Source organism: Schistocerca americana, chromosome 5 (genome assembly GCF_021461395.2).
Source record: "Schistocerca americana isolate TAMUIC-IGC-003095 chromosome 5, iqSchAmer2.1, whole genome shotgun sequence".
Lineage (NCBI taxonomy): Eukaryota > Metazoa > Arthropoda > Insecta > Orthoptera > Acrididae > Schistocerca > Schistocerca americana.
The window spans coordinates 185,584,806-185,656,894 of record NC_060123.1 but is presented as its reverse complement, the minus strand read 5'-3'; positions in this window follow the sequence as shown (position 1 = coordinate 185,656,894).

Sequence of the window (72,089 nt, the reverse complement as noted above, 5' to 3'; positions counted from 1 at the left end):
AATAGTTAAAGAGCAGTTTTGATAGATATAAAGGATAGTAGAAGAAAAGGCAGCAGTGCAGAAAACTAAAGATGAAACAGCACTACTACAGCTCGGGGCCCTATGCTCGCTACGGCACATATTCATTAAAGCGTAATGAATCCCCTGAGGTCAATTACGCACTGCAAATAAATTTTAGCTTTAGCGTTGCAGGCAATGGCGGTAAAATTCCAAAACCAAATTGTTGTAACCATGTTAATTCAAATTTCTGCATAATAGATAATGCTGATGAAAATACAATAGCAAATTGTCGCCTCAGATTCAAAGCTAGTTTCTCAATTACAGATAATAGCGGTGAAAGTACAAAAACAAATTGTCGTATATAGCTCAAAGCGTGTACCTGTGTTCTGTCATTATTAAATTCTTTACATTTTCTTACAAATACAAATTGCTTATTATCAACGCTCTCGTCACTGAATTTGAGAACACGTTCAGGTTTGTGTGTGAATCTGTTCGTCTGTGTCGTTTCGTACTTCAAGTTGCGTAGCTTTTCATATTTTAAGTCGCGTGGCTTTTCGGATTTTACGTCTCGTAGTCTCTGTAAATTGCTCACATTATACGCGCTGCGTAAGTCTGACAAATGTTCGCTAAGTGGCGGATTCTGTGACGTATTGATGACTGAAATAGTTTTCAACTCTGTTACTGTAATACTTTCGTCAATTTGGTTGATCTGTCGTGCAAATTTCTCGTCAGCCTCCGTATTCGGAGTGTGTGAAACTTCCACTGATTCCAAATCAACTTCGTCGCGAATCTGTACTACGTTTTTAGGGCATTCTTCAGTGACTGCATTAATTTCGTGTATCAATGTTGCGTTTGCCGAACATTGTTCGGTGACTGCAATAATCTCGTCTTTATGTGATTCTGTTGTGTCTACACGTGTGCTACTTAATTCTTGTGCAACAGTGCCAACTTCTTCATTACTGTTATTAGCACAAGTCTTAGTATCCACATGTAATTGTACTTTATTGTCCTGACATCGCACGGTAACAGCTGTAATCTGTTCACTAACTTGTTTCTTCTGTTCATTAACGTTGTCGTGTTTTTCGTTCCGCTGTTTCCATTCTATAAATTCTTTGTGCTGCTCATCTAATTTTTCACACATTTGGTCAATTCGTTGCAACACTAGTGCCAAAAATCGATCAAGGCCAAAATTAGCGTTTATACTCTCTGTGCTGTTTAGTGGTGGATCTGGAATTCTCTCGCTTTCTGTAACCATTTGGTTATTCTGAGATTTACAAAAAGGTTTGCCAGACGAATGTACACTGTCGGTCATTATTTCTGAATTAAATGGATCCGTCGTACTTTCAGAACACTGTCCATTTTCGTTAGACAAATTTGTCTGTTCGTCACTTAAATTTTCCGAATCGGGTGTGTTAAGCTCGGCAGCGCTCATTACAATTGAGCGTCCCGCGTCATCAATTGTCGTCAAGTTAACACACGAGACAATTGAGTTCGTTTGTTCATCATTAAGGTAAAAGTCATCATTAGTGGTTGGAATGCACTGATTGTTAGTGAACGCAGGATTGTCATCATTACACTGCGTGTCACATGTCCTATCGGTAAAGTTGTTTGTGTCGGTAATTTCATTCATAATACCTCGCGATACACTATTCACAGTCTTTCGCGGCATTTTAACAATAGTCAAAATTATTCACAAAATAAATAAGCACAATGCAAAAGCAACACACAAATACAACAAAGCAACAAATTGCCGTTGACCTGTAGAAAGAAAGTCACAATATTATTAAAAGCGTAGCGCTAAATCCTAATTATATCTAAGCAAATAAGAGCAGATATCTGACTGTCGCTCAAAAGACTCTCAACGAAATACGATCCTGGACTGGGTGTCGCCAAGTGTAGCCTCCCCACAAAAATTTAAAAGGAATGTAATGACAATAATTAATAGAAATGGGAGCCAAACGTAACCTCCCTGCAATTAAATTTAATGACAATAAAAGTGAGAATCGCAATCTGACTCAAGTATAAGTTCTTCATAAAAAATTAAGGTCCATTCAGTGATAATGATTATTCAATTAAACCGAAATATCGGTCTTTGGCCCTGTGCAAAAAAAATCAAAATTAAATTCTTACCTCATTGCAACACCTAGTCAAATTTCTGCTCTTGTTGTTGCGCACCGCTTGGAGGAACTGCATTGCAAATAATAATATTCCTTTTTTTTTTGTAATCTAATTGAAAACTGAAACTTTTGTTTAGGGGAAATGGAACGAAATAGTTACTTCAATAAAAAATGAAAATTTTTATGTAAAATTGCTTTTGTAATCAAAGTTATTATTGGGGGCACTTGTTGAAAATTAGTTACAATAATTAAACTTTACATTATCCGATGATTATCTTAATTAACAGTATACCTCATTCAGCATCTTGACCAGTGTTGCCGACAGACCACATCACACAACACTCACTGGGCTGCTACCACTGACCGACCGCTCTGCATGACGACTACTAGCGTACTGCACGCCACTGAACAGAGCTACTGCTCGCGACGACTACTGACAGACTACTGACAGACTACTGCTCTCAACTAGACAGAGCTACAGTCTCGCAACGACAGACCGACAGACTGAGACCCGCTCGCAACACTCGCGCGGTCAAGCGCATACTCTCTGGTCACAGATGCTACAATGCCTCGCCATCGCTGCTATGTTACATACGTGTTTCAACGTCAAGTACATTTGCTTGAGTTGCAGTGTTCTTCAACGTGACCGCCATGATTAGATTGCAAATCGAAAATAATTATCTTCATTTCACAATAATTCTTCAGTTCTTTTTTTCTGTACATAAAACTGCTGCAAAACACCAACATGAGGATATTGTTAAAATAATATTGAACTTGCATGTGCGTGATTTTGCTATATTATGTACTCGTCTTCTTTATCTGTTTTTCTCGTAAAATAATGTGTGTACATGGACACAATTTTAAAACATGTTGGGCAGACGTGACCCCACTCACTTCTCTTTGCTCACCTTCAACATCACACAAATAGATGGGTTTCTGTTGTAACACAGCTAAATAATACTGAGTGTTTGAAAACTGTACATTAAGAGGGTCGTAACTGCGTTCTTCTAGAATTATGGGCCACGTTTTCGCGGAGTATCGAATGCAGGGCCTAATATCTTGCAGTCATCGACTGTGCGGCTGGTCCCGGCGGAGGTTCGTGTCCTCCCTCTGGCATGGGTGTGTGTGTTTGTCCTTAGGTTAATTGAGGTTAAGTAGTGTGTAAGCTTAGGGACTGATGACCTTAGCAGTTATGTCCCATAAGATTTGACAGACATTTGAATATCTAGCAAGTGTTCATTTTTCTCTTTAAATTATGGGGTCAGGTTAGTGGTTTCCTTGTAAGGAAGGTAAATCTCTACCAGTACTTTTAGGAGCTCGTCAATGGCAGGATCGTAGCGTATAAACACTGCAATTTATTGCTTCGTGATATTGCTGTACGCGTTGCTCACGATCCCTCGGCGTCATGCAGATACGCATATGATGGGTTCAATAGGTCACACTCAACGCCATGCTTCATCTCAACGGGTTCCGGCACTTAATGACAAAAGGACAGGCATATGGTTCGCTGGGTCGTAAAAAATCCTTCAGCCTCGCCAGGTCGTCGTCAGGAAGTGGATCTGTTTACAGCAACACCAGTCACCACACACAGGGCGACTACATCTGGGGCACCACTGATAGCACAGGGACCTATGTTGCGGTTTGTCTTGTGCTGCAGCATAGATGGATGTGTCAACATGATGCCTGTAACAAGCGGACCGTGCCTAATGGTGATCACTGAATTCGTCCAGATTTACGCCATATGTTGGACTTGGTCAGAAATGAATGTGACAGACGTAGGAGCTCCACATTGAAAAGCATATGGAAAACAATGTCATATGTTGGGTTCAGTCAGAAATGAATGTGATAGACGTGGGAGGTCCACATTGCCAAGCGCGTGCAAAACAGTTTGCATTTTGGGCGCAGGTCGGCGAGGCATGAGCCATCTATGTTACCATAATTTGTAGACAGCCATTGGAAAATAGAATTGTAAAGTGAGATTCATGTGGCCGAGGCGCCTTGGGAATCTTTTTTCTTTATTTTTTCTTTATTTCAATTTCAATATTTATGTTAATTACACTACAAATAAACTTCAATGATGCGCAGTGTACTGTATTTATTAATATATTCATGAAAGGCATGAACATGAAAGGCAAAGGGCAATTTGGGATTGAAAGCAAAGTTCCAGGAAACGACTGCACTTACAGCATTTACAGGGACTCTGCAAATAACTTTCGAAGAAGGGGCTGCAATTAAAGAACACATGACTTCGTATTCTGTTAGTTTCATTTTCAGATTCGAGCAGCCTTCAGCACCTGAACGCGAACAATAGTTCCTCGGGGTGGGACTAGGCTGCCTAAGGCCACGGAGCTCATTCGCTTGCTTGATCTGGACCGAGTGAAGTGAACTTTTCTGGAATATCGTGAGAACACATTGAGACTACTGCGAAAAATACAGAGTCGACCGAAATCTGATAGCACAAGACGAAATATTGATATACCTGGAAGATCGATAGAAGAACAGAAGTCACACGATGATATCATCCATAGCAAAGCTCAAAGCCACAACTGCAAACGGTGTTGTAATAGAGTTTACACCATTTGGCCGAAAGCGATCAGATCACTTAAGAATGTTCCGCGGGAATAAACGAAGAATGTATGAATACATTGAAATTAATAAAAGTTTCTCGGGCTTCCAGCCGCGTCAAGTGGTTTAAAATCCACGGGCTTAGCACAGCGTGGGACCCAGCCATCGGTAGGTGGAAGCGGGCGCGGCGGCCGCACAACGCAAACATTACCATATATGGTGCCGAAGCGTGTACCAGTGACGTCGCGGAAGGCAGCGCTGCTATGTAATGACGGCAGCAGCAACCAGATGACAGTCACCACCTGACAATGGCCGAGGAGTACTCGGCCGAAAGCTCGCGGATTTTAAACCACTTGACGCTGCTGGAAGCCCGATAAACTTTTATTAGTACATATCGCCGTGAAACTATGCACTCCTATATTACATTGAAATTGAAAGTAAAATACACGAGAATGTAGTGGAAGTTTTATCGGAGTATACTTTCATGCGCCATTAGTTCGCTTGGTCCAAATAAAAGAAGATAAATAATGTGCCACATAGGAACTCGATCCCACGACCCTCGGATTGCCGTCCTGCAGTTTTTCTACTATGCCAGCCCTTGCTTGGAAATGAGGCTAACGTAAACAGTTGAAGCCTCGCCCGACCCCCTTAGAAACCATCTGGAGCTCCCATTTCCGTGACATACATTTCTGGCAGAGCCTTGTATAGACAGTAAATATGGACGAAATCGGTGGATGACGAAAAGGCACAGCCCCTTTAAGTACGTCACTGGGCACGGGAGTGGTTCCACGTCGTCTTCTCCAGCCGAGTACCCGGTTTCCCATATAGTAAGTACCTCTATGGACGTTTCCGTGTGTGAACGTTCCGAGAAGAACGAACGTTGCAACGTTGTGTTCATCATCGGCTTCCGCACCTAGCATCTCACGTGATAGCAGCGAGTGCAGCTGGGTACACAACACCTGTCTCCCATGGTTCCCATTGCTGATCATTTGGACAGATGTCTTTACGTGTTAAGACCGGTGGCTGTGCCGTATTTTCGAGGTCTCTATGATATCATGTGTCAACAGGAGAGTGCAAGAGTGCTGTTTGCCCATCCTGTCCTGAACTACCTGTATATTGGGATGTTAGGATGTTACAATGAAGAGAACTTTCTCTAGATTAATTATCCATTCAAAACATCCGGTTGTGTGCTGCCTCCAGTTGTTATCCATTACCACTGATGCACTGAAGGGGCCTGGATCTGTCGTCCCAGCTCAGGTCGAATTGATAGTTAGCCGGGTTTGAGCCGTTGTTGCTGCCAAAAGTGGGAACTCGTGTACTACATTTCACACCCCGTATACCCCAAATGACCAAGAAACTTAATTATGAAATCTTTCTACTATACTGAACGTGCACAGTAGGTGAAATTTCGTTGTTTGTTATCCTCCCTATGAGTTGGAATTTTATTGGTTAACGGTATATACTGTATAAGCAGCGTTTATAAATGAAGTGACAGAGACAGGGGGAAGGAGGATTGGACAGAGGAAAGGGCGAGGCATCATAAAACATGATAATATTGAAGTTCTCATGCCGTATATAAGGAACAGAACCCACACTGATCGGGAAAGTGCTGTCAAACATACTGGAACATGAAACGAATAGATGTTCCCACTTTTTTTTTTATATGGCTGTATTGTTATGGTGATGAAATATAAAATGCAGTGCCGGCCGCGGTGGTCTAGCGGTTCTAGGCGCTCAGTCCGGAACCGCGCGACTACTACGATCGCAGGTTCGAATCCTGCCTCGGTCACGGATGTGTGTGATGTCCTTAGGTTGGTTAGGTTTAAGTAGTTCTGAGTTCTAGCGGACTGATGACCACAGATGTTAAGTCCCATAGTGCTCAGAGGCATTTGAACCATTTTATAAAATGCAGCCTGTCGCGTAGATAAGTGTAATACGTCTGTATCTGTCCACATAGTTCATTGCGAAGTAAACCTGTCCGTGTGCCTAATACGTACATCTCTCTCGTATACAAGGTTGTGCACGAAATTTCGGATCCGAGGGGGAGATTAGTGTTCAACGTACCGTCGACAACGAGGTCATTAGAGACGGAGCACAAGCTCGCATTAGGAAAGGATGAAGAAGGAAAGCGGCTGTGTCCTTTCTAAGTAGCCACACGGGATCCTATCTTAAGCGACTGAGGGAAACCACGGAAAACCTAGATCAGGATGGCCGGTCGCGGGTTTCAACCGCCAACCTCCCGAATGAGAGCCCAGGGTTTCCGTGTTCCGCTAAATAGGTCAGGAGACCACTACACACAAGAAGCGGCTACACGGGTAGCGGGGATTGTGTGGAAGGGACTGGGCTGTTTTTTAGGTTAGAGGGTCTCAGGAAACCACAGAAAGGGCGTCCGTCTAAAAGGGGCAGGTAAAACGCAGTAAGGTAGTTGTAGAAACGATCGGTATTGTAGTTGTAAATTGTCTAAGCTGTGCTGGGAAAGAACCAGAGCTCCAAGCCCTAATAGAAAGTAAGCACTGAAGCTCAAATAGTTATAAGTACGGAAAGATGGCTAAAACCGGAAATAAGTTCGGCCGAAATATTTTTCAAACCACCTAACAGTGTTCAGAAAGGATACAGTTAATACAGTTGGTGGAAGAGTATTTATTGCTGTCAGAAGTAGTTAACAATGTAGCGAAATTGAAGTAGTTGGTTCCTGCGAAACAGTATGGGTAGAGGTTATACTTTACAATCGTACTAAACTATTAATTGGATCGTTTTACCGACCCCGGACTCAGAAGATATGGTTCATGAACAGTTCAAAGAAAACTTGAGTCTCATTTCAGATAGGTACCCCAATCATACAATTATAGTCGGTGGTGACTTCAATATACCCTCGATATTCTGGAAAAATTATACTTTTAGCCGCGCAGAATTAGCCGAGCGGTCTAGGCCGCTGCAGTCATGGCCTGTGCGGCTGGTCCCGGCTGAGGTTCGAGCCCTCCCTCGGGCATGGGTGTGTTAGTTTGTCCTTAGAATAATTTAGGTTAAGTAGTGTGTAAGCTTAGGGACTGATGACCTTAGCAGTTAAGTCCCATAAGATTTCACACACATTTGAACAAAATTATACTTTTAAAGACGGCGACAGTCATAAAATGTCATCCGAAATTGTACTGAATGCTTTCTCAGAAAATTGTTTTGAACAATTAGTACATCAGCCCATTCGAAGCGTAAGTGATTGCGAAAGCATGCTTGACCTCTTAGCGACTAATAATCCTGGACAAACAGGGAGTATCATGATGGTTACATGGATTAGCAACCACAAAGCAGTTGCTGCTAGACTGAATACCGAATGCCGTAACACCGTCGACCATCAAAAGAGAAACGCAAAGTACATTTATTTAAAGAAGCTGATAAAAATGCTCTTAACGCCTTTTTAAGAGACAGTCTCCACTCCTTCCGTTCTGATCATGTAAGCATGGAAATGATGTGGAATGATTTCAAGGAAATAGTATCGATGGCAATTGAAAGATAAGTCCCATAAGTCCCATAAGATTTATAAATAAATTAATGAGTGATGATAAATAAATTAATAAGTGATGGTACTGATCCCCCATGGTACACAAAACGGGTCAGATCGTTGTTGCAGAAGCAACGAAAAAAGCATTCCAAATTTAATAGAACACAAAATCCCCAAGTTTGGGAAAGTTTTGCAGAAATTCGAAAGATGGCACGTACTTCAATGTGAAATGCTTATAATAATTTCCACAACGAAATTCTGTCTCAGAATCTGTCAGAAAACCCTGAGAGACTCTGGTCGTACATAAAGCACACCAATGGCAAGACGCAATCAATACCTTCACTGCGCGATAACAACGGTGAAGCCACAGACGACAGTGGCACTAAAGCAGAGTCATAAAACACGGTTCTCCGAAACTCCTTCACCAAAGAAGACGAAGTAAATATTTCTAAATTCCAATCAAGAACAACTGCCAAAATGAGAAACATAGTAGTAGATATCCTCGGTGTAGCAAAGCAGCTTAAGTCACTTAATAAACGCAAGGCCTCCGGTCCAGATTGCATACCAGACAGGTTCCTTTCAGAGTATACTTTTACAATAGCTCCATATTTAGCAATTATATACAACCGCTCACTCACAGAAAGATCCGCACCTAAAGACTGGAACATTGCTCAAGTCACACCAGTACCCAAAAAGGAAAATAGGAGTAATCCCCTTAATTACAGGCCCATATCACTAACATCGATTTGCATTAGCGTTTTGGAACATATAATGTGATCGAACATTAAGAATTACCTCGAAGAAAACATTTTATAGACTCATAGCACGAATTCAGAAAATATCGTTGTTGTGAAACACTACCAGCGCTTTACACTCATGAAGAAATGAGTACTATCGACAGGGGATGTCAAACTGATTCCATATTTTCAGATTTCCAGAAGGCTTTCGACACTGTTCCTCATAAGCGTCTTCTAACCAAACTCCGTGCATATGCAATATCGCCTCAGTTGTGCGACTGGATTCGTGATTTCCTATCAGAAAATTCACAGTTCGTAGCAATAGACGGAAAGTCATCGAGTAAAACGGAAATAATATCCGGCGTTCTCCAAGGTAGTGTTATAGGCCCTCTATTGTTTCTGATCTATATTAATGACATAGGAGGCCATCTTAGTAGCCCTCTTAGACGGTTTGCAGATGATGATATCATTTACCGTCTTGTAAAGTCATGAGATGACGAAAACGAATTTCAAAATGATTTAGATATGATATCTTTATGGTGTGAAAAGCGGCAAATTTCGATTAAGCTATAAGTCCACAAATCTGAAGACTGTAAGTTCAACTAAATACTTGGCGATTACAATAATAAATAACGTAAATCGGGACGATCACATAGATAGTGTTGTGGATACAGCAAACCAAAGACTGCGATTCATAGGCAGAACACTTAAAAGGTGCAACTGGTCTACCAAAAAGACTGCTTACACCACGCTTGGCCGCCCTATTCTGGAGTATTGCTGTGCGGTGTGTGGTCCGCATCAGGTGCGACTGACGGGTGACATTGAAAAAGTGCAAAGAAGGACAGCTCATTTTTTGTTATTGCGAAATAGGGGAGATAGTGCCACAGAAATGATACGTGAATTGGAGTGGCGATCATTAAAACAAAGGCGTTTTTCGTTGCGACGGAATCTTCTCATGAAATTCCATTCACCAGTTTTCTCCTACGATTGAGAAAACGTTCTGTTGTACCCACCAAGATAGGGAGAAATGATCATCGCGATAAAATAAGAGAACTCAGGGCTCACGCAGAAAAATTTAAGTGCTAGTCTTTCCAGCACGGCTTTGGAGAGTGGAACGGTAGAGAGACAGCTTGAAGGTGATTCACTGAACCCTCTGCCAGGTACTTTATTGTGAATAGCAGAGTAATCACGTAGATGTAGATGTAGTGTGCTGACCACTACGCTACCCCGCTCGATACCGGCACAAAGCATTAGACCGCTCATTGTCTCCCGCCAACTGTGATGTATTGTTTTCTAGCTGTTGCGACTAGGTTTTATATTATCAGTACGAAAGCCGTTGTGAATTGGTATAGTAATGTGGAGCACGTATTTCAACAAGACGTATCCGTTTCAAGAAAGACCTGCAACAGCGGAGGCATTCATGTCTACCAGTTTCTTTAACGAAAAGCAAGACGTTTTAGCAAAGCAGTTACGTGGCGCCCATACCAGCAAAGAGCAGTGTACAGAATTTTGTGACAATGTGGCGTATTACTGGGTCTGTTACAGACGCAGAGGAACTGAGCCCCGGCCGTTCGTACACCTGCTATGATCGCGAGTTTTCGAGCATGTATGATGCAGAGTCCAAAGAAGCAGGCACGTAAATTGTCGGAACAAGTGAACGTTTCACGTAGGTCTTGTCAATGTGTTTTGTACCTTTACGAGATGAATCCCTAAAATTCGTATGTATCCAAGAAGTGAAGGACGAAGGTAAGGTAAAACGTGTGAATTACTGTACGTGGCTACGTAAGACGCAACCGAGAGTGGAATGTTGGATCCACTGCTGCATTTCGTGAGTGATAAAGCCTGGACTCATCTGAAAGGACATATGAACTGCGAGAACACCAGATACTGCTCAGCAGATAATCTACATACGATTTATGAGGAAGCTCTTCTCGGTGAAAAAATTGGAGGCTGGTACGCTGCGTCAGGACTCCTATTTTTTGAAACAACAGTAAACATTGCTGTGTATATGCGAGTATTTGAGATACTGCACACACCGGTGAACCATTACGAACTTATGTTGTTGCCTTTCAACAGAATGGGGCAACCTGTTGCACTTCACGCACTTCAGTCCCACTGATGCATGAAAGTTTCACAGAAGAATGGACCGTCAGTAAAGCACTGTGGCCGCTGTGTTCGTCGGACCTAACAATTTATGATTTTTGTCAGTGAGTCAGTCTAAAGGGAAAAGTGTACGTAAATAACTCGACGACGCTAGAAGAGTTCAAGGTCAGTACTCGTAATGAAATTTTGAGAATTGATGCGGCAGAGTTACACAGTGTGTATATTAACAATTAAGACGCGCACAAAAGCGCATTAAATCACAGTGAGGCCATTTTTGGCACCTAACGTAATGTAATGTAAAATACAAGATCAATTAAGTAAATAAAGACCTTTGCATCAGCTTATTTGTTACATCGCTGTTACGTAATTATTACATGTATATCTATTTGTTATTGCATCCGCTTGTGGCGGGCAACAATACGTGCTTAATTGGCGAGCAGTCTGTACACCTGGCCGGTTCTTCATGCGCCACCCTGTACTTTTCGAACATTAAAGGTGTGAAGTTGAAACATGGAAAATGTCACTTAGAAATAATAACAGCGCAAGTCATATTACTTTTTTTACTGTCCTTTATTTCTTTTTTTTTATTCCACAAAAACAGTAACAAAATGGCTACAATGATATTACATAAGTAAGGTGACAGATAATCGCAGTCATAAATTACAGCATTCAAAGAATGAGGAATCATATTCAGTCTTTAGCAGTAGCACACATTTAGCAAATGGCTCTGAGCACTATGGGACTTAACATCTGAGGTCATCAGTCCCGTAGAACTTAGAACTACTTAAACCTAACTAACCTAAGGACATCACACACATCCATGTCCGAGGCAGGATTCGAACCTGCGACTGTAGTGGTCTCGCGATTCCAGGCTGAAGAGCCTAGATCCGCTCGGCCTTATCGGCCGGCCACATTTAGCACTTTCACTGTCACCTTCAACTGTTGGCAGCTCAGCATGCACATTTTCTTCTTCTGCAGCGTGCCGTTCCTCATAATCATTTCCCAGACCCAAATTAATCATTCAGTAAATCCTTGATGTGTGTTCCTTCCAGGGTAAATTACATGGACAGAAGAGAAGTCCCGAACCGCGACATCGCAAAATCCTTCCCTGCCTTGTTATTTTTGTCAGTTCCAGCCTTCTAAACGCATCCTTAAGGAGTTCAAGATCTTCCTTTATATCAGACACCAGATGTCTGCCGTCATATTCTTGTATCTGCTGTACTACTGATTTATTTTTCATGTGTGACTTGCAGGTTAGGTTAGGGTCGGGAAAGTGACCCAACCCATCCCCTCCCTACGAGGAATCCCTAACCTATATCCATCTTGTTGAAGACAATACGGAGCATGGTACCGTATTTCTTACCGTGATTCTGATACTTAAGTGTTTTCTCGAATTCATTTTCCATATACATCTTCTATTCAATATGTTCATCGCTCTCAATATTATTAAAAACTTAACTCGTATATTTGCCCATTAACCAAATCACTGCGTTATGTTTTGCCTGAGGGTAGTAACTTTCTTCTGGTCTGCAGAAAATGTTAGTCGGTAAATTGTTTGCTGAAGTTCTTGTTATTTGAGCAATTTTCTCCCTGGTCAACTTCCAGTTGATAATCCGATCTCCACATGTGTAACGATGAGGCACACTATCAACGAGGTTGCATTTGCTGCAGAGGTTAGTGTCAGTTACACCGATGGCAAAGACACGCTCATTACTGCTGATGGCGTTATTGACTACCTTGTACCACGCTGTTCTCACGTCAGACGAAAGAGCATCATTACTGATGTTTTTCCAGACCACATTCTATGCTATTCCAGCATATATAGTTTCTATGTTATTTTTCCTTTCACGTTTCCGTCTTTCAGCTAAAATCCCCTTTACTGTAACGTTTTTGGAGTAGAGCACGAAACATACTTCCCTAACAATGCCTAAACTCAAAAATGGTTCAAATGGCTCTGAGCACTATGGAACTTAACATCTGAGGTCATTAGTCCCCTAGAACTTAGAACTACTTAAATCTAAGTAACCTAAGGACATCACACACATCCATGCCCGATGCAGGATTCGAACCCGCGGCCGTAGCAGTCGCACGGTTCCAGACTGAAGCGCCTAGAACCGCTCGGTCACCACGGACGGCCCTAAACTCATCCAGTCTTATGTTAACAGTTACGCTCTTTTCACACTCACCCTTTACTAACCGTTGCTGCTTTGCGTTTCGTACATTGATTAATCACAGACCACGTAAGCCCTTTCTACTGACGTTCTACTACTAATATGTTCTTTCACGAAAGTTACTGACTGACGAAAACGATATTTCTTGAATCACAAACCTTAAAACCGATCCAGCACGCCTTTCCACGAAATAACCGAATTACAAAAACACTTTTATCCTACGAACCGACGCTACACTTTCAACACCTAATTCTTCATCCCATTTATACCCAACGCGTCTGCACGTGACCCCTCCGTGCTGAAGCCCATCGGACAACAACGACTCCATCATATCTCCACGCATCTAGAAGTAACTACACTAATCAGTGTCTCACGAAACAGCGCTGGGGCATTAGTAGCGTAGTGCAGCAAGACAGTACTCTCTCCAGGGAGAAGTCGCGCCCAGCTTCGATAATTCCAGATGCCACTGTAATATTGCTACATAAATTTTGCTATGCTGAAATCGGGTGCTAATAGTAGAATAAAAGCGGGTTAAAAGCTGCGAGCTGTCTGGCGAAGTTAATCTTGTATTACTAAGCAACTGTTTCATCAGGTATCTAGTCTAAGTTTACCAAATTCCCAAACAGACTAACATTGATTATAATCTTTTACAGTCATACAACAACCGGTAATATATCTATATATAAAAAGGAGAATTTAAATAAAAAGAAAGAAATCAGTTTATATTTGGAAATTTATTTTAAGATTGTTCATTGGAATTTCAGCATATTATACGTGAGTTATAACTGAGCTGGTGCCTTGTTTAAGGATTGTAAAAATGTGAGATACGGAACACATCAAATAGGGAGCCAAGATTGGGAGACTGCATACAACCCTGCATTCACAAAACAACACCCAAAGAACGTTGAAACATAAGAAAGGAGAAATTAACCACAACCAACAGATTCAGTTTTCACCCAAAGAAATTACGTTCGTAACACAATCCTGTCCGTCATGTAATTACCACACACTGGTATACTAAATTCATATTAACTCTTTGTAAAATCTTCCCAAAAGGAATAGCTGAAGGCTACTTTGATGATTACACCACATGCTCCACGTGGTCAACTTGGTTTACAGAAAGCGTATAACTCCACAGTAATTTTGATAATTAAAATAAATTCGATCGAAAAGCAATTGACAAAAGAAAAACCTTGAACTGGTTACTAACGTCTTACTATTAACCTGATGGGTCAAACAGTTATATAAGCACGTGGTACTGGTCTCGCAAAGTACACTCTACGTGGGTTGAACATAAAGAAAAGCATAAAGAAAAGTTGCTATATTGTAAAATATTGTCAAGACGAGACGTTATAATCACACAAGCATTCACATTTAAGATTGATGAACTTAGTTAGAGTTACTGATCAACACGTGGTTCCACTTTACTCACAAAGTAGTAACAAAGCAACAACCGGAAAATAATATGAACTTCACACGAGAATTACACTACGCTGCAATTTAAGATAACCTTAGATATTCTAGAGCTAAACCCGAAATAAAGATGATTAAATTTTCAGTTAGGCTGAACTTAACAAATCCATTGTCCTACGGACTTAGCAGACACGCGCTTAGCCGGAGATCTTACCACTTCAGACGCTCGCCACGGTCCCACAGCAACTGCCTACTGCCGAGCGTGCTTCCTGAGGGTGGCTCACAAAGACAAACGGAAGTGGCCAGAGGGGCAGCTTCCTATACCAACATGACAACGGACGGACAGAACCATACTAAGGATAGAAACCTCTTTGCTTTTAGGAAGCGTAGCTACCTGTTCCGACGTTGGTCCTACTGTTCTCTAGCAGACAGGCTTGTCTGCTACCCTCAAGCATGCAACTACAAATACATTTGCTCATTCATACTCTCACACAGAAGGGAAGTGGGATGACAGTATCTTATCATATACAGTATATAAAAGAAAGCGGATGTAGGTTCCGTATGAGACTGTGTGACATGAATTACATATAAACCGTGTTTTAAAGTGTAGTAGTGTGACAGATCGTTCTTGTTTATGTGTAAAAGTAACACGTTCCACTACTCAGTCTCCTCCCAGATAGTCAGAAACGCCACAGCAAATTTAGGAGAGGAATTTACTCCATAAATGACAACAGATTTAAGAAATTAAACATGAAAGGAATCCAACAGAGACCTTTCACCACCGATAAGTAAGGATTACAACATCGATACTTCATAATGCCAAAGGTAGCAGTGCTCGTTAGACTCTTTTAGAATACTGAAATGTTTAGGTTACATAAACCAGCAGTGGACGTGACATATAATGAGAGTGCATATAAGAAGCAATAAATTTCGGAAACAGAGAGTTACTCACTATATTGAAATAAACTTTCGAAACAGCAGACGTATAACCAGATGTTCAGTAGAAGACTATCTCCACTCTGCTGAAGCTATTACGCATATGGAACAAGCAAACTATCATAAAACCAGTTTCGCATTATGCACCTGAATACAGTAATAACCAGAATAAAATAACTGAGAAAATACCTGTTCGTTTCCAGAAATAGTGTGCGTTTTGCCCAAGTAATTACTACATCATATGGAACACAAGCAGTATTACTGAAAACCAAGCCAAAATATTTTCTGATGATGGTAATTCGAAAATAATCACTACTAACGAAACGTGCAAAAAAAACTGTTTCTAAGACAATGTGGGATGTTTTTGTAACAAGAAGACTAGTTTACAGCATCCAAAAAACGAACTACACTGTAATGCGCTGTCGTTTTACGGGACTTTTGTTTTCCGATCTCTCGGCTAAGGCTCCACTGAATTGTTGGAATGTCACGTGACCTGTACGCTTTTCTTCCAGCTCTTGATGCCAGCATTCCAAGCTGGAGCCACTATTTTTTCTCTACGGGTGGCTTTTCAGTCGACCTCAAGGTGGTATGCACCGCCTTCGATCCTCGACCTACTTCCCTCCCCCAACCGTAAATTCCTTTGCTGTATCGAAGATCGAAACCTGTCCGTTCGCGTGGCCGTCATCCCCGCTTATTGCATCGCCAAGCTGGGGACGTACAGAAAAGAATTAAAAAATTGTAGGTAAGAAGGAAATCATGTAAATAAAGGAAGTAAGACATAAAAACTGAGATTTATCACTACTGCTGTCTGGAAGATTTCGTGCGTATTAGTGAACAGAAAAAGTAGAACATGCCTTTAAAACAGAAACAGAAAAACAGTTATATCTCAGCGAATGATTAAGACCGGTACAAAATTATGTGTTTGGTAAGATGCTGTTCTTTTATGTAATTGGTGAGATGCTGTTCTTACATTAACAATGCAATGAGTCTTCCGGCTTCTGGACAGTACGTACTTAGAAAATACGTTTCATCCATACGGCCGTGAAATCCAGTACAGTTCAAGTAGAAAACAAATCCTCCGTTCTAAGAACCTTCTTTTGTTTATTTTTAAAGTGACTCTAGTTATATTCGTCCGCGACTTCAAAAATTTCCTCCATGCTTTGTTGCTCAATAAAAGAATGTAGGCTCTAACGTTAACCCCAGAAGAATGTAGGCTCTAACGTTAACTCCATCTAGCCTGCGTTTACACACTGATCTTGTGCTAACAGCACATTTGACCTTAAGTAATTTCTCTTTCAGCACCATTGATTACTGAACTAACAAGAGAGACATACAACGCAAAATGGAAGTGAATGATGGAGAAATTCGAGGAAACAGATAAATTAGAGAGTCAAGGATATTACGGAGTAATACTCAAGCAAGCCAAAGAAATTGTCTGTGAAGGTAACAAGAGAATAAAAAGCAACATGATAATTGATATTAAGAACGGATCTCTGGTTAGTGACTAACAAGAGATATTGGACTTGTGGATATTGTACACAGAAGAACTGTATGATGCAAAACAAAAATTACGCGGTATACCCAGTGAAAAATGAGCTGGCAATGAGTGAAGACAAAAAAAAATTTACCATCTAGTGGGAGAAGAGGAGAGAAAGGGAATCAAAGAAACGAAAAATGCAGAAGCGACAGAACTTGGCCAACTGCCAGCAGAATTATTTTAGAGTCTAGGAAGAAAGAAAGTTAAAGATGCTTTATACTTATATAATGAAATGTGTAAACCTGGAGAGAGACTAAGATTTCTTTACCACGATAATGGCACCCACTGAGAAAAAGAAAGACGTCACGAATTCGCGTGCAACAGCCTGATAATACCTGCAACGAAAATATTGCTGAGATTGATTAACAGTAGATAATACAGGGTGACAATTATAGAACTATATGAAATAAAATCATCATAGCTTGTGAACGGTTTGTGTTAGGACGTTCCAACTGCACGGCCGGCAGCGGGCATGATGGGAATTAGTATGCGCACGCAACGTTTGGTTTAGCGACGAAGCCCACTTCCATTTGTATGGGTTCGTCAACAAACAAATTTGGCGCATTTGGGGGACTGAAAGTTCGCATTTCGCGATCTGAAAGTCTCTTCACCCCCAATGGGTGACTGCGTGGTTCGCAATGTCCATCCACGGAACAATCGGTGCGATAATTCTTGATGGCACGGTGGCTACCGCACGGTACTTGAAGGTTTGGGAAGATGATTTCGTCCCCATTACCCAAAGTGACCCTGATTTCGATAAGATGTATTTCGAGCAAGACCGAACTCGACCCCATCAAAGCAGGAGAGTGTTTCATGTCCTGAAGGAGCACATTGGGGACCGCATTCTAGCTCTGGGGCAACCACAGGTCACTGGTATGGGCCTCGATTGGATGCTATGTTCTTCGGATCTGAACACATGAAACTCCTTTTGATCGGGCTGTATTGCAGACAACGTGTACAGCAATGACCCCTGAGATGAAAGCAGCCATTCAGGAGGTCATCGACAGCTTCGATGTTATGTAAAATTATACAGCTTTATAGACAATGAGCAATATGGTTTTAGATGAGGAATGGGAACATGAGATGGTTGCTGTAAGATCACCAAGACAATTAGAGATGTGTATGCCGATAAGAGCACAGAAGCTTAGATTCGATATGTCTATTGAAAGTTGTTTGGTAGAGTACGGTGATGCAAATTCTTGCACATTTTAAGAGGGAGGTGAGTGGATTGAAAGTATGAGAAGGCAACGTAAGAAGTTGTAGAAGAAGCAGAAAGTAGAGCTACGCATTGGACAAAAGTCAACAAACAAAGAACTAATATGCAGAAGGATCGGACAAGATTCTTCCTCTCTCGCACCTCGTTCGCTTTCGCTGTGTTTTTTGAAAAACATGTGTTGCTTTTTATGGCACAGTGGAAGTGAAGTGTTTTGATTATATGTGCTCGCAAACGCCGAAAATCGGATATCCTGGAGTACACAGAACTATGAAGTATTACTCCTGAGAGACCCATACGTGATAACGAGATCTTTAAAAAAAAAAAAAAAAAAAAAAAAAAAAAAAAAAAAAAAAAAAAAATCGGCACTAATGCTTCGTAAATTAAAGTGAGCGATAACCCTAAGGCATAAAAACAAACTATCCTTTATTTAAGGCTGAATAGCAATTAAACTGTTTTTGCTCTAGTGAACAGTTTACTTGTTATTCAACCTTGAAATTGGAATTGTGACGGAAGAATCCAGTTTATGGGTGTACCAAAATGACTAAGTACTCATATATACATCAGAAGAAGAAGGGTTTACTTGTCGGTCGGAAAAGGTTAGTAATTCCAAGAAAACCAACAGTATGTTCATTAGTAGAAAGGAAAGGAAGACAATCATTGGTTTAGAACGAACCACTACTGAACAACTAAAAAAATTTCAATATTTAGGCATCTATGCGGAAAACTTAAGACACAAACGAGAAAATGGCAGGCTAATGCTTTGTGTGGAGTCTTGTTTTATACAGTACAGGGAAGAGAACTGTAAGGAAAAAATATAAAGAAATATAGGACTCCTAGATGTGAACACGGATGAGCCTGGCAAAGAGAAGACAGCAGAAAGAGTGAAAGGTGGCTACACTGAGCCGCAGCGCCAGAGATTGCGCCAAAGAGTTTTATTCCGCCGCCTCCACTGGCAGTTCTTGTTGAGAAGTCGTGGTGGAAAGTGCTTGTCGAGATTGGTCAGTAGTCAGTGCTTGTTGAGAAGTAGTAGGAGTCAAGTCATTGTTGAGATGTCGTCGTAGTGAGTGCTTGTGCAGATCTTGCTGAGAGGATATTGATAGCTGTGCTATTTGTGGCCATGTTGTATGCAGTTGTTTGATGGGCTAGACAGCAGATGTTCTTCGAATGGAGATATTGTAATGATCAGAATGCTTTTCGTCAATATATATGAAGGTAGAAAAAAAAAATTCCTTTTTTTTCATTATTTCAATGTCTTAAATAATGCGTCATTACAGGTTCAGTCAACAAAACATCTGGCTTGTGTTCTTGTATTAGAGTGTAATTCTGGTTTTCTTGCGCAATTATAGTATTTCTATTTTTTTAATTACTTCAGTATAAACGGTATTTAAAATTTCTTGTCTTATTGACGAAGTACCGTGCCAGATGTGTACGTTGAATCACACTTCCACACACAGAACAATGACACTTGTGTTTTGGTTTCGTAGGTTTTATAGTTGCTGGAGACTTAATTAATTAATTGTGTTAACGGAAATTTTCTTTCATTCTTTGTTGTTATTCTATGCAGTCAGATTGCGTACTAAAACTAGTCAGGACCAACCGTTTACGAGACCTTGTTATCGGACAGACAACTACTAAAAAAATTAATAGTATTTGCATTGCATTCATTAATACTTAATTAAGCCCCCATGCACGTGGCGACCGCTGCTTCAGATCGTTCCTTGGAATTCTTCTGATTGTAAAAATGGCAGACAGTAGTATTGTTGCAGTAGTTTGTAGTTTAGTAATTGTAGTCTATATTGCATGTGTAGATTTGGTAATTGTCATTCTTCTAAAGGTATTTTTTGCAGAATTTAATTTTTGATGTCTTGTATACGCGTTTGACAATTTTGTGCAATTATGAAGATTTCAATTGTTCGTTAATCGTGTTTGAGGGAAACATTTCGTGTGAATGGTATTGTTGGAGATAAGGAGTCATTGTGTGTAATTTTCGTACAGTGACGAGTTTTGTATGTTTTGTAAATGATTACGCGATCGATGAAAAAGATAAAAATGATGAATAGTGAGAATGATGACATTGTTAACATGGCGAACTCGCCAACACAGGAGAACAGGACGATGAATAATGAAGTTGAAAACAATTTAATAAGTCGGGAAAATAGTCCGGAAACAGTTCAAAATTTTTCACAATCGAAAAATTTTCAGAATACGTGGTTACGACAGAAGATATGGAGCAGTTGATGAGTGCAATATTAAATTTGGGATCTGAATTAAAAACACGGTTAGACACACTGGAATCACGGATGGAAGCAATGATAACACGGTTAGGCTCACAAATAGGAACAAGTAAAACCGAGATGGAAACAATGGAAACACAGTTAGGCTCACGAACAGGGACATGTTTCAAAAACATGAAAGATGAATCAAAGAAAGAAATTAGAGAAGTACAACCGATTTAGAATGCTCACAATAATAGTTTAATTTCAACAGAAATTAGACAAGAGGAACAGGACAGAGAACAGGAAGAAGAAGATCGCGTGATAGTACAGAAATTTTCAGAGTTAAATTTACAACGTGCACACGATAAGGAAGAAATATTTGAAAGAATCGAAGAATCAGTACCAAATGACAGGACAAATAACTTAACGCAACAGTATGAACAGTTAACTACTAAATGTGACAATACCGAAACCCGAGTCGCGACACTTACGGAAGACGTAAATAAACAGAAAGAAAAAATAGGTTACTCATCGGAAAGAGTTGAGGAGATTTCAGATAAACTGTCAAGTCTTAGTTTAAATGTGGACAGAGATTCAGATGATATAGCTCCATTGCCATGTGCAAAAACCGAAGAGTACCAGAACATAAACAAGCATATTGAAAAACAGGGAAAATTTAATGAACGCGTTAAAAGGGAATTTGAGGCATTACGAAAGCAAGTCAAACATATTGAAAGCGAAATCGTAGGAAAAGACAGCAGAAGAAATTTAGAATCACAGATAGCAGAGGGCTTTGAAGACAATAATTTGTTTCATTTACGGAACGCAACAAGAGAGCGCCAGGCGCGCGAACTTGACAATAATCGATATTCGGACTAGGATAGACGCGGTAGGTCTTTGTCGCCACGAGGCGAAAACTTTGACTATAAACACTTTTTGACTGTTCGGAAATTTAAGATCTTTCGCAATTCTAAGAACGACATACATCCATGTTCACGGTTAGATCAATTTACGTACGCACTTCCACCAAATTGGCCACTAAGTCACAAACTGGAAATTATGTGCGGCTATTAAGGTCCTCAGGGGATTCACTACACTAAGTGAATATGTGCCATAGCGTGCATAGGGCCCCGAGCTGTAGTAGTGCTATTTCCCTTTTAGTTTTCTGCACTGCTGCCTACTCTTTTACTATTCTTTGCATCTATCAAAACAACTCTTCGACTATCAATCTATCTAGAGAGTCGGCAAAGATTAACCGGATATGACTATTTTACCCAAAAGTGATTTCTGAAATTACCGTTTGGACTTACTGTATCTTCAGCAGCATTCATTCGTAGTTTAAACGAAATTTTACCTGTTTATCTTCGTGACAATATTACTTCATATGTTGACGACATTCTTATTGCTAAACGTTCTTGGAGTGAGCACAACAAAATTTTGGATTCATTATTACGTATTTTTGCAAGAGTTTGCATTACAGTGAACTTGGAAAAATCTGAATTTGGTCGTTCTCAGGTGAAATTTCTCGGTCACATTATTTCTACCGAAGGTATTCTTCCTGATGCAGAGAAACTAAACGCTACTCGTAATTATGCTGTTCCTACCGCAAAACGTGATGTTCGTAGTTTCCTTGGTGTCTGTAATTTTCTTAGACGCTTTGTTAGATTGGACAATTTGGCCACACCTCTTTTATGTGAACTATCTGGAAAGAATTCTAATTGGTGTTGGGATGAGGAAGCTCAGTCAGAATTTGAACAACTTCGTGATGCTTTAGTTGCTGCTCCACTTCTTTCACGTCCGGATTTATCTAAAGATTTTTGTTTGGCGACGGACTCATCACACAAAGGCCTAGGGGCACATTTATTTCAAGAGATAGAAGAAAACGGCGTTGTAGTACAGAAGACTATTGGAAGTCGTGTTCTCTCTAAATCAGAAAAGAATTATTCGATTACGGAACTTGAAGCCTTGGCTGTTGTTTGGGCTTTCACAAAATTTCGCATATTTTTGTATGGCAGACATACTAAGGTTTACACCGATCATCGAGCCCTGGAATTTCTTATGTCAACAAAATTAACACATGGAAGATTGTCACGATGGGCGCTGTATCTACAGGAATTTGACTGTAGTATTGTTTACATACAGGGTTCTTCAAATATTATTGCTGATGCTTTATCACGTGCACCTATGGGTTTGAAACAAAGTGCTGAGGAGGACTGCAAAGAAAACAATTATTGTTTGATGTATATTCAAGGTGTTGCGTTTGATAATTTTATTTCGTCTTCGCTCCAGGACATCGCTAAGGAGCAAAATAAGGACATTAAAGAGAAGTGGAGGAGAAAGGAAAGCGTAGCAATTAGACAGCATTATTTAGTTCGCAATGATATTCTTTTTAAACGAAAATCGGTCGACAACTCTGTTTGGTTAGTTTGTATTCCTGATGAGTGGGTTAATAAGCTGATTTGGTATATACATTTCAGTTATGCACACTTTGGTCCCAGAAAATGCTTTCATAAATTACGAGAAAATTGCTACTTCAGTAATATGGAAAAACGTATTCGATCTGTTCTTGCCAAATGCAAATTATGTCAAAAGGCTAAGCCGCCAACTATTTCTCACAGAGCACCGTTGTTTTCTATCATTCCAGCGAGATTAAAGGACATGGCTGCAGTCGATTTGTTCGGTCCAGTGGTTCGTTCTACTAATGGTTTTGCGTACATTTTAGTAGCAGTGGAATTGACATCAAGATATGTGTGTTTTACACCTTTACGCAAAGCAACAGCTCGATCAGTATCTAACGCTTTCATCAAACATTTTCTTCAAGAAGTGGGTCATGTTGATAAGGTTATATCAGATAATGGATCACAGTTTCGCTCTAAAATTTGGCTTCGTACTCTGTGGCGTCGGAAGATCAAACCAATTTTCATTTCACTTTTTCACCCTCAATCTAACGCTTCAGAAAGATGGATGAAGGAAATCAATAAATTGTGTCGAGTTTATTGTCATCAGAATCACAAAACTTGGGATCAGTATCTTCATATTTTTCAAAACATTCTGAATGAACTCCCTAATGATTCAACTTCTTTATCGCCTATATTGATAATAAAAAATAAAGCACCGACAAATCGCATTTCTCAAATCGTTCCTTTTCCGCCTTCACGGAAACTGCGGTATTCTGAAGTTGTCAACCTGGCTCTACGAAATATTGCATCTGCAGCTGCTAGAAGAGAGAAATCAGCGAAACGTCCTGGTCGTTTAAAAATCTTGTCAATTGGTCAGAAGGTGTTAATTAAGTCTCATCGTTTGTCTCACAAAGGAAAAGGCTTGTGTCGCAAATTTTTTCTGCTTTATAACGGTCCATATAGAATTCGCAAAATTATTCATGATAACACTGTCGAAGTAGAAACTCTTAAATCTCGGCGCTCTAAGGGAATACATCAAATATCGAACGTAAAAATTTTTGTGGAATGACATACTTTTGAGAAACTAACAGTTACATGTAAACACGCAGAGAATGCAAGGATACCGCACCGTGTTCCGGCGGCGGCATATACTCAAAGCAACAGTCAAGTCTGCGCGCCGCACAAGGCAGTCGTTGACCGCAAATAATTACTTGTTACGTCACTCGTACCTACAGCTGATCGAGCGCTCGGTGCGAATGCACTGACAGCCGTAAACAAATACACAGTCTAAAGTCTACGATTAAATTCAGTATAAAGCTATAGTGACTAGATAAGTTATGTTATTAACGTCCAGTATTTTTCAGGATACGGTTGTATAAAACATTTTAGAACTTCAGGTAAATTCTGTGTGTGTCCGACGTTAAGAGGACTTGCTATCGAGAAAATGTCAGGAAGAATATAATTTCGAAGAAGAAACTAATAAACTAAAAAGGTAACTACTAATTGAGTTTATTTTTCAGGTAACATATTTCCACTTAGGTACGTACTTTAGACGTAATTTTCTGCTCGCAATTACGTGATTCATACTTTGTGCTAAATTTCATGTTCTATGAATTTACTTGTGAAGCGACGTGCTTGTGTACATTTACTGATTTTGACAATGTTTTATTAGTGAACAGGGTTGTTACTTATGCATATTATGCATCGCTTGGCTGCACTGCTTTTTTCACTGATGTCACTTTTTTTTATTATGTGCCTGCTGTGCTTATTTATTTAAATTATAATTGTCACCTGATTAATTGTGCTGATGTGGTTAGGTATGTAAGTTATACTTTGTGATTTATCTGCTTGCGCCTTCATGTTTACTTATTAAGATTACATATGAACATTTATTTGCTTATGCTGATATGATGCTAATGACCTGTTTATTATGTGAGATATATATTTGCTGCTTTGCGTATGGATTGCATATTTACACATTTCTGTTTTGTTGTCATAACTACTCTTCAATTCAGAATATAGCAATGCTGATGTACAGGGTACGAACGTGGAGTTTAGGTTACACTGTGGTATTAATTATAGATTTTTCGCTTGGCAGAGTCTCGTTGTAGGAATTGTGCTGCATCCACTTGTTGACATTTTGTTCTCCACTGGTATATTTACTCGCTATTGCATGTTTTGCTTACGCTCAGTGCTTTATATTTTAAGATAAGAAACTGAACTGCTATAATTCTACGAACGACGTTGGTACAAGAAACTTCATTGAAGTCACATGAGCTGGAGGTTTTATGGAAGTTGTATAAATTTATGCTAATAGGAAGGAAGCTAACGACATGACATACCAACATTAGGTTTAGACCATTGACAGTTATTACACTGCATTCTTCGTGAGCAATTGAAATAGTAAGTGACACTTGACACAAAAAATACTCCACATGTTTGCTTCTGCCATGATTCTTGAAGTGGTGTACACACTGTGAAATATTTTGATCATTCACACTCCGTACTCGTACTTACTTACTGAGAGTTATTCGAACTAAAGGCTGTTAGAGGTCATGTATGCATTTCTTTTGTTTAATGATGGACAAGGTAACCAAAATGTATTTTAATAATTCATAATGAGTAGAAGATTTGGGTCAGATGGATTACACAGAGGTTATGTGTGGACACTGATTCTTCGGATTGCATGGGATGATGAATTGAAGTTTGCACTAGGATTTTATCTGTACTTGTTCTAGGAGACTGTCTAGAGGAACGAGTTGTTATGGAAGTGAAATGATATTGGTAATAAAGTTTATATGTATCGACGTACTGAAGAAGTATTATTGAGGTATTGAGATTGTGTGAAGTTGATGATTATTGGAGTTTTGGTGGACAAGAGTTAAGGTAAATGATATTGATGATAAGTTTTATATGTATCGACGTAAGAGGTATTATTGAAGTATTAAGATTATGTGATGCTGATGATTATTGGAGTTTTGGTGGATAAGAGGTAAAGTAAGTGAGGAGCATTTTTTTTTTTTTTGTTGGTTTATATGGAACTAGGAAGATGAAGTTGGCAGACTAGAACACTCAAGTAGAAGGAAGATTGTCTACACCCACACTTTGTTAAGTCACTAAGCAGTATATACTTTTTTTTGGAGAGAGGAGGTATTGCATATCTTGGCACACTGACAGTTGTTCAGCAACAGTACATTTGATTTGGCTTGGCAGACATTGCTCTTGACATGATGACTACGACATTGACTAACTATTATTGACTGTTATACATTGCTGCCACTACTACTTGATACACATGATGAACATCAAATTTTGACAGAATTGCATTTACACAGTTAACACTATTCAACTACACAGTAGCACTTGATGTGTATGAAAGATGAGTGAGTGTGTTTTGTGTGTTTTCCTTTCCTAATCCCAAATAATTGGTACCGACCTATCTCCTAAATATTATTTTACTTGTTTGTTGTGGCTTGCACTGACACCCATAAATAGTATAGGTTTACTGATATTTGTATATTTGTAATAGTTAATATGACAATTATCTGATATCATTTGTGTGTTTATTATAATTTGTATGTTTAGTGTAAGAGCATTGAGAATAATTTTGTAAAAGCAATTGTGTGTGCATTCAAACTGTTGTTCACACCTGCACCTATTCAACATTTCTGGGTGCCAATAATGGAACTGCTTATACTGAAAATGTCACTTGTTGGTGTCTGCACTTGCTCAACATTACTGGGTGCCACTGATGGAACTGCTTCTACTGAAATAATGTCACTTGTTGCTGTCTGCACTGTTCAACATTACTGGGTGCCACTGATGGAACTGCTTCTACTGAAATAATGTCACTTGTTGCTGTCTGCACCTGCTCAACATTGCTGGGTGCCACTGATGGACTGCTTCTACTGAGATAATGTCACTTGTTGGTGTCTGCACCTGTTCAACAATGCTGGGTGTCACTGATGGACTGCTTCTACTGAAAAGATGTCACTTGTTGGTGTCTGCACTTGTTCAACAATGCTGGGTGCCACTGATGGACTGCATGTATTGGAATAATGTCACTTGTTGGTGTCTGCACTTGCTCAACATTTCTGGGTGCCACTGATGGACTGCTTCTGCTGAGATAATGTCACTTGTTGGAGTCTGCACCTGTTCAACATTCCTGTGTGCAACTGATGGAACTGCTTCTACTAAAATGGTGTCACTTGTTGGTATTTGCACCTGTTGACCATTGCTGGGTGCTACTGCTGGAACTATGAACTACTTGTTTTTTTGAATCATTGAAAGCATTTTATGTGAACATTTATATAAACTGATTTTTTGTGTATTATGTAAACTATTATGTAAAGTCACATGTATGAAGGAATTTGTATTGCTTACTGTATTTTACATATTAGGTTATTGAAAGGTCAGTGCAAAGCCAAAATTTTATTTAATTATGTGATATCTACGTATTAATATTATATTTTATTTTTGTCTGTATTTTTGTGGACGAACTTGGTGGTATTTTCACCACCAATGCTGGCAAAAATACCATCAAATTCTGGTCCGTGGAGGAAGGGCATATGAAAGGTGGCTACACTGAGCCGCAGCGCCAGAGATTGCGCCAAAGAGTTTTATTCCGCCGCCTCCACTGGCAGTTCTTGTCGAGAAGTCGTGGTGGAGAGTGCTTGTCGAGATGGGGCTTGTTGAGATGTAGTAGGAGTCAAGTCGTTGTTGAGATGTCGTCGTAGTGAGTGCTTGTGCAGATCTTGCTGAGAGGATATTGATAGCTGTGCTATTTGTGGCCATGTTGTATGCAGTTGTTTGATGGGCTAGACAGCAGATGTTGTTGGAATGGAGATATTGTAATGATCAGTGTGCTTTTCGTCAATAGATATGAAGGTAAAAAAAAATTCCTTTTTTTTTCATTATTTCAATGTCTCAAATAATGCGTCATTACAGGTTCAGTCAACAAAACATCTGGCTTGTGTTCTTGTATTAGAGTGTAATTCTGGTTTTCTTGCGCAATTATAGTATTTCTATTTTTTTTATTACTTCAGTATAAATGGTATTTAAAATTTCTTGTCTTATTGACGAAGAACCGTGCCAGATGTGTACGTTGAATCACACTTCCACACACAGAACAATGACACTTGTGTTTTGGTTTCGTTGGTTTTATAGTTGCTGGGGACTTAATTAATTAATTGTGTTAACGGAAATTTTCTTTCATTCTTTGTTGTTATTCTATGCAGTCAGATTGCGTACTAAAACTAGTCAGGGCCAACCGTTTACGAGACCTTGTTATCGGACAGACAACTACTAAAAAAATTAATAGTATTTGCATTGCATTCATTAATATTTAATTAAGCCCCCTTGCAAGAGTTAAGACTGAAAAAATATTATGAAGAGCTGGTGATAGAAGAAAAATATTACAGGTGATTTTAAAGAGAAAATATAACTAATTAGGACAACCACTGAAAAGACAACATCTATACTTTAGGAGGGACGGTGAGAGGACTCAGAGGAAGTCAAAAGAAAATATTTTAGAACACAGATGAGATCAGAGAACAAAGCAGTTATGTAATCATGAAAACAGATGGCAGAAAACAGGAAGAGCTACAGAGCCAACATTATGTAAAGACTTACCTAAGGGGCAGAACACTAAAATAAAATAGAAACAGAAACAATATTATTAATCTCTTAGCAGTCTGAAGTAATTAATTAATTACTTAATATTTGATGCAGACATGAGATATTTCCCAAAAGGGGAACTACACACAGCCACTACAGTATAATATTTATCTGTTCTCAATATTTAAGACCATAAATTCTCTGAAATTCATAAACATTATCTCCTTATAGTATTGTCTGATGAATGTTGCAGTTACAGTAACACAACCTTTAATAAGTCGCATTTTCGAAACAGTTTAAGAGTGGGTGCTTTTTGAAAGCTTCACATCACTCAGCATTGTCCCTGTAACAAGGTTGAAATGAGTTTAGGAGCGTTTTTGCTTTACAAAATATCCTATTCAGTGTAAGGATATACATACAAAAACTCAAGCTTCATAAAATGTGTAGTTGTTGGAGCTTGTAACCCTGTGCAGTTATGTGCATTAATTACTATGTAACACTGTGATTATTGTAAGCGCTAGTTTGCCGTATTACAATATGTCATGCCCACATTGTTCAAGACACCGAAGTCACACAAGATGAAAGCTACACTGAAGCGCCAAAGAAACTGGTATAGGTATGTGTATTCAAATACATGGATATGTAAAGAAGCGGAATACCGCGCTGCGATCGACAAAGCCTATATAAGACAACAAGCGTCTGGCCCAGTTGTTAGACCAGTTACTGCTGCTAATGGCAGGCTGTCAAGATTTAAGTGAGTTTGAATGTGGTGTTACAATCGGCGCTCGAGCGATGGGACACAGCATCTCCGAGGTAGAAATGAAGTTGGGATTCTCCCGTACGACCATTTCACGAGTGTACCGTGAATATCAGGAATCCGACAAAACATCAAATCACAGACATCCCTGCGGTCGGAAAAAAGATCCTGCAAGAAAGGCACCAACGACGACTGAAGAGAATCGTTCAACGTGACAGAAGTGCAACCTTCTGCAGATTGCTGCAGATTTCAATGCTGGGCCATCAACAAGTGTCACCGAAACATCATCGATATGGGCTTTCGGAACGCAAGGCCCACTCGTGCACCCTTGGCGACTGCACGACGCAATCTTTACGCCTCGCCTGGGCCCGTTGACAGCTACATTTAGCCGCGCGGGGTAGCCGCGTGGTTTGGGGCGTCTTGTCACGGTCCACGCGGCTCCCCCGTCGGGGGTTCGACTCCTCCCTTGGGCATGATTGTGTGTGTTGTCAGCTTAAGTCAGATTAAGTAGTGTGTAAGCTTAGGGACCGACGACCTCAGCAATTTGGTCCCATAAGACCTTACCACAAATTTCCAAAAATTTCCAGCTACATTTGACTGTTGATTACTGGAAACATGTTGAATGGTTGGACGAGTCTCGTTTCGAATTGTATCGAGTGCATGGACGTGCACGGATGTGGAAACATCACCATGAAGCCATGGACTCTGCATGCTAACAGGGGCAGTTCAAGCTGGTGGAGGCTCTGTAATAGTGTGGGGTGTGTCGAGTTGGAGTGATATGAGACCGCTGATACGTCTAGACACGACTCTGACAGGTGACACGTATGTAAGCAACTTGTCTGATCACCTGCATCCATTCATGTCCATTGCGTATTCCGAAGGACGTGGACAATTCCAGGAGGACAATTGGACACCCCACACGTCCATAATTGCTACAGAGTGGCTCCAGCAACACACTTCTGGGTTTAAGCACTTCCGCTGGACACCAGTCTCCCGATACGTAAACATTATTGAGCATATCTGGAATGCCTTGCAGCGTGCTGTTCAGAAGAGATCACCACCCTCTCGTACTCTTATGGATTTATGGACAGCGTTGTAGGATTCCCTCCAGCGCTAATTTAGACGCTAGCCGAGTCCATGTCAAGTCGTGTTCCAGCACTTTTGCGTGCTCGCTGGGGCCCTACACCATATTAGGCAGCTGCACAAGTTTCTTTGGCTCTTCAGTGTACTTTACAAAGAAATGTGTTGTGTCTGTCAATGTAAGGAGTTGGATTAACACTCTCGAACACATCAAACACGAGACAAGGATTTGAACATGAATGTTGTGCCGTTTTCATGCGATGTCCTTGGCAGCCTACTATCAATTGTGTCTGCCCTGCGTCTGTCTCCGGTCTGTTGCTGAGAGACCAGAGGATGTCTGGCCGGAAGACGTTCTGTAAGCAAATGGTAACCGGGATATAGATGTGTTCACAACTAGCAATGGGGAGGTGGCTGGCAGCAGAGTGTAGCTGGAGGTTCGGTTTACCGAGGACTTGTGAGCGCTCTGTTGGGCTGAACATATTTGGAAGGCGGCGACCTGACATGTGGAGTATAATGGGCGTCATCACCCCGTTTGGCCTTCAACTGAGAGTTACACGACCGTTTGAGGAAACGGGCCTGTTCGTGGATATCTTGCGTGCCAGTATTGTGGACTCTACGAGAGGCGTTTCTGTAATGGACAGTAATCTTGTTCTCAAGCTTTACGTGAGCCACTGCAGCCTACTTGATCTTTGTGTCGTTCCTTCGGTCCACTGTTGTGAGCGAAAGGTGCTAGTTTGTGTTTTACTACTAACCTGTGTTTGTCAATTTTCTGGACATGTAGTCTTGATTTGTGGCAGACCTGTATTTGATTTTCATTTTGTTATGCACTCGCTACATTACTGAGTGGTATGGCTAGATTTTTGGTTTGTGCAAGAAGCGCTTTCTGTGCAATCACTGCACATGTTACCTGCCTGGTTTATTATTCCTTGTTACCAGCCTTTTTTAAAGTGTATTGTATTTTACTGAAGCAGTGCCTAACGTATTTACTGTCAATTTTAACTGTAAACTACCTACCTGACCCATCATCTAGTGTCATGTATTTTATGAAAATAGTGTTTATTCAATGCTCACCCGGGCCTTTCGCCATGGTGGATATTTAACATTCGGTCTTAAGCTGTTTGAGGAGTTGTTAAAATTTATTGTTTGATCTTGACATGCAGTTCTTTTTGTTAAACACTTGTACTGCAACTGCTTCAAACTTTCAATTATATTGGCTTGGTTGTCGAAGAGATTTATCATTGGATCTTAAACTGTTTGTGCATTGTCTAAGTGTAGTCAGTTGTCCTCGAATTATTTGTTAATGAGCAACGCCGAAAGGTGATTAGTACTTTGTTTGGAACGCCTTAGTACTTGAATTAAATGATAACTTTATTTTGCCCATCCAACTTGGGGTCACCTTCATTTTTTTTAGTTATCATCTTTCTAACATGTATTTCAAGGATTGTATTTAAATGTGTAATTGCTCAGTGTAAAAGGTTCACTTTTTTGTTAATAAATCGCTCTTCTAGTGCACATTATTTTGCCGTACCAGTACCCCTCCACGCTCCAACCAATCCATAAGACCACAAATGAGTTCATGTACAATATGTTCGATTTAAAGCACACATGACGTTGCGGTCTTTCTTCCCCTGTTCTACTAGTCCTCGTTATCAATATCCACGAGCAGTCACAGTAGCACTAGTGCCATGCTGTGTTTGTAACGTTCTCGCTGACTTCTTGCTACCATCGTAAGATCTCATAGCACTGTCGGCCATACTCTTGGTGTGGTCGTAAAGTAGTCTGATGATAGTATGAAGATAATCTGAGGACAATGTGAGGATGAGTTCTGACTGGGGTGCCATAAATCGACGTTCGGAGGAATCACAATTGCAGACAGAGACATGACACGAATTCGGCGTCCTCTGGTGCCGTCTTTAGTGCTACCTGGAGGCGCATGGCGAGTCCTCCAGACTGAAGTGGCAAAAGTCATTGGATACCTCCTAACATCGTTTCGGACCTCCTTTGTCCCGGAGTAGTGCAGCAACTCGACGTAGCATGTACCCAACAAATCGTTGGAATTCCCCTACACAAATATTGAGGTATACTTCCTCTATAGCCGTCCATTATTGCGACAGCGTTACCGGTGCAGGATTTTGTGCACGAACTGACCTGTCGATTATGTTCCACAAACGTTTGATGGGTTTCATGTCAGGCGATCTGGGTGGCCAAATCCTTAGCTCGAATTGTCCGGAACGTTCTGACGTGGTGCATTGTCGTCCACAAAAACTCCATCGTTGTTTGGGAACTTGAAGTCCATGAATGGCTTCGAATGATCTCCAAGTGGTCAAACGTAATTATATACAGTCAATGATTGCTTCAATTGAACCATAGGCCCCAGGCCAATCCATGTAAACACACCCACACCGTTACGGAGTCACCACCGGCTGAAATGAAATGTCGTGTGGCGAGGGCCTCTCGGCGTGTAGACCTGCTCGCCTGGTGCAAGTCTTTTGAGGTGACGCCATTTCGGCGACTTGAGCATCGATGAGGATGAAATTATGATGATGAAGACGACACAAAACCCAGTCCCTAAGGCCAGAAAATCTCCAACACAGCCGGGAATCTAATCCGGGCCCCCTGGCAAGACAAACAGGCGCGCTATCCACTCAGCTACGGTGGCGGACACCATCGGTTTGCACTGTGCCTTATTGTCAACTTCAGTACACGACTTCGTAGTGTCTACAGCACGCTCGAACCCTACCACCAGCTCTTGCCAGCTGAAATCGTACCCCATCTTACCAGCCTACGATTTTCTAGTCGTCTACGATCCAGCCGAAATGGTCACGAGCCCAGGAGAGGCGCTGCAGGCGATGTCGTGCTGTTAGCAAAGGCATTCGCGTCGGTCGTCTGCTGCCGCAGCCCATTAACACGCCCCTCATTGATTTCTGCCGTTATTTGACGTAGTGTTGTTTGTCTGCTAGCAGAAATGACGTTGCTCTCGGTCGTTACATGAAGACCGTCGACTACTACATTGTCCGTGGTGAGGGTTAATGCTTGAAACAAAAATATCCCCTTAGAAAAATTAATGAATTACTGTGCTGATAAACCTCTTACGTTATTTGATTTTCTAACAGCTGAGAAGAACTGAACGTACTCAGACATTTCTCTCTTTACTTATTGTGATCAACACTAAACTGATAAACAATATTTTTAGCGCAACGCAATCTGACTTTCAATAAACCCTACAAAAGAATGGCCCTGACTAACAATAACCTATACCTTTCATAAATCACTTACCTCACAAAAATCTTCGTTACCCGAACTACTGCAATACACTGAGCGCCAATACTGCCAGCTAAATAAAAGATTCTAACTACTGAAGGCACTAATTACTGATAGGCATTGTTAGCAAATGAAAGATTTTGATACATAACAAACAATGTATTTCGCTTAATAATATTCAAAAATCATCATATATATATATATATATCAGTTCATGATATACAGTATTACATATTTACTCTTTCTGATGGACACATGTCCAGATCGTCCGCTCTCAAAATTCTGCCATCTCTCTCCCCACATCCACCACTGTTGGCGGCTCACCTCCAACTGCGCAAAGCTACGCTGTTCACGTCCAACAGCTCAACACTACAATAACAAAATTTCCAACAATGCAAACCAGCCACAGACTGCACACAGCACAGTCAGCGATTTTCATACAGAGCGCTACGTGGCATTACCAACATAAAAACCTAAAAAGCCTACTTACAAAATTTGGTTTTCTAGGGACACTCTTGACACTGTGGATCTCGGAATATTGAATTCCCTAATGATTTCCGAAATAGAATGACTGTCCAATGTGTCTACAATGGCACCAAAAAGTATTAGCACAGTTACATTTTAGTTGTTGTAGGTTAAACGAAACATATACACTCCTGGAAATTGAAATAAGAACACCGTGAATTCATTGTCCCAGGAAGGGGAAACTTTATTGACACATTCCTGGGGTCAGATACATCACATGATCACACTGACAGAACCACAGGCACATAGACACAGGCAACAGAGCATGCACAATGTCTGCACTAGTACAGTGTATATCCACCTTTCGCAGCAATGCAGGCTGCTATTCTCCCATGGAGACGATCGTAGAGATGCTGGATGTAGTCCTGTGGAACGGCTTGCCATGCCATTTCCACCTGGCGCCTCAGTTGGACCAGCGTTCGTGCTGGACGTGCAGACCGCGTGAGACGACGCTTCATCCAGTCCCAAACATGCTCAATGGGGGACAGATCCGGAGATCTTGTTGGCCAGGGTAGTTGACTTACACCTTCTAGAGCACGTTGGGTGGCACGGGATACATGCGTACGTGCATTGTCCTGTTGGAACAGCAAGTTCCCTTGCCCGTCTAGGAATGGTAGAACGATGGGTTCGATGACGGTTTGGATGTACCGTGCACTATTCAGTGTCCCCTCGACGATCACCAGTGGTGTACGGCCAGTGTAGGAGATCGCTCCCCACACCATGATGCCGGGTGTTGGCCCTGTGTGCCTCGGTCGTATGCAGTCCTGATTGTGGCGCTCACCTGCACGGCGCCAAACACGCATACGACCATCATTGGCACCAAGGCAGAAGCGACTCTCATCGCTGAAGACGACACGTCTCCATTCGTCCCTCCATTCACGCCTGTCGCGACACCACTGGAGGCGGGCTGCACGATGTTGGGGCGCGAGCGGAAGACGGCCTAACGGTGTGCGGGACCGTAGCCCAGCTTCATGGAGACGGTTGCGAATGGTCCTCGCCGATACCCCAGGAGCAACAGTGTCCCTAATTTGCTGAAAAGTGGCGGTGCGGTCCCCTACGGCACTGCGTAGGATCCTACGGTCTTGGCGTGCATCCGTGCGTCGCTGCGGTCCGGTCCCAGGTCGACGGGCACGTGCACCTTCCGCCGACCACTGGCGACAACATCGATGTACTGTGGAGACCTCACGCCCCACGTGTTGAGCAATTCGGCGGTACGTCCACCCGGCCTCCCGCATGCCCACTATACGCCCTCGCTCAAAGTCCGTCAACTGCACATACGGTTCACGTCCACGTTGTCGCGGCATGCTACCAGTGTTAAAGACTGCGATGGAGCTCCGTATGCCACGGCAAACTCGCTGACACTGACGGCGGCGGTGCACAAATGCTGCGCAGCTAGCGCCATTCGACGGCCAACACCGCGGTTCCTGGTGTGTCCGCTGTGCCGTGCGTGTGATCATTGCTTGTACAGCCCTCTCGCAGTGTCCGGAGCAAGTATGTTGGGTCTGACACACCGGTGTCAATGTGTTCTTTTTTCCATTTCCAGGAGTGTATTTCAGAACAGAACCCAGACACGTGCCATCTTACATTACATGGGTTACGAATATGTGCAAATCACCTTTCCGTAAAGTAACATACAGTTTTATGACAATAAACACCGCTCTTCTACATCCAATAAAGTATTGGTACACGCGTATGAATCGGACAGTGTTTTCGTTTTCTTCATTGATGTTCACCTTCTAATAGCTCGTGTGCATCCCTTTAGCATCTATAGCAGCATGTAAACTCCTAGGAATGCTTTGTATTAAATTCCGGGTGATATTAGGGGTAATTTTCGACCATTCCTCCAGGAGCAGTTTCTCCAAGAAATTTTTACCGGACTGACGCCTTTTTCTGACATGTGTGTCAAGATGAGCCCACAGGTTCGCAATGGGATTCAAATCAGGGCTCTGACGTGGTGTTAGAATCCTTCTGGGGCTATTGTACAGTAACCACTCCTGGGTTTTCAAGACGGTATGTTTGGGTCGTTGTCTTGCTGGAAATGAAACACCCCAGTAAGGCCCAATGTCTGTGCTCCACCGTGTAAATTACCTCGCAACACATCGATGTATTTCATATGATCCATTGTACCATGGATTACAGCTAGATTTCCAACGTCGGACGCCGCCATACAACCCCAGACCATGACACCCCCCCTACCGTGTTTGACTGTGGGATGCATGTGTTTGACGTCGATGTGCGTATACGGCTTGCGCCAAACTTTCTTTCTTGCATCAAATCCGAACGCATTGAACTTCGATTCGTCGCTAAATATCACAGTGTTCCAAAACTTCATCGGCTTGATGATGTAGTCCTGGGCAAACGGTAGGCGTTTCAGACGGTTAATTTCCGATATGTATGGCTTTTTTCCTGAGAGAACGTCCATGCATGTCAGCTTCATTCAATACATTTCGTATAGTTTGAACCCTAATCGTCTTGTCGGACGTTGTTTGAATAACCTCAGCAATAGTTGCTGCAATTGTAGCAGGTTCCTTGCGAGCAAGTGCTATGATACGGCTACGCTCTCGGGTTGCAAGCACTTTTGGACGTCCAGGACGACACTTATCCACTGTTGTTCCATTCTCTTTATATTTATGAACGATGGCTCGTACCGTAGTGTAGCTAACAGACACCTCTGCTCCGATTTGTCGATAGCTTCTCCCTCGTGAATGGAGCAATACCACTCTCTCACGCAACGCCACTAAATTTTCCTTCTTCTTCGGCCCCATGCTGACCACTATCGCGCAATACAGCAAAATACTAGCGACTCGGCCGTCAACAACACGCAGTGTCTATTGCGTCAGCAGATGACATTTCGGTACCTGAAAACACAGCAATATACCGAGAAGCCACGCTCCGTGGCAATACTTTTTGTGTGCAGAGGATATAAATGTTTGCCCTTAACATTGCATTTCTTTGTTGATAGTAGTCACTATGGGCAGAATTGTAATGTCTGGAATGGGAGGTAGCACGTAAATGTGCTGTGTAACGGAAGGTGCGGCGCTTGTAAGCAGCAACGTTAAATACGCACGTGTGGCAATACTTCTTGGTGCGATTGTAGCTTCGACTGCCATTACGTGTTCAAATCTGTTAATTCGCGTCGTGCGGCCGTAATCACGTCAGATGCCTTTTCACATGAATCGCTTAATGAGGGGCTCTGCCAATGCACGGCCTTTTGTACTGTGTGTACGCAATATTACCGTCATCTGTATGTGTGCATATCGCTGTCCCACTTGTCACCTCAGTGTACAGTAGCGGCTCGCGATGCTCGATCGAAATTTTCTTCCGTGAAGAAGAGAGCGGCGTGCGGCTTGGAGTGTGCGGTCGACGAACAGTCAGTCAGTATCCCAAAGTGGATCCAGGATATCATTAATACTACACAGTGTTATTTCATTTATTTAAAATATGTTTGCCTGATACTTTTTGTTGCTCCCGGGCCAATGTAGTTACTACTGAAAACAACACTTCAAAAGGGACACGAACTTCCGCAGTTGTCAGCTCATGATATAAATTCTTATGTCAGTAACTCTTGGCAGCATGTAGGAACTGTTCGAAACTTCATCCACTTGCTTCCGCATATACATCATGGAGTGTCGTCTTTTTTAAAGAGCCACAAATTGCTGAAACCGTTTTCGCTGGTTTCCGTGAAACGTTGCTAAAGAGTCGGTGTATTTGGAATATCCGTTGCCTACATCAATCCTTTTGTGTGTCTCCACATATAGGGCGTTTCAGATAAAGTGTGTTCTATGAAACTCACACAATAATTTCCGAAAGATTTATTTAATCAGACAGGTTCACGTAACAAACGCTACTCTTTCTGCAGAGTGACGACCACACTATATTTATTGATTTTCCACTGCATTACAGCAACGAATTATAATTGTTTGGATATAACCTTATTTTTACTATCGTGTAGATGATGTGTTAAACCAGCTGTAGAGCAATCATTATGATGTATGAACGCAGCAATCAGTCGTGTATTTATTTATATTTAATTAGAATTACATTTAGATTTCAGCTACAGTATAGTCATGATCTCTGCTAAAAAGAATAAAAAACGTAGGAATCAGAAAAGTGGACTGGTTACATCAAGAATTGATTACATCAAGAAGCATTAAGCGGTTGTACAGATTGACGATTCCGTTATAAGATATATATGCTTTTTAATAGCGAGTCATATAGACCCAAAAGCATGTATGTACATACGTTGTTAAAATGTCCTTAACTGTACATAGCTCAATTCGTTCTAAAGCTGCTGTTTACAAGCCTACACAGTCAGCCACAGTGTACTTAATGTAAAAACAAACGAGGTTCGGTCTGCCACGGAAACTGATGTGGAGAACAAATGGCACACGCATCCCATTAGTATGTTGACATGATGCTCGCCGAGTAGTCAACTGTTGCCAAAGAAGCAGCCATTACTTATGCCGTGAGGTGACCTCGTCGAAGACTACGGTCAGCCATTACGTTTATCATACACGAAAATGAGCACCTGTTTTGAAATCTTAACGAACATTCCGCCACCAAAACGTCCATCTGAACAAAGTCAATTACAAGGGCTGGACAAAAATATGGAAACACCCCAGAAACGCTTGCTTGAACACAAATTCAGAGGCTAGCCCAGCCTTCTGGTTGTGCTGTTTTATTTGACTACGAACGGGACCTGCACAATGTTCCCAATACGTTACGAGTGTCAATCACGGTTAGGACAGTGTCCTGTGTAATTGCGAGTGCTTCATTTCAGCTCAGTCAACTGAAAGATGGGCAAACGGTTGCTGCTCGTGTGGTGTGTGATTCCGTAACCGAGGGTGACGAATTGTTTGGTGTTTCAAGATGCAGCGTATCGAAGATGTACACCACATACAGGGGAAGCAGAGAAATAGCATCGGCTAAGGCACGACACGAACGGCATTATGTGTTGACATCGTGACAGGGGGTCACTGAACAGGATTGTGACGAAAAATAAGGGAACGACAACAGGAACAGTCAGTGCAGAACCGAATATTGCATCTGTCAACACTGTCAGACGCCCACCAACAGGAAGGGGACTCCATAAGCTGGGAATTCCTGGGCCAGATGGAAATTTGGACACATTCATCGGTGATGCAAATGCCCATAAGAGGGAGACGTGGTGCCGAAGCCGTAAAATCTTAAGTACGGAGCAACGAAATGAAATCGTTTGGTCGGATGAGTCCTGTTTCACACTGTTTACAGCTTCTGACCGGATTTACGTCGCAAGGGTGAAACATGGCGGGGATTCGGTGATGATTTGGGCAGCCATGTTGTGGTATTCTCTGGGATGCATGCTTGCTCTGCGAGGTCGGAATACTGCTAAGGATTATATGACCATTTTGGACGATCAGGTCCGTCCCATTGTAGGACGGTGACACTGTGTTCCGAGACGACAGTGCTCCTTTTCACACAGCTCAGATGGTCCAGAAGTGATCCTGTGTGCACGAGTATGAATTTTCGCATCTGCCCTGGCCAGTATTACTAGCGTTTGTGGTCTAGTTTGGAGAGAAGGATGTGTGGTCGGTATTAACTTGTGTCGTCTTTACCTAAAACTTGCCACAGTTTTGGAATAGGAATTGTATATAATTCATTTGAAAGCCATACAGGACCGAGTGAGGTGGGGCAGTAGTTAGCACACTGGAGTCGCGTTGGGGAGAACGGCGGTTGTAACCCGTCTCCGGCCATCCTGATTTAGGTTTTCTGTGATTTCCCTAAATCGCTTCAGGTGAATGCCGGGATGGTTCCTTTGAAAGGGCACGGCCTTTTTCCTTCCCCATCCTTCCCTAATCCGAGCTTGCGCTCCGTCTGTAATGACCTTGTTGTTGACGGGACGTTAAACAGTAATCTCCTCCTCCTCCATACAGGACCTGTATTTATCTGTTTCGGTACGACTGTCAGCTTTTATGAATGCAAAATGGTTTTCTACACCGTATTAGGCATAGTGAAGAGTTGTGTTATTTTTGTCCAAGTCCTGTTACGTACAACTTCCAAAGTTTTAAGCTCCGTAATTGACATTGATGAAACTTTCATTTCTATTGATTTGTACACAGCAGATTTAAAAATGTCATATAACAAAGAAAAATGATATACTATTAAAATTATTAAAGATCGTTGCTGCAAGCCTCTAGTAATTTAAACTGTGATCATAACTCCACAGAGAGAAAGTTTTCAAAATTTGTGGTAAGTTCCTATGGGACCAAACTATTGAGGTCATCGGTCCCTAGGCTTACACACTACTTAATCAAACTTAACCTTACTTAAGGACAACACACACACACACACACACACATGCCCTAGGGGGGACTCGAATCTCCGACGGGGGGAGCCGCGCTCCACAGAGAGAGACAGTAATGTTTCCTTTGGTTATATATCCAATTAAACATTCCTTTCATTTATTACTTTGTATGTTAGAGAGGAAAATGCCTCACCTGGAACATCCAGTACTGTCGTCAGGTGTACGCACAACCCAAGGAAATGGTTCGCTCATGCTATTCGTCTGTCTTTTCATATGCAGCAATTACAACAAATTTAACACACATTTAAACGAAAAAGTACATATGTGCAACTAAGAAAAGTGCCGCTTGAATATTAGGATATATTTGTGTATATATTTTATTTGATGTCGAAATTATACGTGAAGCGTGTTCTGCGAGAGTTAGCCTAACTGAAACAGTCCAGCTAGTTACCCTGTCAGCACAGACAATAATCAACAAAAGAGTGCACGGGTTGGTCTGTCGCTTGCTGCCCGTCTCTCATGGTAGGCATATAGAGTGATGTGGGTAATGTGTGCTGCAACCTTCTAATAAATTGCAAATATGATTCTTTTTCTTCTGCTAACTCAGCTCTTCTAGAGCTATCCTAGAGCTCTTCAGTATGTTGACTCGTATCAGGGCTACAACCTTGCTTTCGCCGTCTTTTCTCAAAGTTCGGCGCTTTATTGTGAACATCTTACAAAAAATTTACGTTTCAAAGTATTGGCCATCGCTGCCCACTACCTTCTCCCATCTGTCAGACAGCATAAGAATCCCGCCACGGAAGAACTGGGCTTCTTTCGAGACGATCCATGTAACAATCCAATTTTGCAATTGTTCATATGACAGGAAGCGCTGGGCAGCCAGGTCGTGTGCCATTGAACTAAAAAGTTGGTGGTCAAAGGGAACAATGTCTGGAGAATACGGCGGCTGAGGTAGGACTTCCCATTTGAACGTTTCCAGTATTTTGCGACATGGGTTCGAGCACTGTCATCCAGAAAAAATCTCATTTACACGTCTGTTGCTGTATTGTGGCCGATTGTCTTTCAGTGATCGGCTCAAACACATCAACTGCTTCTGATAACGATCTCCTGTGATTGTTCCCGTCGGTTGCTGTAGCATCGAAAGTTTTCTCTCTTTCACAACCATGCTGGTCTTCAACTCGAAAATCACCGTTTTTGAAGCATGGAAACCATTTTCTGCAAAATTATGTCACTAACAGGCGTCTCATCATAGGTCTTACCCAGCTTTTTATGAGCCTCAGCCGCAGATTTCTTCATATCAAAGCAGAAAATTGGAACCTCCCGCAGATGACGAGAATTGGACTCGTAAGTTGACATATACAGCCGAGAATAACTTTAAGATGCAATCAAAAATCCACTAATATTTTGATGGCGTTATGTTGTCGAGTGCCTAAGCTTAGTGTGTGACACTTACGACCTACGACGTGGGCCAATACTTTCCACTAAAGCCGTCCACTGCAAAGCGGAGGAAGCAAAGTTGTGGACTTAATATGTTTTTCAATAATTACTTGAAAGCGAGGAGTTTACATTTACTTCGTATTTTCTTTTTTGCAACAACTATTATTCACTTCTGTATCTGTGACAAAATTAGTGACAGGATCTTAGGAGGATTCATGACGTAGAAGAACAAATGTGAAGCAAGCAGCTGCCAGCCTTGATTGGGGGAAAAATTTCGGCAGAACCATGTGAGAAGCCTCTCAGTTGCAATCAGGAAAAGGACGCAACAAAGAGAGGAGAGACGTGAGCCACTGCGACCGGGGGAAACCTCCCGTGGCCGGCACGTAATGCTGTTGGCCGGCCGGTCGCTCTACTGCTTCAGCGCCCGTCCGTCCATCGCGTCCTCCTGGTCATTGTCTGATCCCCATCTGGCGGCGAGGCGCGGCGGCTCCAGTTACGGCTTCGCGGCCCACTCTGGCCGCATGTGCTGACCGCCTTGTCGCTTCTGGCCAAGTCTCCCAGTCCGTGCTCCCTGACAGAAAACGTGGCATGTGCCTCTCTGGAGATGACGATGATGCTGTGCGCTCAACTGCGCGGTCGTCAGCGCCCGTAAAAAGTCGCAAATTTTTCACAGTGCAATTTTGTACACAGTGCACTCTACTCACTGTCACGAATGATGATGATGATGAAATGATGACGAGAACACAAACACCCCGTCCCCAGGCAGAGAAAATCCCTAACCAGGCAGGGAATCGAAACCGGGACCTCGTGATCCAGAGGCAGCAACTTTAGCCAGTAGACCGTCAGCTGCGGACGCTCTCTGGGAACAGCAGGCATGCACCTCACATACATTGATGAGCCACAACATTATGACCACCCATTTAATAGCTTGTTTGGCTATCTTTGCAACGAAATACAACACTGATCAGGGATCCGACAATTTGTTGGTAGGTTTGTTTGGGATGTTAAGTCCCACAGTGCTTAGAGCCATTTGAATCATTTAATCCGTGTAAATAAGGGGCCGCTGATTTGCGTACGCGGTGATGGCGCCCCATGGCGACCCAGATGGATTCCATAGGATTTAGATCAAGCGAATTTGGCCACCGAGATGTTAACGTGACTTCACTATAATGCTCCTTGTACCACTGCGGTACATTTCTGGCTGGACAATTATACTGCTGAAAGATGACATCGCCATTGGGAAGACAACAATCATGAAGGGATGCAGGTGGTTCGCAGTTGTCAGCGTATCTTGGATTAGTACCGCAGGTTCCACGCAAGCGCGGGAGAATGGCTCCCACAATACTATTGTGCCCCTGAGCCTGCGTCCGTGGCGCGCTGCACGTTTCGAGCCACAGTTGACCTCTATTTCGCCTTTCGTGGAGATAACCATCGACCTAGTAGAGCAAAAATGTGAGTCACCCGAAGAGCCGACAAGTTTACAATGATCCCAATTTCCCCGTGGTCACTGCAATCGTAAATGACGACGTCGTTGGGTCAATATGTGACCATGTAGGGGTGGTCTGCTGCGGTACTGCATGTTCAATAATGTACGACGAACGGTGTGATCCGAAACACTTGTGCGTGCACCAACATTCTGTTCTTTCGGTAGAGATGCCACAGACCACCATCTATTCTACTTTAAAAAGCAGAAAAGCCTCAGAACTCCATGTTCTGTGAAGAGTGGTGAATGTCGAATCATCGAGCGGCTAGTGGTACTTTCACTGTTCTTCAACCTCTTTCCGTAGATGCTTGCGGCAGTAGCACGTGAACATTCGACCAGATTCTCTATTTACGAGATACTCTTTCGCACGCTCTACGTGATAATAATCTGCCCTTTGTCAAAGTCGCTTATCTCAATGTATTTCCCCATCTGAAGCCCATATCCCTCGCTAGAGCGATCCCCCGTCCGTTTCTGCACCATCCTCCAACATGCTCTTAACCAACCGTACCGGCTTTCTTCGCTTTTCCACTGCCATTCATCTTATTTCTCGTATGTTCTAGGGGATGTAATGCGTTTTCAACCACACTGACCTTTCCGCTGCTTTTAGAGTTTTCCATTATTTTCCAGTTTTGTGCTTACAGTTCGACACGTGGACTGTGAAATTTCCTCCATGTGAGCAATATCTCGCTGATTGTATTGACAGCATGACAGGAGAGTCGATATTCTAGCCGTTTTGCATAAGATGAGGTAAATATCTATACCCATGTCTGAAAACAGTCCCAGTGAAACCATATTCAGAGTCAAGAAACTCATTAAGGGTTACAACATGGAATTCTTTACTTAAAAGTGTAACGAATTATGTATAGTTCGATATTAATTGAAATATTTACAGGTCTTCTGGATGCAATGCGCTATACTTCACTTAACAAAGGTAGTTCTGACAGCCACAACTCTTCAGTATCTCAGCAAATATTGAAGTAACGGCCTGAATACATCATGAAATGGACACACAGTATTTTGAAAGATCAATATGAGTTTATTTACAATTCTACAATTCTGTAGAAACAGTAGGAGTCACGAATCGTTGTTTAGTGTAGAGTACTTCCAAAACAAACTTCAGAACTTCCTTAACAACATAGCTAGTATATCAATTTGGCACCACACTGTAGTGTCCCAATGATACGAGATCTCATACAACAGTTTCCTTGTGAGGTCTTGAGAGGTCATATGTATAATCACATTTTACACCTCTAAAGGAATCTGTTTAAAAACCAGATTAAAAGATGGAGAGGGCAACGATAATCAGTCTACGTTTTGCAGCAGTGCTGTCATCTGCAGGTGTCGTTGGGAAAGTCCATCAGATTTCATTGGAGGTTGGACTTTTTTTGCCTTGACCTCGAATAACTTACAGCATAACTCATTCTTCCTTTAACTATAGTCAGTATCCTCCCTTTACAGGAGAAGATTTGCAGAAAACTTGTAATGCTGGCCATCCATCAATTGCCACCCATCGAGCGCTGGTGCACCTACAGAGAACGCATCCAACTGTTCATTCAACTGCTTATGTTCATAGCAGTACTGACAGCAGTGTTCAGCGACTTTTCATGTCCTCAAAATGTTGTTACAACAGAATTTAAACAGTTCTTCAGCTTAATGAAATTACGTGTATAAACAGAGAACTTGAATGAGAGTCAACAAAAAGCTGATATTTGCGCTGCAGAAGCTATATATTTGATCAAGCAGAAAGTTCCAGTGAAAGATCTACTGAGGAAGCTCCGTCCAAATGGAATAAGACCCCGTTAGTCGACAGTCATGAAATGTAAGAGAAAGGATCTCAGTGTGACAATGTGAGAAGAATGTTAAGTTTGAGGCCACCACTGAATAGGGCACCGTAATGTCTCTACGAGACGCAAGTTCTTTGACGGAGGCCCTCTAAACCTACGTGACGTCACATTTCGGATGACAAATACTGGCTGCGTCACATTTCAGGTGACAAGTACTGGCTGCGATATCACCGAATATCATAGGCAGTGTGTAGACATTGGTAGACCGAAGTTTTGAAGAACAGCAGAAACTAAAATGGTGATGAACTTAACATGAGACCAAACATCAGTCGAACTGAGTGAATAACGCTACCTTGGATGGAAAATAACACACGGCGGACAATGCTAGGAGAATGTCAGAAGTAGACTACTGAATGTAAAGTGACTATTCTTCGCCACCAGGTCGACTCGTACCAAATTTTTGCTTTAATTTGAGGACGAAATCACTGAGAGTGTACGTCTGGGGTGTAGTACTGTCCGGAAGTGAATCGGGACTGTAAGGCAACGGAAAGTGAACAGAATCGAAGCGTTTGAGATGTAATTTTACATGAAGGTGAGAGGAATTGAGCGGACTCGTAAGATAGAAATTGGTAAATTCTCTGTAGAAACGTCGAAGGAAGGAATATAGGGTAAACACTGACCAGGAATAAGGATGAGATGCATAGTGTTGAGAAATCTGGAGATACTTTCCACAGTACTGGAGTGAACCGAAGATGACAAGAATTGTAGCAAATGACAGACACTGGAACCGGTATGCGAACAAGTACAGAGCAGTCCCACATTTTTACGATGCCGTTGATGACGTCGTAAAGCACAAATAGAAATGTCGGGAGGTTTATGACCCCTCTGATACAAGCGACAGCCAGAGGGCCCAGAGAACGATGACTTGCTAACTAGGCAGCAGTCCAGAACAAGATTATTTTCTAAAAGAGATCGTATTTGGGGATGACTACTAGATCTCTGATTCACGTAAGGCCTCGGTGGTTTGATAACATATGTAAGTAGCCTGTTTGTATGTTGGCAGCGCTATAGACTGCGTTAATATCGCTGACGGCGCTCTGCGACCTCGGCAAGAGATTCTGGGGTTGGACGGACTAACAGTTAGCGAGTGGATAGGGAGGTGCATGGACATGATATTCTTAGTGGAGACTCTGTGTTGGTAGGACATGCATTGTGAAGTGAGATGAAATATTTGTAAGGAAATACACAAGGAAATGGATGTGGATGGATGTATGGTTGATAATGTTTGGGCAGTGTAATTATTTTTAAATGCGAACATTTCAGGTTAGTCTTTACCGTGACTGTTGTTGACATTAAGTGAAACAACAAGTTTACTGTTACCAGTCACTGTTTAACTATCTTCACGACGCATTTCAAAGGTTTAAACTCCAATCATCAGGTGGATTTACATTCTTAAGTATGACATTTGAGTGTTGTATTACGATTTTTTGGAGGGTCTTGTGACACTGCCTCAGTGGTCATAGGTCCCTTTCACTGTCGTAACACATCACATGTACACTGTCATATTCCGTAAACAAATCGTTGTTTACAGAATATTTGTTTACAGAATATGACAGTGTACATGTGATGTGTTACGACAGTGGTTCAAATGGTTCAAATGGCTCTGAGCACTATGGGACTTAACATCTATGGTGATCAGTCCCCAAGAACTTAGAACTACGTAAATCTAACTAACCTAAGGACAGCACACAACACCCAGCCATCACGAGGCAGAGAAAATCCCTGACCTCGCCGGGAATCGAACCCGGGAACCCGGGCGTGGGAAGCGAGAACGCTACCGCACGACCACGAGATGCGGGCTACGACAGTGAAAGGGACCTGTGACCACTGTAGACAGTGCCACTAGTTCCTCCAAAAATCGTAACACAACACACACAAATGTCATACTAACAAATTTAAATCCACCCGATGATGGAGGTTCAAACCTTTGAAACGTGTCACGGAGATAAATAAACAGTGACTGGTAACAGTAAACTTGTTGTTTCATTTATTGACAACTATGTAATTTTTGGAATTTGAAGTCACATAAATCAGGTAAAAATTTTTAAATACATTGTTTGCTGTTCAACAAAATCTTTCCTTTTGCTAACCATACACCTCCCAGTAGTTACAGTCTATAGCAGTTACAATCTTTTTGTATACTGGCCGTTATTGTTACTTCCTGTAATTGCTATTTGTTCGTGTTATGAAAAGTTTCTGTGAGGTAAGAGACTTACGAAAAAATGAATGGGGTTTCCACTATCGCGATTCGTGATTGGAATGAGTTTAGCCAATTAACAGAGTTGGAGGTAATTTCACATTTCTTTAATTTCATTTTTTTTTGTATTTGCGTTATTGTTAGGATTTCTTGTAATTCAGGGTCATTCTTTTGTGTTCATTATTGGAAGTCATGTTGTCAATGTATAGCAGTCAGACTGCTTTGGGCTTGTATATTGTGGGTAATAAACGAGTAGGGTAAGTTTGAGTTGTCTTTGTCAGGGAAAATTCTGTAGGTCAGTGCTTGAGGAGGAGGAGATTACTGTTTAACGTCCCGTCGACAACGAGATCATTAGAGACGGAGCACAAGCTCGGATTAGGGAAGGATGGGGAAGGAAATCGGCCGTGCCCTTTCTAAGGAACCATCCCGGCATTTGCGTGAAGCGATTTAGGGAAATCACGGAAAACATAAATCAGGATGGCCGGACGCGGGATTGAACCGTCGTCCTCCCGAATGCGAGTCCAGTGTGGTAACCACTGCGCCACCTCGCTCGGTGTAGGTCAGTGTTTAATAAAAAAAATTAATTACAAAAGAGATTCATATACTGACATACTGGGAAAGAAAACGAGGAAATGTTTTGAGAAATACTGTCTGAAGCAAAAGTGACTGTGACGAATATTTCTTACATGAGTGACCACTGAATGAACATTTAAAAAAGGTAATAAAAAATAAAGGATTGTTGTATTGTGAGTAAAGATCATAGGACTGGCAGTTCATCTGGCGGAATGTTCCGCTCTAAAGTTCAATGCTCTCCTCCCCAACCCCTCCTCCCCAACCCCACGAACAACCAACACTTTTTCTCTCATCATATGTGCCACCCATAAAAAGAGTAGATATGACTATTAATTACTGTAGCACATCCTGGAGCCCACACGTTGCGCTGTTAAAATATCTATTTGCCCCAATAAAGAACTTCCTGAGTAGCTAGTTGTTCACTCGATAATGAAGAAAGGTCAGTTGTACTTCCAAGAAAATTCTGCGATTAGGGCGTACAGAAAATTGTACCACTTCTCAACGTCCATGACAGAAATATATGTAAATGGTGATGAATACAGAAGCGGAGCGATTCTGTCGGCGAGTGATTCTTTTTGCCATATACAGCTGATGTTCCTGAGACAAACTGAGTCTCAACATTATCTACGATAATATGTAGGCTGACTCAATTAATTAAAATTATTTACATATATAATCTGTAGTGGCACCACCGTTTAAGATAGGAAAAAGTTAGATTCAGTGCAATATTTCTGAGTCCACAAGCTACAGCCAGGTGTGGGCCTGTTGACAGTAAGTTACACTTACCAGTGGTTGCGAAGTAGAATGGAGGCCACAGGGCCAAAGAACCACTGAAAAGAGTAAACAAAAAATGTTCAAATGTGTGTGAAATCTTACGGGACTTAACTGCTAAGGTCAACAGTCCCTAAGCGTACACACTACTTAACCTAAATTATCCTAAGGACAAACACACACACCCATGCCCGAGGGAGGACTCGAACCTCTGCCGGGACCAGCCGCACAAAGAGTAAACGCAGCGGTTTGCATGGCGCAAGTTACAGGCAGAAGGGGCCCACTGACCCAACCTAGGCGATATGAGTACATGACTCGGAGCGGCGCGTTGGCAAACAGAGGCGCACAGCCACGTATAAATAGGAACCGGTTTTCTAATGACGGGGATTCAAGTGTGGCAGCTATCCTGGACGGCGGTGCGTGTCACACCACCGGCTACACGCAGCAGCAGATGGGGCACCAGCTTCCCAGCCCATGGCAGGTCGCTGGTTCGACCCTCTGAGGCCAAAGCGGGGTCCGTAGCCAGCCAGCAGTGGGCCACTCGACATCTCGCTGCTGCAGGCAGTCTTGTTGGCTCCAAACACATGCCGGAGGCATCCCGAGGCGAAGGCCTCTGAGTCGGCTGAAGGTGGTTCTTGACGTCGCCAAAACACCGCGGCTGTACACAGCCAGCACGTCGTCGTACGTTGCATGGGTCTCTGAGGTAGCCTTTCCGCGCCAAGCTGTTTTGCAGACAGTGAAGTGGCGTCCTCGAGGAAGGCGGCACTGTAGCTGGGAATAATAAAACACTTGATGATCATGGCTGAGTTTTAATATGGCGCATCATGACGGTTTCCATCCATGTCCAACATTCTTCCACCACATGCCAACATCTACATTTGGCAGTGACAGCTACACATCTATGTCTGATGTACAGACAGGATTAAACCCATTTCCCTTAGTGCTAATGTGCCATTCCAATGTTGGAGATCCTCTGCAATTCTGAGGTGAGTTTGGAAGGTGTATAGTTATGGGCTGAGGCGTGATTTGAATTTGTACTGGGGAGGAAAGTGTTATAGGGTACTCTGCGGAGCTGTGGGAGCCAAGTGCCATAGGGATGCAACAGTTAGCTCAGCTGCCTAGTAAATAGGAGACCTGGACTCCTGCTGCTGGTACACATATAAAATTCATTGCTTCGCCCTACATCATTATCGTGGATTTTATTTCGTTTTAGGTGTGTAGAACCAGTATACAAAAAGCTGGACGAGCCGCAGAATTTAATGACAAAAATCACAACGTAGCAGACATGAATACAGAAATTACTAATTTTAACTATGTCTACGAGGATAGAATAGGGTTTAAAGACTTTGTGTGAGGACATCCGCAAGGAAACAGATGGTGAACTACAAAATCTTGGTGGTAGCACAGAGCTAGATGAGGACAGGGAAGAGAGGTAAGTGGGTGCAAATGCTGGGACAGGAACGCATCGACTTTTTGAAGCCACAGTTTTAGAAGGTAATGGGTATGTACGCAACCAAAGAAGAAAACTAGAAAAGAGCACATACTTAGCGGAGAAGGTAGTCGATCTTCGGTCTTGTCCATCGACGGTGTTTCGGTGGTATGCTCCATTAGTGCACACTTGTGGGGTGTCGTACTACTCATTGTGTGACGAAGTATACGCGATCTGTTGGTTAGCTATATTCGTGCGACGTGGATGCTGTTAGCGGTGTCTGTTCCAAGTTACAATGTCTGATATTTTTAACAGTGCTGTTCAAGAATGTTGTGTATTGTGCAACAAGAGAAATGAAAGTTATATAATCATTTTAACATGGTACAGTGAATGGGCGGAAGCTACCAAAATAATTGGTATTGCAAGTAAGTACGTGTAACACATTTATTAAGCCATTGAGAGATTTATGCCAAATAAATTAGCAAACGACGGAGCTGATCCCCCCTGATACACAAAACGGGTTAGATCATTGTTGCAGAAACAACGAAACAAACGTGCCAAATTCAAACAGACGCAAAATCCCCTAGATTGGCGATCGTTTACAGAAGCTGAAATATAGAGCAGATTTCAATGCGAGATGCCTATAGCAGTTTCCACAACGAAACTTTGTCTCGAAACCTGGCAGAAAATCCAAAGAGATTTTGGTCGTATGTGAAGTACGTTGACGGCAAGAAACAATCAATGCCTTCTCTGCGCGATAGCAATGGAATACTATCGAAGACAGTGCTGCCAAAGCAGCGTTACTAAACACAGCCTTCCGAAATGCCTTCACAAAAGAAGACGAAGTAAATATTCCAGAATTCGAATCGAGAACAGTTGCCAACATGAGTAACAAAGAAGTAAATATCCTCGGAGTGGTGAAACAACTTAAATCACTTAATAAAAGCAAGTCTTCTGGTCCAGACTGTATACCAATTAGGTTCCTTTCGGAGTATGCTGATGCAGTAGCCCCATACTTCGCTCGCCGAAAGATCCGTACCCAAAGACTGGAAAGTTGCACAGGTGACACCAATATTCAAGAAAGGTAGTAGGAGTAATCCACTAAATTACAGGACCATGTCGTTAACGTCGATATGCATCAGGATTATAGAACATATATTGCGTTTGAAAATTGTGAGTTACCTTGAAGAAAACGGTTTATTAACAGTCAACATGGGTTTTGAAAACATCGTTCCCGTGAAATACAACTAGCTCTTTATTCACATGAAGTGTTGAGTGCTATTGACAAGGGATTTCAGATAGATTCCGTATTTCTGGATTTCCGGAAGGCTTTTGACACTGAACCACACAAGCTGCTCGCAGTGAAATTGCGTGCTTATGGAATATCGTGTAAGTTATGTGACTGGATTTGTGATTTCCTGTCAGAGAGGTAAAACAGAAGTGATTTCTGGCGTTCCCAGAGGTAGTGTAATAAGCCCTTTGCTGTTACTTATCTATATAAACGATTTGGGAGAGAATCTGAGCAGCTGTCTTATGTTGTTTGCAGATGACGCTGTCGTTTATCGACTACTTCAGTCATCAGAAGATCAAAGCAAACTGCAAAACGATTTAGATAATATATCTGAATGGTGCGAAAAGTGGCAATTGACCATAAATAACGCAATGTGTGAGGTCATCCACATGAGTGCTAAAAGGAACTAGTTAAACTTCTGCTACACGATAAATTAGCCTCATCTGAGAGCCGTAAATTCAACTAAATATCTAGGTATTACAATTATGAACAAATTAAACTGGAAGTAACACATAGAAAATGTTGTGGGGAAGGCTAACCAAAGACTGCGTTTTATTGGCAGGACACTTAGAAAATGTAACAGACCTCTTTTAGAATACTGATGCGCGGTGTGGGATCCTAAGCAGATAAGACTGACGGAGTACATCGAAAAAGTTCGAAGAAAGGCAGCACTTATTGTATTATAGCGAAATATGGGAGAGGGTGTCACAGAAATGATACACGATTTGGGCTGGAAATCATTAAAAGAAAGGCGTTTTTCGTTGCGACGGAATCTTCTCACGAAATTTCAATCACCAATTTTCTCCTGCGAACGAGTAAATATTTTCTTGACACCGACCTACATAGGGAGGAACGATCACCACGATAATGTAAGGGAAATCAGAGCTCCTATGGAAAGCTGTAGGTGTTCATTCTTTCCGCACGCTATACGAGATTGAAATAATAGAGAATTGTGAAGGTGTTTCGATGAACCCTCTGCCATTGACTTGAATGTGATTCGCAGAGTATCCATGTAGATGTAAATGTAAGTGGAAAATTTTTCAAAAATTTTATATATCAAATAGAAATCCAGGAATTTGATGCTGAAATGAGTACTGTCATCTAACTTCATATTAGCAGCTGCAAGTATTTTGTGTCCTGCAGACAAATTTTGCACTTGACACCACTGGCACATATCTCACCTTGGTGCACAAGGCGACCACTTGTGTCGCTGGGACCTGAAACAGGCCCTCAGGCCGTCTCTAAAAAGACCACGCCTAGTAGAGCACTATCGGTTTCAAAGCAACCTTCGTGTTTTCACTAGCTGATTGACATACATACATGTAGATCGAAATGTAAAGGGTAATACCTAATAAAACAGTTTTGTGGGTATATTTCGTAGAAACAGGTTTATCTGAGTTATTACACGTCCAGAACAGATTTTACTTGCAACCTTTGTAGTGTACGATTTACGTATATTCACTTTGTTCCTAAATGATGACAAATTGCGTACAATCGCTTCAAGTTTCTTATTCGACAGTTATCATAAAACTGATATTTTATGACCTGTTGGTTTTATAGATGTTTGTTGCATACGTTAATACCATTTAAATTAATCCGTTATGGTCCAAACTTTTATGCTAAATATATGATAACAGAGATAGAAATTTAGCCTTCATGAAAGGTACCAGTAAACACAAAAGAGTTGCCCTATCACTCACTAAAGTATATGTGATGTATTTATTCGAGCAATTAACGATATTACTGTGATCTTTGCTTATAAGATGTATCATTTACATACTAAACGGATTGTTCTTGGATACATAAGGTGATCGACTACTGACTCCAAAGTAACTGATGAATATATGGCTCGAGCCTAAAATTCACTCCCTGTTCAAAAGCACTGACCTCGTCATAGCATTCAGCATTCGTTTTGATGGTGTGAATACATTCATCCGTTGAACAGCTTATGTGACATGTGCAGGGAAAGAGAAGATTGTGTTTTACCTTATGAAACCCTCTGAAATAAATATTGCATCTAGGTTCATACGGTCGCCAAGCTATGAAGGATCTAATTTAATTTTAACCGATTTTGAAATTTACTGCGAATTTCGCAAAAAAGTTGTTAACGATATTTTGTACTCAAAACTCTTAGACGTAAGCAGTCCAAACTGATTCTAAAGCCATCTTCTGGCACCACCTTTAAATTGTTTCTCTCAATTAATTACGTATTGAACTGGATTGTGAACTTTCAATTACTAACATTTATGCCAGAAAATGGAAAATCAAATGCGACAAACAGCATTATTAGAACTAAATTGTGAAAAACTCCGAGTATATCGTTACGATTCTAAATATCGTAATTTTTATACAAGCCATTGTTATTAATGAATGTGAAAAGATTAATGATACCAAGTAATGGACTAAGCAAATAAAAGTCTAATCAACCTTATGAATAAATTATATGCTCAAAGTAGATGTTGTTTCACTTTGTTGTAATGTAACTGATACTCCTTTAAAGAAACAGTTTACGGAATAAAACGAAAGTCTGTCTTGTCGTGTTTTGCGTAAGTGGAACATGTCAAGCAACATGAGGCTTCCCACAGCGATTGTTTCAGCGGCAGCTATGGCTCTCGAAACTTCCTCAGCGTCGTAATTCCGGATATTCTTGCATCAACGAGATAATAACTGCAGGGGCGATTTAAGACCGTGTACGTGGAAAACCATACCTCTTTGATGGAGATCCGGTGCACCTTCAGCACCAGAATAGTTTTACATTCGCGGCCATCGACAATGCGTCTACACTGTTCAAAGCCCCAACCCCATCTCCTTCTTCTGCAACGGTAGCACATGGCACCACCAAGGGCGCCAAGGCAACCGTCTAATCCGGTTGATAGATTTTGGTGGTATTAATTTTTCTCTTGATTCAAGCATAATGAAAATTGGTGAAGTAGAGCAATCCTTTACAATTTGATAAATAAACATAACATTGTTTTCATCTTTATAAAGTAATACACATAAAGAAAGTAATACATTTCACAAGTTTACAAAGGTATCTCTTTTACTAACTTCCACACACACACTTTTAAGATTCATCGATCACTATTTGAATCGAAAGCGATTTTTCTTAAATATTGTTTGTGTGTATCTCATGTAAATGGCATATAACTAATGTAACTGTATAAGAACAGGGCTAAACACGTATTGTTATTTTTTTCCTTTTTCTGAATTATATTTTGTGTACTGACTGTGCACATACGCTACTTCTGAAGTATATGGTGTCGCGCAGCTCGTAGATATATCTAAATTAAAGTTTTTGCCAATTATCATGTTAGGTTTTTTTAATTTTTATACATGGGGAATCTTTTCTCATTAATGTGTAGTAGCGCAACGAAAGCTTTTGTATTACAAATCTTTCAAAACAACACTTATTTTGTGAGTGGTCAGTAGACCATTTTAGCACTTTTGAAATAACTGTTTTCCATTGACGGTCACGCGGCTGTTGGGATTCGGCTAGAAACATAAGCAGACGGGTGGCTGTGTGCTGGATATCTGTAAATGAGCGGTACGAAGAGGATTATATGTGTGGTGAAGATGTCCATATCAGTACGCCAGGATACACGATACACGAGGAATTTGGAGGCACTGACAAGATGTCTATGTGTCAGCAGCTACAGTAAAAATAAAAAATAAAATAAAAAAACTGCTACCTCTCACTTTCGAGGACTGACCACTCAGTAATTTCATACTCGTTACTGATGAGAATATAGCGCTTGAGTGTAGTAAATCGGCATTGTGGATCGACATTGCAAAGACTTTTGCTCATTTTACAAAACGTGCATTACAATATTTTTTTGCGCTGTTTCTATGTGTATTGATATGCAGTATTTAGGAGGGAATAATTGTATATAGTTTTTGTATATAGTTTGTGTGATTACGTAATGGTGAAAGTGAGGGCCACAATCATTCCCGATAATAGTTTGACTGCATCTGATAATTAACGCAATTAAATTTGTGTCGCTGCATTTCAATAATTCTTCATCTCCCTGCTTCACAGCTTGGCAAGCTACTACTCTACGTTCCTTGCTTCCCATTCTACACACAAATTTTGGCGATAATTCACAATATTAAAATTTTAGACACTTTAGCATTACTTTTGCACCGTCTTTCTTTTGTTACGGTAACTGCATGGTAAGGCAATTCCCGTAAGAAATTTCAAAATTAATTCATATAGTACTTCATGCGCTGACAGAACTGCTCAAGTTACAGCTTGAAAATTTATGGATCTGTCACGCGAGCTCCCTCTTTTGTTAGCCATAGCAATTGGTCTGCATTAGAGCGCGAAAAATGGAGCTGTGAAAGCCTTATTTGAGGCCGAATGGGTATGAAGAGCAGTAGTTACCCTTAACTGTCCGCAAATAACAGCGTCCTCCGACGGGAAGAAGCTATTACCGCCTAGCTGACGGCTGGCTGCAGACAGAACGATAAGCGTTATTAAGGCGTTTATGCCACAGAGATGGGGAGAGGGCGCACAGCGACCAGTAAGGAAACTGGCCATCCCGGAGCCGCTGGTCACTTGGCGCAGCTTCGCGAGGGATAGGGCCAATCACAGCTGCCCGCGACGCTCAACTGGCAATCGCGGCTGCCGGTTACGCGTGTCCTAAACTTGAGGGACAGCTCGGAACAGCGCTGCGGCCGTTATCAAGGGCGCTCTTTACGAGCCGGGCCGCGTATTGCGTCGCGGACGAGCGCGGAGCATCTGCTGCCGTACGGTCTGAGGGCTCATTACTTAGCGTGCGGCTGCGCCTGAGCCTCCAGTAGCAGGAAGAACCACGAGCACCGCGTGACGCCTCCGGTATGTCAACATTTGTGCGTGACTGTGTGTGCGCAGGTGGGTATGAGGACGGTGGCGGTGAGAGAGTAGCTGCAGAAATTTGAAGGACTCAGAACGAAAAGGCATAAAATATACTAAAACGAGGAAAGAGGATGAGGAAAATAGAAAGAAGTAGAAAAGACAATATTTTGGGCAAGTCGAAAGATTATTGATATCAAAAGCAACAAAAATTAAATAAAAATAAGATGGGATTGAGAGCCACACTTTTCGAAGGTATCCTGTCGCCTATTAGCGGACAGTCAAACAGAGTGCGTCCACACTTCTACGAAGCGTATTCGGAAAGTAGGTCCGATTAGGCGCGAAATGGAAGCTACTGTGAAAATCCGATGTAACTTCACACAGATGTGGTTGGCAGTGTCTTTAGTGTGCCTGTCGATCGCTTCACGTCGCTCTTTTCAGTCTTTTCAGTTCAGATCGCAAAGCGATCACGTAGAAGTGCGTAAAATAACAGTGTCTCCCGCGAAGTACGTGGCTCTGGTGAGAGATTTCGCCTGAAGCTATACAGCCCACATAACATAAATGTCATGCGTTTTTTTCTTCAAGAAAATATTCATCCACAATCTGCAGGGGCAATGAAGACGCTCCTGCAGCGTCTTCCATGGGAAGTGTTCGATCACCCTCAATACAGCCCTCAATTTGCTCCCTCTGCTGTTCATCTCTGCTCACATGAATTGCTGGCTACGAAGACAACTCTTTGACACAAACAGCGAAAGGCAGACCAGCGTAGAGAGTTGGCGGGAAGCATAGGCGGCTGCTTTCTGTGACGAGGGCGCTGGAAAGTTTGTACAACGCCACGACAAATCTTCTAAGTTTGAGCGGCGACTATGTAGGGAGGTAGCTGAAAGGTGTGTCCAACTGTTGCGAATAATTTTTTTTTGTTTTTTACTGTGGTTTCCATTTCGCGACTGATCGGACCTTACTTTCTGAACAGTCCTCGTACATATACATCTACATCTACATGAATATTCTGCAAGCAACCATGTGGTGCGCGGCGGAGCGTACCCTGTACCACTAATAGTCATTTCCATTCCTGTTCCATTCCGAAACAGAGCGAGGGAGAAACGAATATCTCTACGCCTCCGTAAGATATGTAATCTCTGTAATCTAATCTTCATTATTCTTACGCGAAATGTACTTTGTTGGGAGTATAATAGCTCAGCAGTCAGCTTGCACTTCAGTTCCCTAAATTTTCTCAATTGTGTTCCTCAAGAGAAATTCACTTCCCCTCCAGGGATTCCCATTTGAGCTCCCGAGGCATATCCATAACATACCGTATACATGTTGTTCGAACCTTCCGGTAACAAATTTGGCATCCCGTCTTTGAACTGCTCCGACGTCTTCCGTTAATGCAATCTCCCGTTAATGCGACCTGGTGCGGATCACAGACACTCGAGCAGCACTCAAGAATAGGTCGCATGAGCGAATAATAACACCTGTTGACCGTGAACATGCTCAGATTGAAAAGGGTGTAAGATGGGGATGTAGTCTTTCGCCCCTAGTGTTTAATCTGTACATAAAAAAAGCAATTATTTAAATAAAAGGAAGGTTCAGAAGTGGTATTAAAGTTCAAGGTTTTGTTTTGTTTTCGTATTGCTTTATGGCGCAAAAAACATCTGGGGTCATACGCGCCCAAGTCAAAACTAGAGAACTCAAAGACAGAGGAGTTAAAGAAACGACTATGCGTCAATCCCAACCGACATAATAGGAGACAGCTAAAAGCAGGCACTTCGAAAATGGGCTAAAAAAAGACAGCATACAGAAATGGGGGTCCAAGCTAAAAATTAAATGGACTTCGCCATATTGCTTTGGCAGATAAAAAGTAAAGCGCAATCAACAGCCCGGGTGTCATTTACTAAAACGACTGATAACTCAGACGGCAAACCCAAACGGGATCGTAAAAGGTCAAAAAATGGACATTCCATCAGGAAGTGACGGATAGTTGAAACTTGGGCGCAATGTGTAAAAAGTGGTCGGGTAGCGCCCCTAAGCAAATGACGATGGCCAAAAAGACAGTGCCCAATATGCAGCCGAGTTACAATTACATCCTCCCGGCTGGAGGGCTGACAGGAGATCGTCCAAGCCGCTGGGAGAGGCTTAATAAGCCGGAGCTTATTCCCGTGAAGGGAGGACCATTGGAGGTGCCAAAGGGACATCACCTCCTGACAGACAGCAACAGAGATATCATCGGAGGGAATGTAGGGACTCGCAGGCTGAGGTACGAGGACTGCAGCCTTGCCTGTAGCGTCAGCAGCCTCGTTCCCTGGCAGACCGACATTCAGCAGCCTCGTTTCCTGGCAGACCGACGTAACCAGGAACCCAAATAGACATCACCCTCGCTCCACCAAGAGTGAGCAGTTGACAGTTTTCTTGGATCCACTGCATTAAGGGATGGGCAGTGTACAGTGCACATAGACTGTGAATGGCACTGAGTGAGTCTGAGCAGAAGACACAATTGAAAAGTTAGTGTCGTTGGATTTACTCCGTGGCCTGATACAAGGCAAAGATCTCGACTGTAAATACTTAGGAGTGTACCAGAAGCCCATATCTAAAGACGCGGCTGTCAATGACGAAGGCACACCAGATCCCACAGTCAGTCCGACAGCCATCAGTGTATGCAAAGATACTATCGCGAAGTTCCAAGCGAAGGTCGTGAAACTAAAGGCGATAGACCGAGGTTGGAGCAGTGTCCTTAGGAAACGGATGAAGGCCAAGGTTAACATGGGCCGCTTCACGAAGCTAAGGTGGTGAAGGTTAACACCCTCTGAGAAAGGTGTAGATATTGTGAAATTAAGCCGCAGTAGCAAAAGCCGAAAGCGGACTCCAGGAGGTAACAGTAAACAGGGACGCGCTCCATACTGGTGATCGAAGGAACTGTCCAAAAAGGAGAGATAGCATGGGTGGCCACTCATGGCAGACAAACGGCTTGCATACCTGCTGAGAAGAAAGTCACGGCGGTAGGACAGTGGTAGTTCAGCAGCTTCAGCATAGAAACTCTCAACCGGGCTGGTGTAAAAGGCACCAGTAGCCAAACGGATGCCATAATGTGGATAGTGTTTAGATGGCATAAGAGGAATGGGCGTACAGACACATAAACAAAGTACCAATAGTCGAGTTTCTAACGGAGAAGGGACTGGTACAAATGGAGGAGGGTGGTTCGATCGGCACCACAGGAAGGGCCTTTGAGGACACGTAGGATATTGAGGAATCGCGTACAGCGGGCTGCCAGGTAAGGGAGATGGAAGCACCAAGAGAGTTTCCTATCGAGCATGAGCACCAGAAATTTCGTAGTTGCAACAAACAGACGGGCAATAGGCGAAAGATGTAAAGATAATGGGAGAAACACTTGCGTCGCCAGAAATTCATACAGACGGTTTTGTCAGTGGGAAAGCGAAAGCCATAGTCAATGCTCCAGGTGTAAAAACGATCCAGACACCGCTGAAATTTCCTATCGAGCATGAGCACCAGAAATTTCGTAGTTTCAACAAACAGACGGGCAATAGGCGAAAGATGTAAAGATAATGGGAGAAACACTTGCGTCGCCAGAAATTCATACAGACGGTTTTGTCAGTGGGAAAGCAAAAGCCATAGTCAATGCTCCAGGAGTAAAAACTATCCAGACACCGCTGAAGACGCCGCTCAGTGAAACAGGTCCTCGGAGAACTGCAATAGATACCAAAATCGTCAACAAAAAGGGAGCCGGAGATGCAAGGTGGGAGACAAGCCATGATAGGGTTAATGGCGATAGCAAAGAGGATGACAATCAGGACGGAACCTAGGGGCACATCGTTCTCCTGGATAAAGATGTCCGACAAGGCAGAACACACACGCACCCTGAAAACTCGATCTTTTAAAAGTGCCTGAAGGAAACAGGTCAGGCGGCCACAGAAGCACCACGTGTAAAGACTACGGAGGATACCTGTTCTCCAGCGGTGTCTTCAGCCTTCTGTAAATCGATAAACATGGCCATTGTCTGGGATTTCCGCAGAAAACCATTCATGACAGGGGTGGAAATTTAACTAGATGGTCAACTTCAGAAAGCCACACACGAAATCTACACTGTGCATTCGTCATTAGATTGCAAGACTCGAGCCACCATATCAGCTGGGCATGAATCATGTGTCCCATCACCTTACAAACGCAGCTGGTAAGAGAGATGGGGTGGTAGCTAGAAGGAAGGTTTTTGTCCTTATTGGGCTTAGGTATGGGTATGATGGCGGCTTCACGTCAGCGTCTAGGAAATGTTCTTTGTGCCCAAATACAGTTGTATGTGATAAGCAGAAAGTGCTTGCCCACAATGGAAAGATGCTGTAACATCTGAATGTGAATGGCATCCGGCCCTGGGACGGAAGATCGGGATGAGGTGAGAGCATGATCGAGCTCCCTCATAGTAAAGGCGGCATTGTAGCACTCACGATTCGGAGAAGAGAAGGATATCGTTCTAGACTCCTCAGCTCGTGTCCGATGGAGGAAGGAAGGGTGATACTGGGAAGAGCTCGAAACTTTCGCAATATGGTGGCCCAAGATGTTGGAGATAGCAATAGTGTCCACAATAACAATGCCAGCTACTGTGAGGCCGAAAATGGGGGAATGATTCGTGGTCACAGAGAGCCATTGGAGGTTGGCCCACATGCCAGAGGAAGGGGTGGAACTATTAAAAGAACTTGTGAATGAAATCCAGCTAGCTCTTTTGTGACACTTTGCACGCACCATTTTATAATGAATGCAGTTTTCCACTTTAAGATGACAGTTATAAAGGCGGAGAGCACGTCTCCTTGCGCGAATTGCCTTACGGTATACCTCACTCCACCAAGGGACGGGGACACGACGTGGTAAAGAGGAAGTACGAGGAATGAAACGTTCTGCAACAGTGAGGATAAAGTTGGTGAGATAGTCCACCTGGTCATCACAATTGAGGAAATCTTGTTCTTCGAAGGTTGCCAGGGAGCAGTAAAGCTGCCAGTCATAGTAAGCTGCCATTATGGCGTGCACGTAGACGGGGTAGGAATCAGCAAATGGAGAGCACATGGGAAATGGTCTCTCGAGTAGGTGGCAGAAAGAATGGGCCACTCCAGACAATTGGCAAGCTGGGCAGTGCAAAAGGATAGGGCCAAATCGAAATAACTATAAGAGAAGTTGGAAAGGAAAGTGCTCCAGTGTTAAGGCAGAAGAGGTTAAGTTGGTTGAGAAGTTCAGGCAAGAGGGCACCTCTCTGACAGGTTCTGGTAGAAACTCAAAGGTGATGATGTGCATTAAAGTCACCGAATAGGAAAAACAGGGGAGGTAGCTGCCCTATAAGCTGAAGGAAGTCTGCCCTGGTGACGTTGAATGGAGGAAGAACATAAATGGTACAGAGGGAAAAAGTCAGCTGAGGAAGAAAAAGGCGAACTGCAACAGCTTGAAGACGGGTAGTCATAGAGGTGGGTTGACTATGGATGTCATCCCCTATGAGCAGCATGACGCCCCCATGAGATGTAAGGCCGACCCCAGGTGGAAGGTCAAATCGAATCAGGAAGTAATACGAAAGCGCAAAGTAGTCGTGAGGGTGCAATTTCGTTTCCTGAAGGCAGAGGACAAGGTGAAGCTAAAAGGAGCCATAAATCCTCTTTATGGGACCAAAGGCCACGAACGTTCCATTGGACAGGAGTCATCATAAGTAGGAGTGTCACCTCGGTGGTTGCCGAGTCACAGCTAGGGAAGAGTCCCTACTACAGGACACAGAAGCAGGAGGATCCTGCTCCATGGGGTCCACAGAGGCATCGGCGTGTTTGTGCAGTCAGTCTGTGAAGTCCAACGCTGAAAAACGATTGGTGGCGCGCTCTGGCGATACAGAGGCCGGTTGGTCAAGGGTACCACGTGGTCACACTGTCAAAGAGGACCTTCGAGTTGGCGAAGAAGAAGACCGTTTGCCTTAGGTGGACTTCTTCGAGTCCCTCCCAGTAGAGGAAATCTCGGGTGCTGTTTGGCTGGAAGAACAGAGGAAGTCTTCACAGAAGTACTCCTTCTGTCCTTTCCGGCGTACTGATTATGTTACTAGTGGCTGCGCCCTTTGAGGCGAGAGTGTGATGGCTTGTTACGCAGCTGGACGAGGGGATGGCGATTCTACCTTGACACTGGGCGATTTCACAACCTCAGAGCTGAATTTTAGGTGGCATGTCTGTGTGGCCATGTCCTTCATGGAGCGAGGGTAACAAGAACAGACCTATAGGAACCAGACGGGAGAACGCAGGGTTTGCGACTAGCCAGTAACTTGCAAGCGACTGGGTAAGGCACCCTTTAGTTTACCTAGACTTCTTGAACAGCCTACTCATCAAGATACATGGGACAATCCCGAGAGCAGCTGGTACTGCCGCCATTGCAGTTTATACAGTGGGGTAAGGAAGTGCGCATCGCTACCACAGGTGAGACATTTTGCTGGAAGTCGACAAGACGTTCTAGTGTGGTTGAAACGACGACACTGGCAGCAGTACATTGGGTTTGGAATTTACGGCTGGACTGATAATTTAGTAGCCTGCTTTGAGCTTGGACGGAAGCATCACTCCATCAAAGGAGAGAAAGAGAGTGCGGGTGGGCCCTAAGGAAGAATCAACCCTTCTCATTACATGACGGATGGGAATGACACCTTGGTCAGAGAGGTAAGATCGGATTTCGGCCTTGGTTAGACCGTCGAGCAGCCTGGTGTAAATTACATCGTGGGAGGAGTTCTATGGGCCTCAACATAAACAGGGTAACCAGGGAGAAGCGAGGCCGGAAGCAGTTGTTGTGCTTGAGAATCAGAAGTGGTCTCCAAATGTAAAGCGCCATTCGATAAACGAGAACAGGATTTCACAGGCCCAGGATTTGCATCAACACCATTCTGAACAATAAACGGATTTACCGTCGTGATGGACTGACTGCCTTCACTATGTGAGACCATGAGGAACGACGTTGCAGCAGGAACGACGTTTGAGAATTAGCCTCAGTACGTTTGCGTTTTGTAGACCTTGAGTGGAAAGATGATTGACTCATTACAAGGAAATCCACCTTTGATTGCTAGCGTCTCTGATGGCGTGCTCCTTCCAACTGGGGGCCCCCTTCACAGGGGGTCACACCAGCCTTAGGTGATTTTGCACACCTCAGGTCACATCTCCCTAACACCTGACAGAGAGACCAATCGGTAATTTGGGAAGACTCTCAGGAATTCACTCCTGCCTGGGTCAATCCTGTACCAGGGGATACTTGCGAAACCTAACTGTCGACCCGGGGCTGGGAATTACGCGTTACCCAGTCTCCTGTTACATGGCAGACATGTGGGCTGACCTTCAGGAGTGCACTAGGAGGAAGATGAAAAAAAAATGGATTCTCAAACGCCGAACCAGAGGAACGAGAGGAGAAGAGAAACAAAGAAGGGAGAGGAAAACAAAGGTGAGACTGTGCATCTTCATATTTTCGCGGCGCAAATACTGATCCATAAAATTTCTGGCATGCAGCCGCATAAATCTGACTTATTCTTCTAATATTTCGGCTGAATACCGTCCAGCCATCTTCAGAGTGACCGAGGTGACTGACGCTCCAGCACTTCCTCCGTCCTTTTAAAGCCGTGGACCGCACCACTGCGCATGCGACCACAGATACAAAAGGCGCCAGAGACTTTAATCGGCGGCAAAGACATGTGGCATATGCATGGAAATAGATCTATGGCTGCGCAGTCGATCCACACGGTGATATCGATGAATCACTGCGAGCTGCACGGTCGCGACGTCTTCGTGTTTTTATTACAGAAATTGCCGGATTCCAAGATTTGTCCAGGCGGAAGCTGCTATCTATTTTCATTAAATTCGTCGCCAAGCGAATTTCAATTGCTTCCTTCACAACTGAGTCCCGGAATGATGTGGTCAAGGCTAAAATTTCGACGTTATCCTACACCGTAGAGTGCCCAGTCTCAATACAGTGCTCGGCCACCACAGATTTAGTTGGTTGTAAGAGCTGGTTGTACCTGCGGTGCTCTGTGCATGTCTCCTGGAAAATATGTGTTGTCTGTCCGATGTATGAACGGCCGCACTCATAGGGGATCTTGTAAACCCCAGGCTTCCGAAGCACCAAATCATCCTTAACGGAACTCAGGAGTACTGCTCTACTGTCTTTGATGGAGGACGAAAAATCACTTTCACTTCACGCTTACTGAGACGCTGACGCTGAAAAGATGAGCCCATCCTTGACTCGAGGTGGTGCAGTTTAGACAAAATTTGTCATTCCTGCGGTTCCTGTAAAAAGAGAAAAAGATATATTACCACTCTTGTTGATTGAACCTAGCTGATGTAACCTGAAAAAGAGGAAGACAGACTCTGGTGAGGGATTTTAGAACAATCCCTCAGCAGATCAGGCCAGCGCGTGGTTGGCGTGCGATGAGGTTGTTGGCCCAGTCCACGGATGAGCCGGTTGCGGGAGCGTCCTGTCTTCTCGTAGAACTTTCTGGCGATGGCGCGAAACCTGTCTCGGAGAGGCAGGATCCCGATGTCCGCGTGGAGTTGGCGCGATGAGAAGCGCCTCGGAAGATGCATAGCAGTCTTCAGGGCGCGGTTCTGTATCCGCTGCAGAGTCTAATATGAGTATCTGTAGCTTTCCCCCAGACCACGGCCGCATACTCTAACAGTGGGCGAACCAATGTTAGGTAAAGCTTGATGACGTGTTGCGGTGGCAATGACGACTGCAGGTTTAGCAGCGAATCCACGGCGCGAAGGCGTCCTACTGCTCTCCCTTTCACATCACGGATGTGATGCTTCCAGGTGAGCCTGCGCTCTAGGGTAACCCCTAGGCATATCGCCGTCCCACTCCATGGGATAGGTTCTCCCAGGATATCGACTGGCGTAAGCCCTGGCGGCAGATGTCTTCGGGTGAAGACGACTGCCTGGCTCTTTGTGGTGTTGAATTTCAGCCACCACTTTGTTGCCCAAGAGCCCAAGATATCACACCCGCGTTGGAGGCGGTTTCTCAGCACTTTGGCGTTCATGCTGCGAGTGAACAGGGCTGTCTCATCAGCGTACAGCGCCAGTTCGACTTCTGCCACTTTCGGCGCGTCGGCAGTGTACAGGGAGTACAGCGAGGGGCCGAGAACCGACCCCTGCTGCACCCCTGCACGTATCTGCCGGCCTATGGACGTACCGTCGTCAGCCCTCACGTGGAAGGTTCGTTCAGACAGGTACGACCGCAGCAGCGCCTTGTGGGACGTCGGTATCCCTTGTTCAAAAAGTTTGAACTCGAGACCGTCGTGACACACCGAGTCAAACGCTCGGGAGACGTCGAGGAACACTACCTCAAAGTATTCCCTTGTTTCCAGTGCCCTCATCGCCGGTTCTACCACCCGCAAGAGCTGGTGGGAAGTGGCATGTTCTTCTCGAAACCCGAACTGATCTCCGGGATGATGCCCTCCTGGGTGACATGTCGAATCAGTCTTCTCGCGTACAGCCTCTTGAAAACTTTCGCGAGGGACGGGAGCAGGCTGATGGGTCGGTATCTCGATGCCTGGCGTGGGTTGTTGCCGGATTTCAGAATGGCCACGACCTCCGCGTGTTTCCACGCAGAGGGGTATCCCTCCTGTTTTTGACGATTGGCTTCACACGTGTGGCAGAAAAGCCATCGATTAAATACTTCCTTGCCTTTTTCTGATTTTCTTATACCCACAGCACCTTATGTATCTGCTGTGGAGAGTACCCGCTGGCTTCGAACTCTCTCCTCAAGTGTAGGAGCTCGTCCTTCAGACTGCTCTCGTCAGCATTGACGTGTGCTCTGTGTACCAGAATTCTGAATACACTCATCGTCTACGGAGGATGGTGGCAGCTATTCGCACGTAAATATAAATCCGTGTGGGTTGGTTTTCGATATACTGCATCTCCAAAAGTACCATTTTCTTTGCGGCGTACCGAAAGGTCCAGAAATGGAAGGCATCAATTTTTTTTCTATTTCCATCGTGAACTGAATTTGTCTGTGGATGGAATTCAGATGATTTAAAAATTCTTTCAACTTTGTTTCACCATGAGGCCACACTGCAAACGTGTAATCAACATACCTTCAAAACAATGCGGGCTACAAGCTAGCAGATACGAGCGCCTTCTCCTCGAAGCCCTCCATAAAATAGTTGACCACCAAGGGCGACAAAGGACTACCCATGTCCTGTCTGTTCATAGAATTCGTTGCTGAATAAAAAAATATGTCGAGGTCAAAATACGTTCAAACAAAGCCGAAATTTCTTTACCGAAGGTTTTGCTAATGAGAAACAATGATTCAGAAACAGGAATCTTTGTGAACAACGACACTACTTCGAAATTGACTAGCATATCAGAATTGTTCAGTTTGAGTGGTTTTAGTTTGCCAATGAAGTCCACTGGGCTACGTATTTCCCGCCAGAGGCCTTAATAACGACGCGAAGTGTTTGAAACAATCATAGGTTGGAGTGCCAATGTTACTCACTATCGGACGCAGAGGAAAACCATTCTTATGTATCTTTGGAAGTCCATAAAGCCTTGGAGGAACCGCACCACTTGGTTTCAACCTTCGCACAACTTCTGGTGAAAAGGGGGAGGCGTTCAGAAGCGAAGTAATCTTCCTTACCACCTGGTTGATGGAGTCTCTACTGATCTTCCGCCTGTGCTGTCAGTCAGTAAACTGTTTATTTTATTATGATAGTCGTCACGAGTCATTAAAACGGTGTCACTACCTTTATCAGCTGGAAGAACCACCGTTTCGATGTCCTGGCGAAGCTTACGTATGCAGCCTTCTCAGCCAAAGAAATGTTACTCTTTCGTGGGTGAGCCACCATAACGGCTCGACAAGTTTCGCGTCATATTTCTTATGCCATAGATCTAATTCCAAACATACGAATACCTCTTTTTCGCCGATCAGAGTTCTCGCGTTTTGTGTATCTGTGGTCGCATGCGCAGTGATACGGTCCGCGGGTTTATATGAACGGAGCAAGTGGTGTAGCGTCAGTGACCTCGGCTCACTCTGAAGATGGCTGAACGGTATACAGCCCAATTAGTAGAAGAATAAGTGAAATTTATGCGGCTACACGCCCGAAATTTTATGGAACAATCATTGAGCCGCGAAAATATGAAGATGCACAGTAGTGAGAAAGACTTTCGTGAGAAAGAATTTAATTTGGCTACTCTCACAGTGGGAGACATAGGTAACGATTCCATAGGAACTGAAATGGAACACCGCTCCCAACTCACCACTCCCAGATGGGAGCTTACAGCTACAGTGGGTGCTAATTTCTAATTATTAGCCCAAGAACAGTTGGCTAAAGTTGATGCCAGTTTCAAATTATTAGCTCAAAAGCAATCTGCTCGAATAAGTAATCACTTTAAAAGCATTTCAACAGGGATTTGGTAATGAAAGAAGCTTACAAAAATATACCACAGGCAATCAAGCAGATATTATCTGACGCCCATTTTTTCAGATGGATCAGAGAGATATCTAGGATTCTGTTAACCAATAATTAAATGGAAGAGTTAACAGTCTCATGACTGACCAATATAATATGTTGTAGGAACGGTTTAATTCCCAGGAAAAGATGTTTACGGGCAGATTTTCGAAGTGGATTGATGATAAAGACGCAGAAATAATGAAGAAGTAGGTACTGATCTAATGGTTGTGGTACAAATGGCTAACTTACAAGTAGGTACTGCAAAGGAGCATTTAATCATGCCTTTAATAAAACAAAAACTGTCTTAACCAAAGACCTCCTTCAGTGGCGAGTTGAAATGACCGCACAAATGAATGACATATGCTGGAAGTTGTCAACAGACTTTTGTAGTGTACATAGCGTGCTGCCTGTAATTGCCAGAACAGGTGACATGTATACCACCAAAAGTCCATATGACAGCACAACATACAACAATTTAGTCCATCTTCCAAACATTTAGCTTGCAAATTTGGGGCGGCACCTACATTGTCTTCCGTGTTAATGATGGAAAACCTGCTAAAGTTCAACAAATTTCCATTTCCAGATTAGAAAACCACAAATCCATCATATTATTTCATGTACTGGAAACCAACCTAGAACACGTGTTGTCGATATTAGACTCTGTAGACCTGACACAGGAAGATTCTAAAAGTAATGATGGCAACAGCAGAGCGCAGTCTACACATTCCAGAAGACATGCAAACAATCATGGTTCAAAATATTACTGTGGTGGCTATGGTACAGCACTGCACAGCAGATCAGAGAATCAAAACACATGGCAAAGTGCACAGAATTCATCGAATTTCAGTATGCGCAAAGAAATTATAACAGATTAGCAAAATTGGTAATCTTCATGGTCAGTGGCAAAATCAATTTGGAAATCAGTGGCATCTGAATTTCATGAATCATCCACCAGCTAATATAGCCCTCAAACACAAGCAATAGACAAACACCGGGCCATGGACTGCCTCCATATTGGCAATGAGAACAGAATCGTCTGGTGCATGTGTGGAAGCGACAAAAATAACACCCCTCAATTCCAAATAGTACGCCAAATTAGTCACGACTTCATCATGCTTTCTGATGCAGTTGCGGTATGGGAAGGAGCCCCTAACGTAAACAAAATGATTCGCAAGTAAAATTACAAAGATGGCATTAACATGATGAATGGCCTCTGCTATGACTTCGCATTATGTAATGAACTGAGTGGTGAAATTGTTCAGGTAGCTGTCGATGGTCTCCTTCAATGTTTAAAGCAATGTCAGTAATTTTTAAGACTATAATTGAGACATCTAAAGTATACACTCTGCCGTTAAAAGTCTGAGTAACTTCTGGCGCTATTGGTATTAGATCTCAAGGTATAAAGATGTGGGAATAGATAAGAGTAGGTTTGGAAGTGGAGCCATATGCTGAATGTTTCTTATTGTAAAATTGTTATCTGTGAAATGTATTTTGGGGAAAGTAAAAATACACCTCCCTAGCGGAGGGTGTCACCCAATAGTTGCAGGGGAAGATATTGTCTTAGATTTATGCAAAGCTAAGACCAGCTTGGTAAAACTTTCCAAGGGGTGAAAATCAAAATGACAAGCCCTAAGATGCTGTACACCTATAGTAAGCAGGCACATTCGTTATATGTACCTATGTCATACTACTACGCCAATGTGAATAACAATTGTAATAATATTTGGAGGGGAACCATGGCATCCAAGTATCTGAACAGAGATCACGCTGAACCAGCCAAATTATTGTTAAAGTAAGTATCAGTCTTCCCTGACACAACAGGAATAATAAAAGGTTATGAGTATTATATGGTAGTAGTGTCCCACAAGACATACTGCCACTTGGTGTACTCCATCCAGTGGGCAAAGAAGGAAACGATTAAATAAGCGATTCAAAAAATGTTGCAATAGAGAATTATCGAACCATCTTTACCATCTTACAACAGCCCACTCTTAGAGGTGCCTAGACCTGGAGGAGATGTCCTTTACTCCTAGATGTTGGAATTATAAACAAGATCATTGTTCCTGTAAGAACTAGGCCTGAGATTCTAGAAGAACAATTGTAGAAATTCCATGAGTACATCATTTAACCAGTACAAATCTCACGTCTTCTTGTCAGCAGATGAGAACCCAAGTTCACAAAAGTGTACAGTCTTTATCTTCTCAGGTAGAAATAACCTTTTTGGGTTAAATGCGAGTTGTGGAGTTTGTAACAGCTCTCGATACAGTGCTTGGCTTTGAGCTGTTAGATCAGATGTCATACTATATACATGAATTTCTGATAGCCACTCCAACATGGGAAGAGCACTCAGAATTATTCGAAAGGATACTGAGAAAATATTTGGACTCAGGAGTAACTGTTAACCTTCAAAACCCTAACTCTAGGAAAGACAATATCAATTTTTTGGTCACATCTTTTCATCAACTGGTACTGTACCTGATCCAGAAAATATTAAAGCAATCAACATTTCCTCTTCTCCGTCCACTAAGAAGGTTTGAAAGACACTTCGAAGATTAGCTTCATTCTTTAGGGGTTTCGTGCCTAAACAGCTGCTGAATAGTGATGTGCTGTTAAATTTATTATGTAAGAATACCACCTGGTTCTGTCAGTGCAATACCCGGAATACCAGGCAAAAGTTGGTCAGCTTAAGAATGCTCTGGTTTTATCAAAAATTACAACAGCCAGAGGTGGTCCAACACTTTTGTATTGCCACTGATGTATCCGGTTCTGGGCTTGGTGCATACTTATTTTCAATTGTAAAATGTATGATGATACCAAAGAGAATTTTATAAGTTTTGCAAGTTGTTTACTTACAGAGTGTGATCGATTTTATGCAGCAATGGTGCTAGAAGCCCTAGCTGTCACGTGAGCATTCAAAAAATTCAGCTTAAGAATGCTCTGGTTTTATCAAAAATTACAACAGCCAGAGGTGGTCCAACACTTTTGTATTGCCACTGATGTATCCGGTTCTGGGCTTGGTGCATAATTATTTTCAATTGTAAAATGTATGATGATACCAAAGAGAATTTTATAAGTTTTGCAAGTGGTTTACTTACAGAGTGTGATCGATTTTATGCAGCAATGGTGCTAGAAGCCCTAGCTGTCACGTGAGCATTCAAAAAATTCAGTTATTATGTTTATCGAAAACATGTCAAGGTATACTGTGATTACCGAACGTTAGGTTTATTTCTGACTTGTAAATTACTTCATCGTCAACTTGCACAATGGTCAAGGTCTTTGGTCTTTGCAGAAATACGATTTTGAGATTGTTCAGGTAAGCACCAAGACCACAGTGAATGCAGATACAAAATATTGTTTACCAAAGGGGTTGGTCGAGTTCTCAGATCTTGTTGACCAAGAGTTAGATTTCAAAGTGCTGTTAATGACAGACGGACACACAGGCAGTATTACTTAGAGATGTGTCGCAAACGGAACTGTTGCAAGATGCGACCAGAAATGGAAAACGGTGCGACAACTATCTCGGCAACAAATCATAAATTTTCACAATATTATGAGACGCGTAATAATGTCCTCTTTCATTTGCGTACTACAGTTCCAGTTTGTGGCGTTTGTGTATTCCAATTCCTTATCAATATAATGGCATCTGGTATACTCATTACAGGTCGGAGCTCTATGGTGTCAAGGGATGCTGGAGAAAATAGTACTGCATTGTTGGTTTTACAACATACATTGATGAGTGCTCAAGCTATTACGTATGTGTTCTATCTGCTAAAAGGCCAAAACTTTAAAGTAATCTCGTAAAATAGAATTATATCCTCTTTTACCCACAAAACCCTATGAAATCGTATCTGTTGATATTTCAGGAACATGATAATAAACCATCGGGGTTGTGCCGTGTCTTGGTGCTCTTTGTGATACTTTCTCAAAACATATTAGATTATATGCCACAAAACCACAATAATCACTTTTTGTTTTGGGTCAGCAGTCTTATTACGGGTTGGATGCGGCCCATCACGAATTCCTCTCCTGTGCCAACCTCTTCATCGCAGAGTAGCATTTGAAACCTACGTAGTCTTTTATTTGCTGGATGTTTTCAATTTCTGTCTTCCTCTGCAGTTTTTGCCCTCTACAGATCCCTCTAGTACCATGGAACTCATTCCCTAATGCCTTAACAGATGTGCTATCATCTCGTGTATTCTCTTTGTCAGTGTTTTCCACATATTCCTTTCCTCTCCGATTCTGTGCAGAACCTCCACATTCCTTACCTTATCGTTCCATATCATTTTCAACATTCGTCTGTAGGCCACGTCTCAAATTCTCCGATTCCCTTCTCCTCCCATTTTCTCATAGTCCATGTTTCGCTGC